This window comes from Rhipicephalus microplus, chromosome X (genome assembly GCF_043290135.1).
Source record: "Rhipicephalus microplus isolate Deutch F79 chromosome X, USDA_Rmic, whole genome shotgun sequence".
Taxonomy (NCBI): Eukaryota; Metazoa; Arthropoda; class Arachnida; order Ixodida; family Ixodidae; genus Rhipicephalus; species Rhipicephalus microplus.
In genome coordinates, this window is record NC_134710.1 from 176,611,858 (window position 1) to 176,683,946 (window position 72,089).

The 72,089-nt window shown below is 45.1% G+C and overlaps 1 protein-coding gene and 1 pseudogene across 1 annotated transcript; both read left to right on the forward strand.

The window, feature by feature from the left end:
- Positions 1–473: 473 nt before the first annotated feature.
- LOC119177215 (nose resistant to fluoxetine protein 6) lies at positions 474–45,984 on the forward strand. Its single transcript, XM_037428633.2, has 15 exons — positions 474–1,070; positions 12,698–12,909; positions 17,589–17,700; positions 17,990–18,074; positions 25,071–25,159; positions 25,770–25,952; positions 26,763–26,856; positions 27,725–27,811; positions 28,287–28,452; positions 34,849–34,931; positions 37,992–38,114; positions 38,678–38,798; positions 40,806–40,992; positions 42,861–43,003; positions 44,084–45,984. The coding sequence occupies exons 1-15, from the start codon at positions 743–745 to the stop codon at positions 44,342–44,344; spliced, it is 2,274 nt and encodes a 757-aa protein (XP_037284530.2). The 5' UTR covers positions 474–742; the 3' UTR covers positions 44,345–45,984.
- A 13,637-nt stretch (positions 45,985–59,621) lies between these two features.
- LOC119176955 (kinesin-like protein KIF2A) lies at positions 59,622–66,442 on the forward strand (annotated as a pseudogene).
- The last annotated feature ends 5,647 nt before the right edge of the window (positions 66,443–72,089 follow it).

Here is a 72,089-nt window from a genome sequence, read left to right on the forward strand (position 1 = left end):
TTATCTTTCTCCACTATGGGAAACGGTTTATTCTGCGTCAGCCTGGAAACAGATGAAGCCCGACGTCATCGTTGGCGATCTCTGTTCGGTCACACGTGCGTAACAATCGCACCGAGGTCAGATGTCAGGTTTCACGCTTTGCGTATTTTTGTTTCGCGCGAACTCTTTTAGTACCGCCCGCTGGACGGGAACTCCGGCGGCCGGAGTCGAAGGCTGTCGACCAGGAGGCGGCAATTACACGTGAGTCGCGTAGAGCCGAACGAGAGGGCGTCGGCGGTGGGTACACCTCCCCTTTCCTCTCTATCCTCCGGCCTCCTCGCGCCAATCTCGTGCACGGACTTGGTGCGCAGAGAGACTAGCCGTGAGGCCGTTGACGTAAAGACACGCGGACGCCCTCTCCACCGAGACACGTAGGGTGAGGGGAGGGGGGGGGGGGGTATGCGAGTATACCTCCTTGACGGCCACAAAGACCCACCGCGACCAAGGCTGATTTCCATACGCCGACCGGAGGCAAACACGCACATCATAGTGGGCCACCGGAAACTTAACCGGGCGCGAGCTTTTAGGGACCCCGGTGCCATCCCGATCAGCAAAGAGAGAGGCCGCGCTCCAAAGGAGACTGTTGCCTCCGACGCTCTCCTTTCGATCGGCTGCTTTCCCATCTTAAGAGCTACCGCCGTACTTGACGCGACAGCCTCGCGTAGACAAGACTGTCGTGCTGCGGGCTTCGCTCTGTGATACCATGGCGCGGGCGCCGGGCCGAAACGTGTTGGTTCTCCTGCTGGGAGCGACAGCGCTGCTCTCCAGCATCCCCCAGACTGCTGTAGCGCTCAACGCCACCGAAAAAACGCTCACGACACTCGCTAGTGTCATCAATATGGTCACGACAACACAGGCACCGGAACCGAACATGCTGGAGCGCCTGCGCAAGACTGTTCGCGAGCGCCTGGACGCTTCTTATGACAGCATGGCTGAACAATTTCTATCCGCCAAAATGTCACCGCAGTGTGCCTTCAAGCTACTGAAGTTCGTCCACGGCTTGCGCAACTTCGAATCATGGACGCTACGAAGTGAGTACTGTACTATCCCTCTTACTCTCATTTTGATTTTTTTTTGTCACCTTATTGTTGAATGAAATGTATACGTTTCTAAGTTTAGCTTTGAGTGTTCCTTACCTTCATCATCATGTTAGAATTACTGCCGTAATACCGGCGTTATGGTTTAGCATGCTCCCTAGAATAAAAATGAAGCTTCAAATCTTGCTTTGTAGCGTGTGTGCGTAAAGGGTGAGCTGAAGTTCGTCCTTTGGTGCACGCGCTAGCTGTAAAGGTACTCACACTGATCTGCAGCTAAGAAGGTTATAGCAGTTTTTACATTTCCAATGTGCTTAACTTGCTTAGGTACGGAACACTGAGGCACAAAAAACATATAGTGAAAAAGGGGGAGCAGAAGAGAAGAAAGAGTCGGTGCTGCTCTTCCATCTCTTCTGCTCCTCCCTTGTTCACTCTGTGTTTTTTTTTTGCGCTTCAGTCTTCTGTACCTAAGCAAGCTAAGCACCAACTCTCCCCAAAAGAAGTCCTTTTTGCAATGTGTTTGTTTACGTGCATTGTCTGGTACTCCATAGACACGGAGTGCATAATAGATGCGCGGAACGAGTCTAACAGGTTGACAACTTCTATATGGCGCACGACAGCGACAAGTTTACGACTTCACTCTGCTATATATAGTACGCCTCTGTTACTAACATCTACATGGTGAATGATTCGATCTGTTGTTTTCCCTTCGTTTGCGTCCGCCGGAGAGTGAAAGACATCAGATGAGATATAGACTATACACGCGCACCTTCGTTGTGGTAGCGCTCGCTTGAAAGGTTGCGACACGGCGTCGTACACAAATCGCCAGCTGCGTGCAATCCCAGACGCTTCGTCGCTTAATCAGGCGCGAGACGAACGAGCGCGCCGAGCGGAGACACTCCAGGGAAGCCTGCCGCACTCGTTCGGGCCGGAAAACACTGGCAGCTGGCCGTGGAGAATCCCGCGCGGCGCGTTCATTGATCACTGACAAGCGTTACGCAATATTCGCGCGGCGTACTTAGAGTGACGTGCACCCTCAGCATGCAGTGCCCTGGCCTGTTTCGGCGCTCGGCGCAAGTAGCTGCGACAGCGGAGGTTAGCCGCTGTTCTCAGACAACGGGTGCAAGGGCGCCCGGAGAGAAGCCTTCCGGAACCGCCCGCAACACGCGCCCCTGCGACCTTCGCGACCGACTGAACAAACACCCGCGACACGTTGGACGAAAGCAAGAATATAATGTAACGTGGGAGTCGTCGATCAAGAAAAAAGACATGGGTGGGACACAGACAGGTTTCTTTCGATACTCATGAAGACCGTAGCACACTGAACGGAGGATACGTCATCAAGCTGCAGTGTTCGATGCAGGTGTGGCGAGTTTGTTTCTTCGTGATGGCGAGTAGTTCCTTTCACCCGCTTTCGTTCTCCTTTATTGCATAATTACCGCATTGAACTTACAAACTTCAACAACCATCCTATGCTTTCCTACCCTTCATTACATGTTGGTGTCATGTATCTCCGTCGCCTTTTTTGCTTTCTATTTTTTGGCAAAATGTAATAGAAACGTGAATTTGAGACTGGGATCATGTTTTATGGATAGCGTGAACTCTTCTTTTCGCGTATCTTTTACCAAAAAATGGGCAGAGCCATGTGCACCGCTTCCCTCTTTTTGCTGTTTTCTTCCTCAAGCACACATCACAGAACTCGTGTCCAGCGAAATATTGTCTAATTCGACTATGCACGACTGCGCAGTACCCACCATATACGGCACCATTCTTGATAAAGCTGAACAATCGACATTTTTATAGACACAATTTCTTCGCGACCTGTTCTCGTTTTGATCACAGTATATCAAAACAAAACAAAAGTATGACGACAAAACATTCCACGACTCTGGGCAACAGCTCTTCAACGTCCACGTTCTTCATGTAGAAAGAACTGCTACATATCATGCAAGACATCATACAAGAAATCAATGCGTTTTACGCATGCTTTTTGCAAAGAATTTTGCAAAGTGACTCTTTGATGTACCCGTCTACGTGACCCCAATTCAATGCCACCAGTGAAAGACGAAAGCGAAATAATGTCGAAATACGAATTCTTACCTTTCATGATTCCGGTATACCGCGGTTTACGAGTGAGCCTCTCTCTGTTGACAAACAGCGACTTCGGCATGCTCGCTATATGCGTGAAAAAGGAGGGTACACTTGCCATGTATTATAAAATAGAGCACATGTAACCCTGACGCCTACATAAGACAGATACGCGTGTGCGAACGTTATGATCTGCGCTTTTATAGGGTACAGCTCTTTTGATGTTGCTTACTCATAGCTAGCTGCTACGAGGGCGAGGTACATTACCTGATAGTGGAGTATTACCGAGAGCGTATCAGGTCAATTGCGCTGGAGTTGTAGTCGTCATAAGCTCCGCAATGTCCAATTACGGAACGCGCAGAAAGGGCTACCAAGTGAGTGGGAATATGTGTGCATGCACATGAAAAAAAAATGAATTCAATTTGGTCATTCCATTTTGATCAAGCTCGAAAAAAAAATTTTCAGAGTTCCGGTATTACATACTTAAACACGGCAACATATCACAACCGTATGCAAGGAAACGGTCCGCCAGCTCAAAGGAATTTTTTTTCCCGAGAGTAACTCAGCCAGACGTGATCACCGTCATGATCATTTACATTGCTTACGGTGTTACGCAAATGCAATTACTATACCCAGCGCGCTGGAAGGCGCATTTGTTCAACAATCAATTTTTCATGGTTTGCAAGGGAACGTCTTTACACTTACAAAACTAACCATATTGAACACAATTGACTCTTCCACCTTCGGTAGGGCCTCAGCAAGTGCCCCACTTTGAGATTTACTTCCAGAATATGAGAACTCGTGTTGCGAGCCTGCCCGGGAGTTGTACCAACAACCTGGTTAACTAATGTAGAAGCAGATTTTTCGAAATTCAGGATATCCTTGAACAGTATATTACGTTGCATCAAAAAATAAATTCTATACGTATATATTTTTCCGGACCCAAAAGAAGGAGGTCCTTTATTTCTCGAGGCTAAATTTAATCGGAATTGCTAATTTCATTTAATACAGAAGGCAGGAATAAAAAACAGCCCGTTTCGTAACCGTGTCTTACTTATGCTGCAGCGATGTGTACGTGCGCGTTGTGACCGACTTTAGTGACTTAATACCGTCATTTTGCAAGTAAATACGGAATCGACAAAGCCGTATATCAAAATACTTGGTCCTTCAAGGTTTGCCCTTCAATGCGCACACATAGTTAGGTCCGAGTTGAAGGTCCGTCTTCGGAAGTACCAAGTGCAGAAAAAAAGTGAGCAGTCATAACTCAACGTTAATGCGCGTTGCCCGGACACTTAACAAGGTAAGCAGCGAATAAGAAATTCGCAAAATTAGTGGCCAAGATGAGATCTTAACGTACATGCAAAAGCATATAATTAGCAACAATGTCGTTGTACGCTATATAGTAGGCCACAAAATAGCATTTCTCATATAAGCCACCCAAGATAGCATTGGGGTTAAAACGTTTCAAAACGACAATGTGAATGAGGCATGCCGCAGTGGAGGGCTGCGGAAATTTTGACCACCTGGGGTTTTCGGACGTGCCCTTAAATATAACTACACGGGCCTCGAGGATTTCCACCTCTATCGATAATGCGGCCGCCGCCACGGCCGAAGTTCAATCCCGCGTCAACAGTCGAGTAAGCCACATAAGAAGAGCAATGTGTAGATAGAACCAGAGCAACAAAGTTGGTCACACTGTGGCCAGGAAGGAAAGAACGAAAAGAAGCGCATATGTGGAGAAACGAGCAGCAATAATTGTATTGTGCAGCACAGCTTCATTTAGATAGCTAAAGACAGCGCCAAATAAAATGGTACTAGAAAGACTATCTCTGCTCCTTGCTTCATCGTTTTTGTCTTGCTTTATTCCGCACTGTTTTTAGCTATGAATGGATACCAACTAGCTCAACTCTCTTAAACAACATCCTTAGGAAGCAAACAACCTGTTAAAGCTTGTACTTGCGGGCATGTTGGTAGGAAGCCACTAAGTCATTATCTCTTCCTTTGACAGGAGTGGGCTTTTGCGCGCCTAGTGCGGTCAAGAACGCTTTTGCAAACTGCAATGTGCTTAGTCACAAAAGAAAGTGCATGACTATCCCATCATCTAGCCAGAAATAAACGTGACTGGTCGACAAGGAGGGGTCTCTATTAGGGTTATACTGCGAAGGCAGAAACTGCAGTCAACAGCCGCCCGTGTTTGTTCACAGACTTCATGCCGCTGCCCACAAAGCTACCTCCCTAATCACAGTCCACATTTCAAGGCAATGGGCCGAGAGCAACCGTTCACTGCAAGTCGGTCAAAACGATCGTGTTGTTTCGCATCGTTCACGCTTCGCGAACAGGTCGCTCAAGGACAACAGTAAAGACTGCTTTCGTTACATCGATGTCTTACATTTGTTGGAGTAAGGCCGCGAGGGGCTTGAAGTGGCGGGTTGCCTTAATATGTAAGGCCAGAAAGACTGCCGCAGCCGTCAATAAAATGTTTGCTGTTGAACAGTAGCAGCATTGGGAAGTTCATTATCTGAGTATGCTGTTGCGCTTAGTCGCCGGGTGCTCTCTTTGCTCAAGGACAGTGACTCCACAGGCTTCGGATACACCATGCTGCTATAAAGCGGCGGGCATAACAGCGCTTTCGTGAGCACCAGTTTTTCTGACTTCTTCATAAATACCCTAGAGTGCATCTTCCCCACCGCGCACATGAAACCGCGTCGGTGTCACTTTCGGATAGAACTACAAGCTCAGTGCGGTGCGGCAAAAGCCCAATAAATTGTAGGCTCATGATGTTGTTAACGCATTGCTCTCAGGACGGACAAAGGAAGGGGAAGAAATACACGGCAACCAGCGCTGAATGTAAACTGAACTTTTATTTAAAAAAGAAACATGAACGAAACCAGGCCGTCATTTAAACATGCGAGGAACTTAACTTCATATTTCAACTCTCTGGTTACAAAACAAAAAATGTTTGGCGCATCATGAGAACTAATATAATTTAACGCGCATGCTGATCCAAAAATGATACTTTGCCCCATGGACGATCAAGACTCCAAGAGTAGACTGCCGTGGGCACGGCCTCTCGTGGAATGCTTGGACAAGAAGGGTCACCCGACGGGGGCGTGTAACCTGTTCTCTTAGTTCTTATTTATTAGCGTCTAACCTGTTATCGGAGAACGAGCTCGTCTAGAAGCAGCCTTGCTGGCACCCCCAGTCACCGACGAAAGGTTCCATAACCGGCGGCTGCCCGCCTCAGCGCAGTGTGGTACTGCTGCTGCAAGCTGGCCTTGAACGCCGGTCGCGTGCCACCGAAGAAACGCAGCTGATGCATCGCACCCGATGATCGCCGCAGAGGCGAAAGCCCATTTCTCGAACGAGGGCAGCGGTGAAGGTCGTCGCGCGACGAAAACACGGAAGCCTGGCCTCGGGAGAGCGGAAGCTGCCGAGCCGTTCGGGGCGCCCTAGAAACAATGGCCAGCGATGCTGCCACGAGGGTTCGGAAGTCACGGACGGAAGAATGCAAATGCGTCGCCGACCAGGCGGCCACGCCAGCTGCCCTTTTTAGCGGGGACAGGGCGTATTGTGAAGGAGACAGCTCGAACAGCGGCTGACACGGATCGCGAGAATGGGTTCGCTCCTTCCAAAAGCTCCGACGAAGGTCGCTTTAATTAACGACCTTGAAGTCTCCCCCACTCTGTCAGCGCTTGCTACACGATGCGGATCGTGTATTCACGTGGCTCAATGCGGATCCGGCGGGAATGCTACTGGAGATACGCAGGGCATCCAGCATCAGCTGGGCTAGCCGGGCTAATTTAGAAACGGGTCGGTTTTTCATAAACATTATAGCCGGCTGGGTGCACGTGGGATGTGTATTGGAGCTCGCCTTTGGTTGGCCTCGAGCGGAAGAAACCCACTGGAGAATTAACGATGGTATCTGGGCTACTTTCACAGAAAATTTTACTTTCAAGTGGACATATATAGAAACAAAGCTGGTGAAATAAAAAGAAAGGGCAACTGCAAAGAAACAACACCGTTAAATCATTGCGCAGGCACGGAGGGGAGAACTAATCACCCTAAGCGCTTCAGTTATACGAGCGCTTTGATTTTAAGCAAGCTGAGGCAGCAAGAATGGTTCAGGAGCTGGAGAACATGGTTTGACGGGATGTGAAAAAGCTTAAGGCCTTCCTAATTATAGCAGAAACATAAACGAATATTTACTTTCACCTAAATACCAGTGAGTTACTTGTGTATGGAGCGTGTCAACGTTCAAAAGAATTCCCCCAGTAAGAACTGTTAGGTCTAAGAGCATCGCGAGTAGCCAGCGAAGGGAAGGCTGGCTTTTACACTAAAGCGGTGCAAACGCCTTCTTAGCTCAACTGTCATTGTAACTGTACTAACATGAACTCCCTCCTATTCCAGTTTTCGGTTGGTGACTGCCATTCACCCGCATACACACTGAAACAGGGAAAAATGGGCCTGAATACTTAAGCTGCGAAAAAGTTTTAAAATGCGCCTATTTGTTGCCTTACTAAATGAAAATAGAGTGTTAGCAAAGAGCGATAAAACGTACTTGCGCGAAGTACAGGAGTTTTGTTGTGTCTGGGCTCTTTAGGAAGAAGTAGAGAGCTTGATTCACTGTGGCCTCACTACCATAAGGCCACGCGTTGAGGATCCGAAAACATAAGAAGCGTAGGGGGATGAAGCCCTTCCTCTGCACGAGGCGCCTCTGATGAGTCATACAGTGTCGTATCACATGAGGTTTTTCCACCCAGAACAAGGACTAACTGACGTCATAAAACCATATCGGTCATCTTTAACTTAGTGAAGCTATTATGGTCACTCCCCTCTCTACACCACAGCTCAATCGTAATGCGCAGCCAGCCAGCCGCGCGCGATTACTGCTGGCCCTGGTCCCATAACGCTGTGGCGCGAAACGCCCTTCTGGCGCTGCACGAGCCTGGACACCGTAAACGGTGAAAATAGTGCTGACGTTTCCGGTAAACACCCCGACGCGCTTTGCGCACAAGGGCGAGTATGTGTGTGCAGTTGAAAATAAGCAGCGGTTTCTCATTACCGAAGAAGTAATAATAATATCGTGACTGGATATTCGATTGAGTAACACAGGCGAGACCCGAGATAAAAACCCTCCTACAGAGATCAGCCTGTTGTGCACAATCTGGAACCCAATCGTATGATGCCAACACGCCTAATTTTCGAGGCTAGACAATATTATCGTTTATTTGGCACGTAACTCTCTCTAACTTCTCAAAATCTAGTTTTTAATGAAGCGGCGAACGCGGTAAAAATAGAAGAGATGTCTACGAACAGTTCTTGCCCACTCATGCGATAAAAGCTCAAGAAAAAACAACAACAAAACATTGTATTTCAATCTGTCACTTAACTTTGCTCTGTTTCCTTTACAAGTTCAAATTGTTATCTCTGCCTTGTAAGCATACAGACAGTGGGGGCGCAGAAAAAGCTGTCAGAGACAGCTTGGTGAAGCCACGACACCCTTTTCATCATCAGCAGCTTACAGCAAGGTTCATTAAACAGCAGTATTAACATAGTGTTACAAACAATAATCAACAAATACTAGAGGTCATTGTAAATTACAACGCAAATAATATTCTCATTAAATACACACAGAGATGATTAAAAAGAATAAAAAAGCAAAACAAAATTAAGAGAGAATATACATGTTAGAATACATAGCACGCGAAGCACTTTTTGACTAACTGAAGAGATCCAAACCACTTTGTAGACATGAATTTAGAAGAGAAGGGAAAGTAAATTGCAGGCGGTGTCGACCCGGGTTCATTCTGCGTGTCGGAACTTCACTAAATACCATCGACATCACTTCACTAATTTACTTCACAAAATACCAACGAGTGCGTACGGTATAAATCTGTAGGTATTGCAATCATTTTTAATAAATGTTCACGTCAAATTACCTGAAGCAAGGGGACCTCGCTACCCGTATGCTCTGTATACTTACAGAATAAAGTTCATTGCTCTTTCGGTTCTCACATCAGGTGCCAAAATGAACTTCTTAGATAAAAGGCGGCCGCAAAAGGCATATTTTTTTTCTAAACACTTTCACAGAATGCCTAATTAAAATATTATCTCTCGCTATCTCTCGTTTACGGCGTATATAGCACGTCAGTTACGTGAGCTTTTATGTATAGCACGTCAGTTACATTGCTTTAGCCCCAATTGCATCCGACTGCTTGTGGTCCTCGTAGACGTTCTCAGTATTGACCGAAATGTGTTTAGCGCAACTTTGTAGTAGTACTACTCCCTTATTGGTTACAAGGTAAACTCGAAAAGATACTCTTGAAGAAAAACATTTGACCAGGGGCGCGCGCGATGAATTATTTATGGGTCCTTTGTTACCTCAGAACAATGAGCGGCGCCGTTCATTAAACTTGCCTTTCCGCGAAATACTTACGAACAGAGGAGCCCTCGAGCTGGTCTCACCGATGCGATGAGCAAAACAAAGCTTTGCGCAATATTCACTCCTCACTCTCGTTCGAAGAGAACGCCAAACAGCAACGTCGCTTTTCTTTGCGCTTGTTTTGCCATTTCTCACCCTGGAAAGCTAACTATATTGGCCGACAACCTTTGAGACGCAGTGACAGACGACGCTGCCACGATGAGCACCAATCAGCGCGAACAAAAACAGCTGCCTTATGTAATGAAAAAAGAAGACTAAAGGAGTAGCTGCAGCGACGGTGGTTTCGAAATCTGAGCGAGACGCGTTGTGCCATTGTCCTATCCTTCTGAGCACTTGTGTCGATAAGTTTTCGTGCGAGACAGCAAGAAATAGAGCTGTACATGGAGTAACAAAATGAGGAACGAAAAGATATGGCAATCACAACAGGTCTTACGGCATCGTTTTTTTATCATGTTGTGTCACAGAGATAGATGGGGAAAGCATCGAACAAAAAACAAGCTTGATGACGTTACCGGCGCAGACGTACCTGCTAACTATAAAGATGGTATTGTTCAGAACTAGCTGCGATGTCATTGCGTCCCACGTCGGAGATACAGCAGCGCAGAATGCTACTTCCACTGCTTTCTCCTTTTGCCTCGCCTTGTTACCTTCGCATTTGCAAAGAATCCAGCAGAGCTGCTTATCATGCAAACAAATCTGAAGGTCTTATGCACCACGTATCGAAGAAACGTATTGCTAACGGTCCTCGCACGACCTCGAGTGCGACCGCATTCCGCTGTAGTGAGGTCTAGACTGATGTCTTGCTATTAACGAACGTGTGACGGGTTACTATAACGCTGCTCATAAAGTTTTGATCGCAGAGAAAATAGCTTTGTTACCTGTCCGCACGTTCTCTCGTTGGTTACGAGTGAGACAAGAGTGACTACAATTTGCGTTATGTTACACTCAAGAGGCAAGGCACGAAATGGGTACACACGCCGCATGAATCACCAGCCAACTTGCATGGTAGCGCTTACGTGACCGCAAATACCAAAGCGTTTCCCTAAGCCATAGGCTTATAAGCGTTATAAATTCACAAGCGCCATAACTGCGGCTGAATGTACGTCATGCAGTCAAGTGAAACTAGATCCTTGAATCGCAGTATCCAAAAGGATGCGCTGAAGTCAACTAAAAGAACGCAGTTGCCTATATATAGCCACTTTCTCTTTTCTGAAAACCACCGGAAGATCTGACGTTTCACTACCTCTCAAGGAAACCGGCTGCTTCAACGTAATAAACGCGATACAAACGACCTACCCTCGTCTGCTGAACTTCCGATAACCATGTGGTTCAGTTGGTCGCGTCACAAAGAATGCACCACCCTGTCGCAAACCTGGACGGGAAGCTAAGCAGAGATACGAAACCAAAAGGAAAAGCAATAAAGAAAAGTGGTTCGGGCACACCTGCACAAACGAATGACCGTTCCAAGGCAAAACAAAAAGAAACAAACAAACAAACAAAGATAGATATGCGTTTCCCCTCCCGTGCAGAGTGCTCGATATTGCCGACCTTGTTTGGCAAGGTTTGGCGGAACCAGTTCATGAGCTGCCGGTCGAATTAACAGAGTTGCCAACAGACCACATTCTAGGATAAAATGTTTTCGCTTTTGTCAGCCGATACAATGCGTGGAGAAATTAAAGGACTGCATTGAAATAAATAAGCAAAATGGCTGAAAAGGCGCATACACTTGGACGTAGTGTCAGGAGCACCTGGACAATAAACAAGCGCTCTGAAGGCCTTGGAGACTTGTACTTATATGAATAGAATAAAATAACCTCTTGGTATACTGTTCAAAATGAATATGTAGTTTTTTGTGTGTTTCTGCAAGTACAAAAAATTTCAAGTCTTATTTAGCATAGCTCCTTTCACGAGAAACATACTTCCGGAATATATAATCAGAGGGTGAACAGGCAAGGACAGCAGATAATTATATATCACTGTTTACCGATCTAAAAATAAATACTGAATGGGAGGGAACGCTATTTTCCAACTACATGTGAAAATGAGGATGGTAGACTGATTCTATATCAAAAACTTTTCTCATTGAATATTGGTCCATCGCATGCATTACACTAATCTACTGGTGTGCCCGTTTCTTCAAATCAATGTAGTTTCTATCAGTTTTCTCACAGTGCTGGACATGGTGTAGCGATGATTGACTGTGCAGGCGCAAAAAAAAAAAAAAAAAATGCGATAACGAAAGACCTTCTCCTTTGCAGAAGAAGGTCTTTCATTATTCTGGCAGCTCACTGTATACGCTTTCTTCATTTATATCGTTGCCATGAGCGATGACTTCCCTCCTTCTTTCATTTACGCTGCCTCATACGCCGGCACCCGCCAGTATGGGTGCCAGTGTGTCAGAGCTAATATAAGAGTTGCTTGACCCTGTCGCATTTTCTTCGATATACTACAGCATATCATACTAATGAAGCAAAATGATCCGTTTCTCTGTTTAGCTCACTTTTAATCAAATAGCTCCTTCTTTGCATTTTCGCACACAAAAAAAACAAACAAAAACGTAACTTCTTTGTAGTGAAGACAACATAACTACAGCCGCAAACATGTCTAATGTAGTGTTTGCTTTTGAGATGTTTGCGCAAATCTGTGATGCCAGTACTGAGCAGTGAAATCTTCTGTTTTTTTCCATATATTTATTTACTTATATGATTTGCACACGCGGATACACAGGGACACAAAGGAAAGAGGGAGAGAGCAAGCTGGCAACTGCCACCTGGAGGGGCACAGTGCCTGTTCCCTATTTCTGTTGCTATGAAGTCATTCTGGCTGGAGATGGCTCGCTTCTGGGACATTTATCCGAATGAAACTTTGCTACAAATTGTTTCGGCATCATTTGATTCCACTGGTGCGAATGTGATAGCATGCGCGTTGCGAAAGCCCCAAAAGTAAACGCCACTGGCTCATCGAACTCTATGTATACCAATGCAAAGGCAGTCTCGCGACGCTCGTGCATATGTATTCGGTCTATTTCACCTAGAGATTGTGTTGACGGGTCAGTAAGTAACCATCCTAACCCATAACTCCTGTTCTCTCGCAGTGATCGATGCCTCGGGCAAGTATCCAACCGGCCTCTTCCAGGGATCGCTGTCCGATCTGGGCGCGTATGACCAGTGCATCGAGACGGTAATTCATGACGAATACGGTGGAGAGAAGGTGCGCGCCCAGTACTGCAGCGTATACATTAAACTAGGAAAGGACACGTCCTTCCTGGATCACTTGGACGATGCCCTACGCCTCTCGCACAGGAGGGTACGTGCCTTGCTTCTAGCGCATGTCCCGGTGCCGGATGTTTTCTTTTTTAATTAGATGTGGTGAAGACTTGAACAGCTGCTTTCTTGTGCACCATATAGCCCCGTCTTTGTTGACTTCTTAGTTATGACGAAAGTGTGATAAAAGGAAGGTTGTCTGCACTATTATGCGAGAGAGACGAAGTATCAGGCAGGTCGTTGACGCTATTCACGTATACCGAGTACGTCTCGCAAACAGTGGCAAACATAGTGTCGACACGAGTCACATAAGTGGTGTAGTTCATTGGAGGTAATTCAGGGGGAAAAAGAAAGAGCTTGTTAAGTTGAGTGGGCCACTTCACATACAACGGCTTCAGAACACAAAGAAAGTGCACCAGTCATGTGCTTTACCGAAAGATGGAGAACGGAGGTTGTAGGCAGATAATTGCGTGGTAATTAGATAATTGCTAAGCAATGCACGTAAAAAACAATGACATTTGCAAAAAAAAAAGCGAATGCGTTGTGTCGTTACTTAATTTTTTCCACTGCTTTCCCATGTAATGACGAAAGCACTTTGATTGCAATTCCACAATGGCACAGTGTTCAAGCGATTTGATTTCAGTTACATTTACTGGTTGATTTCTCTTCCACTTTACGTTGAAATTGGGGACAGGATGATGATAAGGCTGCGTCCGTACGCTAAAAAAGAACATAAACATATCACAGGCAAAGATAGTACGTTCCCTTGTCTTTTCGCAAAAAACTTTTCATGCAGAAAAAAAAACAGCAGATTATTAGGATGGTTTATAATGCACTCTTCTAAAATACTACGCGGTGGATCACACAAAAAAGCACGTCGTCCGCTGTTCCTCATGCAATTTAAGAAAGCCGATTCTGACGCGCTAGGATGTTGTGCGGAGCACGAGACCCGATTCGCAGAACACACAGAACAGTCAGCCTGGCTTGGAAAGGAACGCTGGCCTCTTCCTATTCCGGCACGAACGGGCTGTTCCTTAGGTCACATCATCCCCGTGGCGAAAAAGTGATGACACAGCGCAATGCTCACTTATAGATGTCATGAGACCCCGCGAATGGGAAAAGCAGCTTTGCTATTTAAGCAAATATAGTGCACGTCTATGTAGCTAGAAGAGCGCATACGGCATCGCGGTGGGGGCTGCTATATGTTTTCAAATAGTGAAGGCGCTTTGACTAAAACAACAACAACAACAACAACAACAACAACAACAACAACAACAACAACAACAACAACAACAACAACAACAACAACAACAAAGCAGTGTTAGCGTCGTATTTGCCCCACGATACTCGACGAAACAACAAAACATAAGGGATGAGACCTAGTGACTACACAGATAATTATACTTGTGTCGAAAAAGATGTTCGCTTACTTGAAACACGGTATTGGCATGATGGTCCGCACAACCGCTTAACAGGAATAAATGGCTATACTAATAAAAGGTATCGTCCTGTAACTGAAATACGGAAACAAGTGGCTGCTTTATGGGGAGCAATAAGAATGGAAGGCTTCCTTGATGTTATGTTTGGAGTGTCTAGAAGTAAATTCGACGGTTGATCGTCCAGGATCTTCCCGGCAGGCTTTGTTGCGGAGGGCCGTATACACGGTGTTAGAATTAACATCGTGGCTGCATCGTAAAGAGTGTTTTTTTTCATCAGGGCATAAAAGCTCCAGCTTTTATTGAAACACATGCGTCAGGAACAGGTGTCGAACCTCTGACCTTCTGGTCAACAGAAAAACGCCATCTCTTATGCTACCGCAGAGCAAAAGCCTTCGCAAAAGCGATAAGAAATTCAGCGTAATTTTGATTTCTTAAATGTCTGGGTACCATATATTTATACGCAAGGCATACGTTGCCATGTTAGCTGTCGAAGCACGTAGTTCCATTGTTTCACGCGATGTTGTGAATTTGTTTCCTGGCTGTGGCGAGAATGTGCCAAAATGTTGGCATACTTCCATTTACTTGCATCAAGCTGTATACACTCGCAATACTCTAGAACATTCGCAGAATGTAAATACGCTTGCATAGTAGCACATACATATACGCACGTCAGAGGAGCTGGATTGGTCGTCATGAAACTCAGTGTACCTACTAAGACATATTTCGTAGCCCATGTGCTGTTCTGGGGTGCGAGTTCATGAAATACGGAATGCCCCACGTAGAAAAAGCAGGCCGATACGCTGTGTGGGCTTTAGACGACACCCCCTAAAATATAAGCAGAGCGGGAAGGGGTGGTAGCTTTTAAACTCACACACACCTTGCCGAAATCTGTAAAATCTCCTTGCCGAAATCTGTAAAATGTCTCTACCTGAAGACGAACACACACTGAACGACTGTTTCCCACTCTCTTATAATGTACCGTATTCCCTGTAGTAGTTTCAGCGCATTCGCTAAAACTAGTTGCAGCCATTCTCTCGCTACCACATATTGCAGGCTTTTATTCAACCGATTAGCCATTTGAAGCCAAGAATGCGTGCTCTCACGCACGGCATTGATATGGAGGCATAGAGCTTATCAGGGATGTAGCTTTTCTTTTTTTTTTTTGGCAAAGGGAGAAGGAGCTTGGTCGTAACGCTGTCCTGGATTCCATCTTTTCGCTCTAAAGATGGCATTTGTCTTTACTTTCAAAGTATATTTTGAACACATCATTCTGAATTCATGTGTCACAATTTACACATTCTAACAATATGCATATTACTAAACTTCAAGTGCCTTCATTCAAGACCTGCAGTATGTTTCTATCCAAGGAAGGGTTTTCTCCGTCACTAACGCATCTAAAACTTAGCATTAACTTTAAGAATAAAAAGAAAAAAAAATCACATTCTTGTGGGAGTGTAAATGGTCTGTTAATGCAGTTTTCTCAAATAGCAGTACCACTGCGGTTTCAGAGTGTTCATCTATAAGTAATACTTTGATGCCATAGTCGTAACATTTCTATTCAGCCTCGAGTGCCAAAGAAGGTTTGGCTGAACTTGTGCTCTGGTACACATGCATGCAATGTAAGAAGGACGCGAGATGACGGATTGTATTAATTTAACAGGAATAACAGTTCAACTTTGAACATTGTGATACTGCTTGCACAGGCTCTACTTGCGAGCAGTTTACAGGGTCAGATTTAATCAGCTTGTCGTGACACTCGCTACAAAGCAGTCCACGTGCGCCACCGATTCCATGACTGTGAGCCCAGTCGTGACAAAACAGCACAGAGCTTCCATCCACGTTAAAAGCGTTCATCACCTTCTCCCTACGTACTTTATCTGAGCTCAAATGAAAATACATTACTGTCCTTCCTACCGCATACACTTCAAAAGCTGCGCGGCGTTCCGCGCTATTTACCACCTCCCCCCCCCCCTTTTTTTTTCTTCTATTTATCCCGCTCTCGTTTTTTGGAAACAAACTGTCTGTAGCGGGCCGCAACCAACCGACCTCCGTGGCTGACGCGGACGAGTTCCTCTGCTCGGCTGAGGACACCGGTATCGGTTTGTAACCTTGGCACCATATCAAAAAGAAAAGAAGAGAAGAAAAAAAAAGGGGGACACCACTTGAAGTAACGGAGAGAAATGTCCCGTAAAATGTAGATTCGACTAGCGTGTTACCCTGGATGAGCCAGGCGACACGTGGCGGCGGCGTTTCTCGGTAGTCGTGCGCTTATTCAGAGCTGTGTTCCAGAATTTCCAATGAAGCCAGAAACGAACGCTCCGAGTGTAAACGCGCTTCTTGTGCCGCGTTTGTTCACGGGCACATCGCGCCGATACGGAGGCGGACTATACGATCGATTCCTTGACGCCTTTTCGACGAGACCTTGCGCCGCCGGATGATGTAAATAGGCGGGTCTCTAATAGTTGTAGCAACATCCGGAGTGATTTTCCAAAGTGCGTGCAACCACCAGACAAACAAGTGCGTAATGTTCTTACGTTGCTGCAACTTTACAGCACCGCGCATGCGATTTGTACAAAATGCAAGTGGCGCAGAAACCTGGTCGTTGATTTTTTTCATGTTCATTGCGGGCTAGTGTGTTGTTTACTGACATTCTTCTATATACTTCAAGATAATACAAGTGTAGAATGCTTCAAGCAATGTTGACAGCGAAGGTACACCAGCTTAACCTATTCTATATCAGGCGCCGCACTCAATCAGGCCTATCTAATCCGATTAAAGGACGCCATGGGATCCTTTATGGTCAAAGCTAAAACTGCGACGGTGACGAGGGCCGAAAGTATATAGCTGTTGGGATGAAGATATGCGTATATTTGGGGAGATATATTAATTTCTCATCATATAATTGATTGCTGTCTTACACGCGTCTGGCGTAAAAAAAAAAAACGTTGTAACGGCACGTATTCTGGGAATTATGAAGACGCCTTTTCAAAAGAGTTTACAGAAGAAAAAGTGATCATTATGCAGACTACCTCGACTGTTAACTAAAGCAAGGCAGACGCTCAGGCAACGATGAAGGTTGAAACACATAAGTGCCCTTGTGTACCTGGCCTGAGAAACACACTGCGCTCAACAACTTTTCATTTGTTCAAACGTGAATAAACGAACTCGCAGATCGTACATTTGTCAGCCTTTCTTTCATTACTTTTTTTTACATGAAACACATACGAAAGAAAAGCGATAGCTTATCCCACAATTTGTTTCTGTCGCTCTCTTTTTATTCCAGACACCAACGTTTTCCAGGTACCAGAACGAGGATATTGTACATGGCGTGAAAATCGGGCTCTGTATTGTCCACGAATGCAAGCCAAAGGACATCGAGGCCATTGCGGGTGTCTGTAAGCAGCTTTTTGTTGCGCTACAGCAGTATTGTGATGTCAGTTTTACGTCATGCTTGAGGAGTATGGTGAGACCTTTCGATACCTCTCGATGAAATCTCAATCCATGCTGCCTTCGTAACTATACGAGTCAAACACTGCAGTTCGAATGGTGCGGTATTTATTACGTAGCTGGCAATACTGGCTTTTCACATGCCGTAGACTTCGTCCTGAATGAGGGCCACATTGATGCCAACTATAGTTGGACAAAGATTGCTTCACTTTATAGTGTGAAATTGGTATTTTCCAGTGATCACCGGAGATACCAAGGTCACGGTGACGGACTGTGTCACGAACGAACCAACCGAAATCGACACCACGCAAGCGGCTATCATGTAAGTCTGGCCAGGTCTCACAAGGATTAACGCCAACACGTGCGGACTTTCCGGTACGACTTGGAAAAACACAGAACTCTTTTTACAAGTGTTCCATCGAGGGGGTCGTGTGAACTAGCCACGGGTAACGAGCAAGGAAGTTCAAGTTAGGTGTTCATTGTAACGTAGAAAAATCACTCACGAAACCGGTTGCTCATTGCATCACAAAAATGAGGAAATTCGAACCTTCGCGATGCATCCTCGCACGCCCCTCCCTGTTCTTTTTTTCTTGTCTCTAATGGTGGCAAAAGAGCACAATGCAAGTGTCTACCTATTCTCTTCGTGTACAGGGCCCATATTCAGAACACTGTCTTACGCTAAAAATTTTTGCAAGGTCACATTTCAGCAAATCCCAATTGGCGCATATCCTTCACGAAGCCGGCTGACCAATGGGCAAACGCACTTATGAAATTGCAGTTTTGTAAATTTGATCCCAGCTATTTATCTGCAATGCACTCTCTCCAGCATAAGTGCACGGGAACTTCTACCATCCTATATATATGGGGATCTTTGCTTTCTCGTCACATAGTTCGAAAGGCTAACAGTGTTAGAAATTCTTCGAAGGGTTTCGCCAATTCCTGTCAAATTTGTTTACCCAAGCAACCCATGGTAATCTGTACTTTCCACTGTTGCAGTTTTTTTTTTTTTGCGTTACAATGCCTGCAGTAAAACGCAGGTTGACGCACACATAGAGAATCGTCTATATCTGTGTCCGCACACTAACCGCACTACAAATGAGGATTTGCCTTTAACATATATTTAAGTATTGTCGTAAGCTGCCTAGTTGAGGGGCATTATTTATACCTAAAGACGATGACCCGAAAACATTCATTTCATGAATTAACACCTGGCACACTCCAATGTACCTCATTCCCGCTACCCCACAATGGAAAAGAAGGCCGCGAACATTCCCGGTGAAAATGCTTGGGGAGACTTCACATGCGGGATAGAGGTAACAAAGCTGTGGTGTCAGGCGAATAGCCTGCCAGGCGTTTCAGGTAAAAAAAAAAGCGTTCGGCCACACCTACCTATATTTCATCGAAATTCAGTCTTTATGTTTCCACTACACTGCCGCGCGACATTGAAAAAGTGTCACACAAAAACAAAAGGAAAAATAGCCCACCAGTAATCATACACCTCAGGCAACCCTAGCTATATATAGTACATAAGCCCGTGAAAGACACACCCAGGCGTAAACCGGGAAGGCCTATAGTGGACAACAACATGCGCCGGACGTTTTGACGGTGTCATTCTTGGGCTTTCTGATCGGGCTACCTGCTGTCCGAGTGGCAGATACTTTGACGTAACACGACGTTGTTGTTGATTTTTGAGCAGCGTGCCCTTGACCGGCTGACACGATACGCACGCCTTTCATACGCGCTGGCGCTTCGTGCGGGCACTTTTTTGCCTGGTACGTGCTCTCCGCCGCTTGTCTGTCGTTTGTCCTTTACGGGTACTAGCCGGTTGGGCAAGGTGGGATGACATACTTCAAATAGAAAAGGCGGAGGCGTGGCTTCGACAGGCAATGCTCATTCCGGGGTAAAGATCACCAATTCTCACCTTGACTCGTGAATGAGCACGTGGTTGGACTCCAGTGACGCCCTTCGCCGATGCCAAAAGGTCGCCGTTACTGTCATACGCCTAGCAGAATAAACAAGAACCTGTTCAGAGCTGTTCGCGTCGTTTCACAAGTCTGTATTCACATGCATAAGATTAAGCTCGAGAAAAAAAAAAAAAAACAGGATACTGTAGGCTAAAGCTGTGGGCGGAAACTCCCTATACCTCCCGTGTATTCCTTCTCGGCCGCGAGAGCACCACTTTTACCACTGATGGTTGCCGGGCCTCATAATAACAATACATCACAAACATAAAGTTTCTTTCATGAGGTCACTGGCGAGGTCCCTAAATAGAAGGAAAGGACAAAAAATTGAGAGGAGGAGTGTTGCCACGGAAGCCCTCCTTTCCTACTTCCAGTGCAAGCGGAATGCGCTCGTGCCTTCTTTCAGGTCCGCTAGCCGCTTGGGCAGTGTGGTCATAAAATTTTGTTCAGTTTTTTTTAAATTTTGTTCGTATTTTCTGAAGAGGTGAAAGTTATGCTTACTGATTTCTCAGTGAGATGAACGTCGATCGACACAAATAAAATGCACTTTTTATTGCATGTTTTCAATAAAAAAGAGATACACACACGTAGTGTGAAAGTGTCAATCTATAAACGCATGCAGCTTTAATTTACAACTGATATATGTACATAATGAGCAAACGTTGAACCCAGAATATTTGAACTAATGTGAAAATTATCAGCAATCGCGAGTAGGACACGTCGTATTTGACTCAATCACGTTTGTTATGACTGCGCGCATAGTGTTCTACAGAACTTCAGTACCAAACGAGACTGAAGTTCAGAGGTACGAAGAGGCTTGAAGCGATCAAAAGGTTTTCGAGGAAGAAAGTGGCGAGAAACAGTGTTTCGGCGAGTTGACTTGTCTTCGCCAGGCGAACAGCGTTGCAAAGAAAAGTTCACTGGTAAAAACTTTGGCTCCATCAACATTCTCTGTAATAATTTTTAGAAGCATTTAGTCCACCAAGTGTATTTGAGTGACACTATTAGAAGTAAAGGCTCACAAATTTTGAAACCGTGGCCACAGAAATTTTATGAGCAGGAAGTAGCCTATGATTACTTGAGATAATTTGAACTACACGCCAAAAGTAAAAGAAACTAAAACTATGTAGCCGAGCCAACTCAATTTCAAGTTTTTCAATAAACGCATTTACCCGACAGGTGCTTGGCTGCCGTTTTCACGAAATAATCGAGCGACATGGCACTTCTGTCAGTCCAGTCAGGTTGGCCGAGAACTGGGTTTGCTCATATGTACTCATGCAAAACCGATTCCTGCTCAAATAATGGGTCCAAAATCTTGTGCTCACCCATTGCCTTTAGAAAACGCTGAAAACCTTCGCAGAACTAGGAATGCTCAGGTTAACACGCCGCAGGGACGGGGAAATTATGTGTTGCTCAATTAAGCCATCTTTGACGAATGCATGGTTGACTTGTCCGGCGTAACTCACTGCGTCTTCCTTTCTCGGACCACCACAACTTGCTGTCTTTATCTCCACCGTATACCTGGCATGCCAACCGAGCAAGATAACTGAGCGTGATCCAACTTATAACATTGCTGAGCGAGGGGCGAGAAGAAGCGAAAGCAAGTGCTACGAACACAAGCCAATCACATCCCGCACTTCGCCTGATTTAAAATTTGCGAAATAAGCAATAAGAGAATAAATATAAACAAAAAAGAAGTTCTTTACAGAAGTATCTCTTTTATATTTGTAAAAACTCGTGAAAGCTAATAAATGCGAACATTTACATGAACCTCCCTCCATTTAACCGGATCCTAGGATGCCCAGCAACCGCTACAAGCGTGCATGTTCTTTGAAACCCAAACTTGCGCTGAGTTTCCGGGGCCTGGCTAAAGCACAGCGCAGCAGTTTTAGCAAACTGCCCCTAGCTATGTCTTTTTATTATAGATGCGAAGGAGCTTTTTGACTAGCCTGCGTAACGCTGCCCCTCCGTCCGCACCGTGCTTTCCTGGCCACAGGTGTTGGGGCGTGCCAAGTAGGCCACGCCTTTTCTAGCAGTGCGCGTACGTTGACGTCACTCTCTCCATAACCTGTCGGCGCTCACCACGTGTCATCTCGCTCGCTTCACCCTCTCCACCACTGGCAACGTTCGAGCGCACATCGAGTGAATAGTTTTTCTCCGAAAAAACTTCTAGGAAACCCAACTCGCCTCCCGTGTCTTTGCAACATCGAGTTTTGCTGCAAACCATTCTTCCAGCACCCGCGTCGACGCCTGTTTCAACCGGGTCAACGCCCTGCGCACCGCTGCTGCTTCGCATTCCATAAGGGTTACCTTCGGGCTGATGGCCCATAATTTCTACCCTAAGTGATTACAGTGCATTTTACTGCATGACTGTCACCGTCCATGCTCACTAGGTAATTGATTGTGCCCTGAGCGAATAGATAAAAATAGCAACGTGGCATGCGAAGAACTGTTTAGGAGCCATGATGCCATTTCGAGCTGTTTTCAGATATGTTGTTATTTTCGAGCTGTATACCTGACCGCACATGGCGAAAGCTGGGCGCATGTAATTTGTTCCCAGAACTGGCCCGCCGGGTGCGGCAGTGATAATATCTCAAGAACTTAATTCGGGTAGTGATGACGTCAGCTGCTTTCGATCTGGGCGTCCAGCCAGAGTGTGACGTCAGCGTGCGCGAGTGGTAACAATGGTGGCGGCCGCATCGTGCTGCCGCGGGCGGAGTCTCGTTACGTGAGAAAAAGGAGGGAAGCCCGCTTCCGACAACAGGCACCGCTGGGAATGGCCCCGGGCTCCCTATTCAGATTGCGCGGTCGAGTGTTGCCACCGCCACTGCCCCGTCACAGTCGGCGCTTGCATTGAGAATTTGGCAACGGGACCGATTCTCACGCCAGGTGTAATTCATGCGAACATAAAGGCGCTGAAGGAATAAAGAAGAACGTCATAGAGAAGCGCTTTTGTGAGAAAGATCAATGCCGTACAGACACGAGAAAACGCACAATGAGTCGTGCGTGTGTGTTTTTGGCAAGGCGATTTCTGTCTTCCTTTTTTCGCACTGTGTGTTACCTCTGATTATGCGGTCGCTCTTCGGCAAGGGCACGAGCACGCATGTTTGCCGTCAGTTTACCACCGAGAGGGAACGTTCTCTCGCATCCGGGTAGGCGGATCGCGTTTTAAGTTTTCGCGTTTGCGTTCATGCAGACGCTACGCTAGCTGCTCACCCGAGGATTAAAAAATAAAAAGCCATGACTGCTATTTATACGTATGAGGGCACACTTACCGTGAATTATCACGTATATGGGATCCTTTGCGTACTATGTTTTTATCATGTAAACAGATAATGCTTCTGTTTTGTGTTCTTCAAAGCTATGTTTCCTATTGAACTAAAAGTGCATAATGCGTATAATGTTTTATCATGTGAACAGATAATGCTTCTGTTTTGTGTTCTTCAAAGCTATGTTTCCTATTGAACTAAAAGTGCATAAAACAAAATGTTCAGTGTTATAGAAATACTTTTTGATTATGAAACATGACTGGAAGTCCTCGCCATTCACGACTCTTTCACCAGCGTCTTCTTAACGAGCTCTTGTCTCGCTTTATAATATATATGCCAATTGTAGGAATAACTCGTCACTGTATTCGGCTCATTGTCCTTCGATGCTTATGAGGATAAGGCTACGTACATACGCCGTTTGCCATTTGTCTAATTATTTGCTTGGGCGAGTCTGCGATCAAAGGGCACCTATGGTTTAAGTCTATGTTTTGTGTACTGCGTGACTTGATATATATCTGAACATGAGCGAACAATATATCACTACACCAAGAAGAATTGTGTTGTTCGCACGTTTCTTTACTTGTTTTCTGCAATTACGTAAGCTCCAGCTTTTACATATATTTTTCTAAAAACCTTCAATACTTTTATCAGTTATCGATCAAAAATTCCGCGCAAGCAGTCAGTCACTGCGGCATACACGGTGCCGTATTGGGTTAATCAGATAGATCAGACTGATTAGAAAGGCGCCATAACGTTAGCGTGTTAAACAAACCGCCATGGCATTTCGAGATGAGAGTCAAGATAAGCGTCTAAAGAGGGATCAGATTAAGAGCTACGAAAGATTGAAGGCCACGTGATTTCCGTTAATCAGCCTTTTCTCGCGAATATAGAAATAGAAACCCAGCTCGTTGCAGTATACAGCATGTGGTTGTCGCTTTTCGATTTCTGCACGTGCCAGGGTCGAGAAATAGCCATGACCAGGACATGCGTAAACAAGTTGTGCGATAGGTATAGGTTGAAAGCGAAAGTGATGCTGCATATAAGATAGTTTGGCTACACTATATTATCACATCACCGTCTTTCAGCATTTATAATGGATATATTGCATAAGTGCAAATGGTCGAGCTCACAACACTACGGATGACAGAAAGGTTGCCTTGAACGGTTTGGCACTAGAATATCAATACATCCTTGCGCATTTAAAAATGACTGTGACGACAGCAGGACATTGAAGTAAATTGAGAGGAGAAAGAATGTAATCATATTAAGTTCAGTGGCAGGGTGGGCCGCTCTATGAATATGTATTTTTAATCAAGATCGTATTTTTTTGTTCCTCTCTAGAAACAAAAGAAATGTAAAAGTGAAACACTAAAGTATAAGGAACAATTACTGCACTGACAAATGAATATATCTTGCTTTGACGAACTCAGAGAATCGCAGCAAGCATGCACATTCACACGACCAAGGTGGTTTATGCCCCGTGTTAGAAACTTTGTGTCAAACACACAGCAGCTATTGTCCATGGCAGTAGATATTTAGGCTTGCTGCCCTTATTTTATGACTGGACAACGTTTTGGTTGCAGATATAACCATCTTGATTATATTTAGTTTGGATGTTTGCTGCAGGGTGGTTGAAATTTACAACCTCATTTTGATGTATGTTTTACTCAAGCAATGAACAATGAATGAAGGTTACCATTAGTAAATCAGTGACATACCTCCCCAGTTACCTGAATTGGTGAAGCCTGTGTATGCTATATATCTTTTAGCGTGTCTGAGCTAACTTGGATCGAGCTAACTAAAAAAACAACTGCCAGCAGATACGAGATACGCAGCCGTCTCTCTCACTATAGCTTCACATCTTCCTCAGTCATTGCACGACAAAACTGACATATGAGCAGCTAACTAAAATTTATGTTGCGGGCCAAAAATGTTTTAGCATAACGTTTTTGAATGCGAATCAGAAGGTGCTGTCTAAAATTTTCCATTTGTGCAAGTAATTGATCAGTATATTGGGGCTTTTACTGGAGAAAAATGTATTATTGACTATTGTTTGCATTTTCTTTCTCTTCATTCGGGTCTCCACAGTGGCGTGCTGGGAGTGATTTTATTTTTCATGGCAGTAAGCACAGCCATCGACATGTACCTGAACAACACACGGGGAGATGAACCACGAGGTAAGGGCCGAAGCTGCGAAAAATTTTTGTTTCGCCACTGCTTGCAGTGGAAACTTGGATAATTGCCTCCCATCTGCAATTACTTGAAAGCGACGTGTTTCAAATAAACGAACATATCAGTCACACATTTCGGAAAATATAGATAGTCTTGACAATAACCTACACTGTGACTTGTAATTCTTGATGGCTTTATAACCACAAAAGGGGCTGAAATAGCGAGGAAACAATATCGACCGTTAAAAATTTTAACCACCACGAAATGGAGCACTGTAAGTTGCACCAAGACGATGAATGCCAATAGATTGAGAAACTTTACATCTTAATTCTTATATTATCTTAAAACGTCCCGGTGGCCTGCCTCACTCGAGCACATCGTTCCAGAAATGCGGTGACATGCTGGTACGGAGGTAATTAATGTCAGTACAGATGACGTAGATTCGCAATATTAGACCTATATTCGGAAAAAGTTTCAGCCTATCCTGATGCTGATTACTGAAGCGTGCTATCCAAGGGCAATGATCATTTATGAACTGAAAGTTTTATGAATTTCGCTTATTTTGCTTAGTATACGCAGGCTCGTGACATAGTCCTCGCTGTCTGTTTGTTTCAGGAACAGCGCTCACTGCACTTACCAGTTTCTCCGTGGTGGCCAACTCGAAGATGCTGGTGAAGGTGACCGAAGACAAGCAGTCGGACGCGTACAAGCTGCGGTTCCTGCACGGAATGCGCTTTTTCAGCATAGGCTGGGTAGTACTCGGCCACTCGTACAGCACATTCAACTTCACCAACATGGGTGAGCACCACCTTCCTCTGGCTATAGTGGATGAACATACCGCTGTGTACAGAACTCCAAAGAAATGAAAAAAAAAACAACAACAAATAACTAAGGTATTTTACAGTTGTTTTGACTTAGATGAGACCGAGTGAGAAAACGAAGCAAGAAGGCCGTGATAATAAGGAGAAAAGCGTCATAGCTAGGTACCCTTATGCCGGAGGAAGAGACTATAGAAGAGAGAGAGAGCAAATATGCGCGTACTGCAACACGCAGTCAAAGACACTCGCACAATACAGCTGTTTTGGAAGAGCGCCGAAGCGATTTCCAAAGATGAAGATTTGTGCTTGATGTAGCTGTTTCTATAAGGTCGAGGTTAAGGTAGCTTAACCTGCGAAGTCTGAAGTCGTTCAGAATGAGTGGCCCCTTCATTGAACAGTACTGAGAATTTCCAGTTACGTGTGATTTCAGCATATCGCATAAAGTATCGCATAAAAGTACTCAGCAGCGTAGCCCTTATTGGCAAAACGTCATTGTACACGTACTATTTGCAACTATGCCATTATAGATAATCTTTGCGCGTTGACGCGTACAGCGTCCTATAGAGCTCCTTGGATCAGCCTCGATTATTTATGTTTAGTGGAAACAATATGTTACCAATAGACAAAAGAAAACTGTTGCCTATTGAGCACTTAATTTCTATGTAGGTTAATTTTGAGGCGAGAAATTTGTTTTCATTAGAAAATACCTCTCTTGCGGCATATTTAAGCATGTTAATTACAAGCCGCCTAAAGTACTAATAATGCCCCAATAACGCCTTCTTTAACGCAGCGCGCCTTGTGAACGCTCTTCATTATGGAGATAACATCATGTTCTGTTTCATCATGGCCGGCTACCTCAGCGTGGACACCTTCTTGTTCTTGGCGTGAGTATATGACCCCACTTGACATAAAAATTAAACAGGTGTCCGTACTCTTAACATTTCTTGCTATGATGCCACCAACTTTCGACAGTTTCTTTCTAACTAAGTTATCGGAAACATTCCCCTAGTTTTCCTCGTAGTTTCATCACACCGCATTGTAAGATGTCACTCACACTGAGGCGTGTTTACAGTAGGTATCTGAAAAAAAAAATTAAGATATGAGGACAATAGAAACGGAGGCATTGCAGTCGTCAGTAACAGGACATCGTAGAAATTAAGGTGATAATGTAGAGCGAAACGACAAACTGATTGATAAAAGTTTCTGGACTGCTGTGCATGTGAACAACACTCGATTAGTTCAATAATCGCAGAGCTCTATCGTTTTAAATAGGATGCCAATATTAACCTCACATTAGCCACGCAAAGAGAGGCCATAAAAAGTTAATATTATTCTCGCGTGTGCATGTCGAAAATTTATGTGAAGTAATAGCGAAGCGACTTGCTTTTCTGTCGGCACTTTGTCGCACGTCTTCTGTTTCCCGTTTTATACTTCTCCGAGCCTTCTTCAGGACCCTCAAGCGTCTTGGTATACTGACATGCAAAGTAAAAAAGCTACTCAAGTTGCTATTCTCAAGCCCACGAAGAACAGGGGAGCTTCCTTACCGTATTCTCTACCTTGTTGGGTTGCCAGTAAAAACCTGAACGTCAGAAACGAAAGTCACAAGAGTGTGCTATACGTATATGCCACTAGAGTTTCTACCGGTTATCTTTTGTGTTTATTATAAAGTGATTAAGATAAAACGAGAAAACTTACTTAAGTGTTTTACATTCCGTTGTCTGATTTTTTTTGTTTTATTTCCATGCTACACAGTGGTTACCTGCTGACATATAACTTGCTGAGGGAACGTTCCCACGCCCTGTTCGGTTCCATCATTGCGATTATTCGAAGATACATCAGGTATGTGTATCGCATCTTTCACCTGGTTACAAATGCACGCCCCAAAATTAAGTTACTAGCTCGATGTGTCTGCATTTACCTTCAAGAACTAGTTGTCACGTTGAAGATCAGATTATTCACGTTGCAATCTTTCTGATAACCCCCTCATGTTTGTCATTGAGTAAGACATCCTGGCCTAACCATCGGCGAGTTGTTCCATTGGGGGAGGGATAGTTTGCAGTGGCAATCTAGCATCTATAAACCAATATTGCTTATAGCGCCAACGCGACTGTCTGCTGCGTTTAAGTGCACAAAAACATATTCCATGTGCTTCGCTTTAAAAAGAACTTGGTACAAAATTTTTCATACGGGTCCATTATGAAACAATGTGAAAGTTCTACAAGGCATGCAGACACGCAAGAGTGGCGTTTTATAATTTGGTGTTACAAAATATTCTTTTTTTCTTACATTGTTCGTATTTTTTCATTTATTTCAGGGGAACCATACCTATTGCCTTTTGTATTATGTGCACGTTCCTTGCACCACTCGTTTTCAAAGGTCCCACCACACCGACATTGTATGAGTATTTCTATAACGAAATTCGCACTCAATATTGGGCACTGCTACTTCAGATTAGAAACTTCACCGGAAATCTCCACATCGTAAGTTTCTTCTTCCTGTGTGTGTGTGTGTCAGTTTGCTTCTTTAAAAGGTTGTCTTCTTCGTATGACTGCAAGAATACGGGTGGCGCATCCCCTTATTTCATCATTCGCCGTCACTCTCTCTTTCTCACACACACACACGCATATATATATATATATATATATATATATATATATATATATATATATATATATATATATATATATATATATATATATATATATATATATATATATATATATATATATATATATATATATATATATATATATATATATATATATATATATATATATATATATATATATAGCAGCCGTGGCAGCGCTGATAGTTGGTTGTATATATATATATATATATATATATATATATATATATATATATATATATATATATATATAGCAGCCGTGGCAGCGCTGATTGTGTTGCTCATCATTTTCACTTTCACCTGCGCATACAAAGCACCGTGATCATCATCATCGTAGCGGCTCGCTGCTTGTTCGGTTGCTGACTCGCGCGTCTGGGTTGACAATAAAACGGTCGCTCCTTCGTACCTGACGTCGTCTCACAAGTGGTGGAGCGTGCTGTGATTCCCAAGTCCTCGTGCACTACCGGTCACCCCTGGAGCTCCGATCAGGTCGACGGCTGTGCTTGCCAACAGTGATGGCGCAAAACGACCCACCCCCTACCGCCTTCTTCGCACCACCCGCTCAGCCTGCTGGGCCTCACCACACCGTGAGTACCTCGCAACGAGACCCTCCAGTGTTTTCTGGCCTTCGCGGTGAGGACGTAGAAGAATGGCTGGACAGTTACGACCGTACCAGTGCTTGCAATTACTGGGATGAGGCACATAAGCTGCGCTATGTACCCTTTTATCTGAAGGAGGTTGCTAAGACGTGGTATCATAACCACGAACGCGACTTTCCTGATTGGTCAGCATTCACGGTGCAGCTGCGTCAAATATTCGGCACTTCTACAGGACGCTCTGAGGTAGCTAAACAGAAGCTCGCTACCCGCATCCAGGGGCCTGACGAATCGTACACATCGTACATCGAAGACGTTCTGGCCCTCTGCCGCCGCGCCCAAAAGGACATGCCGGAGGCCGATCGTATTCGGCAAGTAATGAAAGGCATCAACTCCGTCGCCTTTAATGCTCTTGTCATGCAGAGCCCGACAACAGTTCAGGACATTATTACCACCTGCCAGCGCCTGGACGCACTTTACTCAATGCGCCTTCCACACGCCTCCTATGACACTCGTCTTACTGGCGAGCATGAGCTGCGAGCTCTAATTCGCACCATAGTGAGAGAGGAACTTCACAGCCTTGTTCCTGCCAGCGCACCGACTTCACCTGCCCGCTCACCCCCTCCTAACCTGCGGGAAATTATAAAGGACGAATTGGCGTCGATGACGAGCGTCGCACGTGCCCCGCCTCCTGTGCCCTTACATGTGCCTACGTATGCCGAAGTCGTGTCACGGCCTCCTCCACCTACTCCACCTGTAACTACGGACGTCGTATACGACCATTTGGCCGCGATGGCAGCCAAGGCACCACCACAACCACACTTCCCTGCCTGGCGCCCTACGCGCCCCGTCTGTTACTACTGTGGCATAAGAGGACATATCTCCCGCTTTTGCCGTCGGCGCCAGCAAGATGAACGACGAGGTTATTCTTCGTACGAGAGTGACCGGGCTGCGAGGTCTGACCCCTACGTTCCAGGAACCTACATTCCCTCGTCACGACGTTCGCCTTCGCCTCCTTTGTCCCACGGTGAACCTCGTTCTTCCCGCTCACCCCGCCGTCGTTCACCATCGCCCTTCCGCCGTACTACTTCGCCTTTACGTTCTGCCCTGATGCCCCTCGACAGCCACTCGGAAAACTAGCAGCTGCAGTTTTTGGAGGAGAAACTGCCTGTCGTCGAAGTGTCCCAATTCCTCCTGCGCGCCCTGCAAATTTACTAACTGTTTGTGTAGAAGGCATTTCGGTTGACGCACTCGTGGACACTGGAGCAGCCATTTCGGTCATTGATCGCGAACTATGTCATCGTCTACGAAAAGTGCAAACTCCATATGTTGGTCCGGTGTTATGTGGTGCTAATGAAAATAGAATTTACCCTATTGGACAATGCACTGTTCGTGTTCTGATCGACGGAATTCGTCACCATATACAATTGGCTGTGCTTTCTTCATGTGCTCATCCGATTATATTGGGCTGGGACTTCCTGTCAGCCGCTTCCGCTGTCATTTCGTGTGGTCCGCCCGTTATTCGCATTACGGACACTGAAAATTCTAGTGCTTACGATTTTTCGTCGCCTCACCTTGTTGCAGCTGCAGACTTTGTACTGCCCCCGGCCCAAGAACGTATCCTCACCATTAGATCCAGCGATACCATTGACGGTGACGCAGTGGTTGTCCCCGATCAGCGCTGCATTTTCCGAGGAATCGCCATCGCATGTTGTCTAGTGCGGTTTTCGCGTGGTCATGCCAGTCTCACCGCCTACAACACGACAACAGAGCCACAACTACTGCCAGAGGGGTCCACTGTTGCCAGCCTTATCGACATAGCACCGGTATGTGTCGTCACTGTATCGTCTCCGCCGTCAGTCGCTAAGTGTACGCCACCAGGAGGCTCATCTAATGCGCTTAAAGCCACTTTGAGTCCATATCTCACTCCAACGCAAACTAATGACTTAATGGCCCTTTTAACAAAACACAAGACTTGTTTTGACGTTTGTTCGGATGGCTTAGGTCAAACTACGGTGACCTCTCATCACATCGCCACAGACGGTTCTCGTATTATCCGCCGTCGCCCTTACCGCGTGTCGTCTTCAGAACGCAAGGTCATCGAGGAACAAGTCAATGACATGCTCGCACGTAACGTTATCAGACCTTCCACAAGCCCTTGGTCTTCTCCTGTTGTCCTAGTTAAGAAAAGGGACGGATCAGTGCGATTTTGCGTTGATTACAGGGCACTAAACAAAATTACGCGCAAGGATGTATATCCTATGCCTCGAATTGACGATGCACTTGACACCTTACAGGGTGCAGAATATTTCTCAAGTCTCGACCTACGATCTGGGTATTGGCAGATCCCGATGCATGAGTCTGATAAAGAGAAGACAGCGTTTGCTACTCCTGATGGTCTCTTCGAATTCAATGTGATGCCTTTTGGGCTCTGCAATGCCCCAGCCACATTTGAGCGGATGATCGATACGGTGCTGCGTGGCCTAAAATGGAAGACCTGTCTTTGTTACCTGGATGACATCGTCATCTTTTCATCCAGCTTCTCGCAACACCTAGAACGTCTAGACGAGGTGCTCACATGTCTAGCCAAAGCCGGTCTCCAGCTAAATACCAAGAAGTGTCGGTTTGCGAGCCGCAGCATCAAAGTGTTAGGCCACGTTGTCAGCAAGCTTGGCATCGAACCTGATCCCGACAAAGTGGCCGCTGTGCTGCACTTTCCTAAGCCCACCACGCTCAAAGACCTTCGCAGCTTCCTCGGCTTAGCCTCTTACTTCCGCCGTTTTGTCCGTGATTTTGCCACTATCGCGGCTCCTCTTCACAAACTCCTGACCACAAGTGCATCATTTCTTTGGACAGATGACTGTGAAGCTGCTTTCCAGACCCTGAAGCGATGCCTCACGTCAGGGCCAGTTCTTCGCCATTTTGATCCCACAGCCCCTACTATATTACACACTGACGCAAGTGGGCACGGAATCGGCGCTGTTCTGCTGCAGCGTGACCAGGCTTCACAAGAGCAAGTCGTGGCTTACGCGAGCCGTACTCTCTCCCCAGCGGAACGCAATTACAGCATCACTGAACAGGAATGTCTCGCTATCGTATGGTCCGTGCAAAAATTTCGCCCCTATTTGTATGGCCGCCGCTTCACGATCGTCACGGATCATCATGCGCTCTGTTGGTTGTCATCATTAAAAAACTTGTCAGGACGCCTCGGTCGTTGGGTGCTCCGACTGCAGGAGTATGACTACAGTGTCACATACCGGTCGGGCCGCAAACACCAAGATGCCGACGCTTTGTCACGCTGTCCGCTGTTGCAAAATCATGACGCATCTACCTGCTGCGCAGCACCTCCCAGCCAAGAGACCACGCAGATGACCAGTCTTAGTCCCATCGAGCCCACTGCACCGGATGACTTCCTTCAATCCGCAGACCTCACCTCGCTCCAACGTGCAGACACATACTGCCGTACAATCATCGATCGGCTCACCGGCTCATCTCGTGCTCCCAACAGCCGCTTGCGACGACAACTCACGCGTTTCAAACTTCATGACGGAACGCTACTTCGACAAACTTACCATCCTCTCGGTAGCCGATGGGTCCCGGTCATACCTCGCTCACTTCGACTCCAAGTCTTAGAAGCCTTTCATGACGACCCGACGGCTGGCCACTTGGGTTTTCATAAAACCTACGATCGCATTAAGACTCGCTGCTTCTGGCCTGGCCTCTCCACTAGTGTTTCCAGGTACGTCACTTCCTGTTCATCATGTCAACACCGAAAACGTTCGACATCTCTTCCCGCCGGCCCTCTACAGCCTCTCCCGTGCCCATCCGCTCCCTTCGAGTTCGTCGGCATAGACTTATACGGACCCCTTCCGCTTACCGCCGCCGGTCACCGCTGGATTGTTACTGCCGTAGACCATCTTACTCGCTACGCTGAGACGGCAGCTCTTCCTACTGGAGCTGCCAGCGAAGTAGCCGACTTTGTTCTGCGTGCCATTATCCTGCGCCACGGCGCCCCTCGTGTTCTCCTGAGTGACCGTGGCAAGACATTTCTTTCTCGTGTGCTCGCTGAAGTTTTACAGGCCTCTGACACAATCCATAAGACCACCTCGGCATATCATCCGCAAACCAATGGTCTTACTGAGCGTTTTCATAGAACTTTGTCAGACATGATCTCTATGTATGTCCAACCCGATCACAAGAACTGGGACACAATACTACCTTTCGTCACGTTTGCCTATAACACTGCCATACAACGCACTGCAAGTTACAGCCCGTTTTTTCTTGTGTATGGCCGTGCACCATCTTTTGTTCTAGACACCAGCTTTTTGTCCACGCCTTCTGTCCCATCTGCGTCCCTTCCGGAAGAATTCGCTGCCCGTGTCAACCACTGCCGCACAATCGCCCGCGCCAACACCTCTACCATTCAGGCCCAGCGAAAAGTTCGTTGTGATGCGACACGTCGAGTTGTGTCATTCTACCCAGGCGACGAAGTGCTCCTCTGGACACCTGTTCGCACACCCGGCCTCTGTGAAAAATTCATTCACAGATACCTGGGTCCTTACACCGTGCTTGAACGAACATCGGCCGTAAATTATCGCGTCGCGCCGGTTACTTCGGCTTCTGATCGCCGTCGTCGCGGGACCGAGATCGTCCATGTGTCTCGCCTGAAACCTTATATCCAGCGCTCATACACTTACTAAATGAACGTCTTGCAGACCGCTTTCGTGTAGGGGGGAAATAGTGTGAGCGCTGATTGTGTTGCTCATCATTTTCACTTTCACCTGCGCATACAAAGCACCGTGATCATCATCATCGTAGCGGCTCGCTGCTTGTTCGGTTGCTGACTCGCGCGTCTGGGTTGACAATAAAACGGTCGCTCCTTCGTACCTGACGTCGTCTCACAATATATATATATATATAGCAGCCGTGGCAGCGCTGATAGTTGGGTGCACGAAGATGCAGACACGCATGGAATCACGAAAAACGAAATCAGGGACAGGCATGCTAATGCAATGCCTCAATGCTTTTATACCTGATGTGAGAAATTCGAAAGATCAGAAGCTATCAGTAAACTTATTCACCGGGCGTAGTGTTTCTATGCTAGAATAAACGTATGTCGAGATGAACGTAGGTGAGAGACCATCAGATATAAGGTATTCTTTTGCACTATGAAACACTGTATGCAAATAATTGCATTATTTTAATTTGCAAAGAATGTTGCCGTACACGTTTATATTTTGTCTAGATGAGACGAACGGCTGAATTTGGTCTTGCTGAAAGGCCACTGCAACGTGAAAAAAGTTCAAGAATACCTTAGTCGACTTACGGCACGACGACTGTTTTTTACACCTGCCTTTGTTTTCGATTTTCTATTCATCTAGTGCAATACAGAAAACCCGAAGTTTCTTTCTTAGTGATTACATATTCCTTACCCCTCTCATTGCCTCTTGAGTGTTTGGCAGATGGAACGAAAACTCTTCTACTTACACTCTCGAATTAGCTGTTATTTAAACGTTAGTTTTTAAAGGAAAAAAATCTCATATAACAGGTTTAAGGGGTTGCACCACCACTCTGAAACATTCTCAAAGTCTATCATGGAAACCACGCTGTCCGTGTGTAGATGAAAGTAACTTTGATTTATATTCTCTCAACAGGGGATGTATGGTCACCTCTGGTACATGTCGACGGACTTCCAGCTGTTCGTGATATCGGTTATAGTCATCCAATTCTTCAAGAAGTGAGTGTTTCAGCGAGGCTGTACTTTTGAAATTGAGGAACGTCCGTTTGACTGATTTTATGAAATAGAAACAACGTCCGCAAGAAAGGCAGGAATATTGAAAAAAAAAATAAATAGAAGAAAACGACGTAAGATAAGCTACGAAGCTGCTGTTTTTTTTAGAGTAGGTTTGGGGAAGGATAAATGATTGATTGATATGTGGGGTTTAACATCACAAAACCACCATATGATTATGAGAGACGCCGTAGTGGAGGGCTCCGGAAATTTTGACTACGTGGGGTTTCTTTAACATGCACCCAAATCCGAGCACACGGGCCTACAACATTTCTGCCTCCATTGGAAATGCAGCCGCCGCAGCCGGGATTTGAACGCGCGACCTGCGGGTCAGCAGTCGAGTACCTTAGCCATTGGACCACCGCCATTTTTAAGTTTTGGAGAGCAGTACATGTTGAGTATGTGTAATTGTGCGTCTTGTTTCTTAAACGGAAGGAGGTAGACCATGGCATACAAATATTCAGTCTTAGGTTCCAAATCTAAGAGCACCACAGGCACTTGACCACTGTACCTAAAAGAGTAAAGAGCGCTTGAGCCTGGATTATGACGCATTGTTGCGGGTTTTATCCTTGGGATTACACTAATGTGCATGCCTCTGCTTTTTTGTTTTTGTTTTTACACCAGTAGGTATTTTCCATGCCATGTACAGGTAGTTACCTAAACCTCGGGGAATCACGAATTGGCAATAAATTGTATATTGAATGACTTATCGCCTCTGAATTAACAGGTGACAATATACAAGACTCGGGCTTCACTGAAATTCAGTATCTTTTTTTTTTTCACAGATGTTGTGTATTAAACGCCTATGTCGCTGACTACTGATCAAAGAAAGCTTATGTACGATTAGCTCGAGCTTGTCATCATCATCATCATCATCCTCCTCCTCCTCATCATCATCATCATCATCAGCCTGACTACGTCCACTGCAGGACAAAGGCCTCTCCCATATTCCGCCAGTTAACCCGGTCCTATGCTTGCTGCTGCCAATTTAAACCCGCAAACTTGTTAATCTCATCTGCTCACCTAACTTTCTGTCTCCCTCTAACCCGCTTCCCTTTCTTGGGAATCCAGTTAGTTACCCTTAATGACCAGCGGTTATCCTGTCTACGCGCTACATGCCCGGCCCATGTCCATTTCCTCTTCGTTATTTCAACTATGATATCCTTAACCTTCGTTTGTCCCCTAATCCACTCTGCTCTCTTCTTGTCTCTTAAGGTTACACCTACCATTTTTCTTTTTATTGCTCGCTGCGTCGTCCTCAATTTAAGCTGAACCCTCTCTGTAAGTTTCCAGGTTTCTGCTCCGTAGCTAAGTACCGGCAAGATACAGCTGTTATATATCTTCCTCTTGAGGGATAGTGGCAATCTACCTGTCATAATTTGAGAGTGCTTGCTGAATGTGCTCCACCCCATTCTTATTCTTCTAGTTACTTCAATCTCGTGGTTTGGCTCTGCGGTTATTACCTGCCCTAAGTAGACATAGTCTTCTACAACTTCAAGTGCACTATTACCTATCTCGAAGCGCTGCTCTTTTCCGAGGTTGTTGTACATTACTTTCGTTTCCTGCAGATTAATTTTAAGACCCACCTTTCTGCTCTCCTTGTCTAACTCCATAATCATGAGTTGCAATTCGTCCCATGAGTTACTCAGCAATGCAATGTCATCGGCGAAGCGCAGGTTACTGAGGTATTCTCCATTAACTCTTATCCCTAACTGTTCCCATTCTAGGCTTCTGAAAACCTCCTGTAAGCACGCGGTAAATAGCATTGGGGAGATTGTGTCCCCCTGCCTTACACCCTTCTTGATTGGTATTCTGTTGCTTTTTTTATGTAGCACTATAGTAGCAGTTGATCCCCTGTAGATTTATTCAAGAATGTTTATATATACTTCATCTACGCCTTGATTCCGCAGTGTCCGCATGACGGCTGATATTTCTACTGAATCAAACGCTTTCTCGTAATCTATAAAGGCTATATATAGTGGTTGGTTATACTCTGAGCATTTCGCTATTACCTGATTGATAGTATGAATGTGGTCAATTGTTCAGTAGCCTGTTCGAAATCCTGCTTGTTCCTTTGGTTGATTGAATTCTAATGTTTTCTTTACTCTGTTAGCAATCACCTATGTAAATAGCTTGTATACTACAGAGAGCAAGCTGATCGGCCTGTAATTCTTCAAGTCCTTGTCATCTCCTTTCTTATGTATTAAGATGATGTTAGCGTTTTTCCAAGACTCTGGTACTCTTCCCGTCAGGAGACACCTCGTAAACAGGGTGGCTAGTTTTTCTAACACAATCTGTCCTCCCTCTTTCAGCAGATCTGATGTTACCTTATCCTCACCAGCAGCTTTGCCTCTTTGCATGCTCTCCAAAGCTTTTCTGACTTCTTCTATCATTACTGGTGGGGTGTCATCTGGGTTACTGCTAGTTCTTATAGTATTAAGGTCGTGGTTGTCTCGGCTACTGTACAGATCTCTGTAAATTGAACTAATTTGTAAGAATAGCTATTGTACACAGATTCATGTATGGCGCTATGTTCGTTCTATTCAAGATTGTTGATTGTTGGCTGTCTATACAATAAAATTAAGCCCTAGAGCTTAACAAACAAGAAAAAAATAAAACAAAAACATTGTAAGACACTTTCACCAGATAATAATACGAAATAAAAATTATGAAGATCGAGCAATTGAAGACGTATATATGAGTGAACCACCAGTAAGTATAATATAAAAAGCAAGTTTATTCATATTCAAGTTTATTCATTAAAACAAGAAGGGGGGGCAGTGGTTTTTGAGAATTTTGTTTCATTCACAGTGCAGTGGACGCAGTTCTTAATCAATGCTCTTTCTTTCCGGTAGAAAGTAGTTTAGCGCAAGATAATTATTAACCTTGAAAATAAAATCAGTTAAACGTATTCACTTCTACGAAACTTCTTCGGAGCATCTGATTCTTCTGTATACTGAGGGTTGTTTCTTACGCGTGCCTAACATGAGCCATTTTATGTTGCAGAAAAATATGGACCACTATCATTGTGTTTGGGACCCTTTCCCTCATTGCTTGCTCGATTTCTGCCTGGCAAGTTTCAAATACTATCTACACGCCTTTTGTTCTTCCGATGGCGGACAACTTTACGTAAGACATCTTTCGTTTGCTTGGAACTAATGTTACAAACTAAGGTTGATTGAATATGCCCTTAACTGAAATATAAAACATAGTGTGACTTCGTTTAGAGAACAGCCTCGTATGATTATCCGGAATTAATTTGATTTTTTTTAGTTTAGCTGGGAAACTTACATGTGCTGTTGTCAAAGTTATGGCCCCAAAGGAAATGGTGAAATAGAATGCGGCTGTCGGAATATGTAGCACAACTGTAGTTTTGACTTCTGTACATCATTTTAAACGCATTTTTCATGCTTGTTTTGAAATCACGTAGGCTTCTTTTATTTTTTGAGAGCTAATACTGTACGATGCTTATATTTTTTGTGATATCGTGTCCCTTGAGCAACTGAACAGGTAGTGATGTTGGAAGCCTAACGTCCCAAAGCAGACTCCTGATCAATGGAAGAGGCCGTAACCACAATTACAGAGTTATTCTGACAATGCCAGCCTTTGAACGTATATTGACGCGAAAATTTCAATGCGTGGAAATTACTGTCAGAGCCCTCAAAACACTGCTCTTTTTCTTGCGTTTGCAGGATTATGACCGGGACGTTGAACAAGTTTTATACTCATCCGTCATACCATGGCGTCGCCTTTTTCTTCGGTGCGATCACGCAGCTGTTCCTGTACAGGTATCCCTCAATTAAAATTAGCAAGGTGAGAATCGGATTCCTCGTTTTTTGTTACAAATCCTGTGGCTTAGTACGCCCTATTATCATTAAATGACGGAGCCATATACTATTTTAGATGTTGTGTTGGTGTGATGTGACGCACAGAATGCAGAAGGTTGAGAGAGAAGAACGAAATAAATGGAGTTCTATACTATGTTCCGTATCAATCGAAGAGTAACTTAATTCAATAGATTGCTACTTAGGCTAGCAGGTGTACCTTTGGCAAGCAGATAATGCATTGCGTCACGGAGGAGGACATAAGTTAGAATGAGTGCGTCGTGAGTTGCTTCTTGGTGTGATTTTTCGTAATACACGCTGCACACCCATTCGTTCGAAACATTGAATCAAATCAAAGTGCCACCCTAGAAACCACAGACATCAGGCGCAACGCCCGCGCAGGTCACCAATCTGTGTCTCTGCTTTTACCCTACGACGAAGGAATAATCGCCCACGCTGTTCAACATGTGGGATCGGAGGAAGAATTCAGTACACAGTGTATACGAAGACTGCTATTGGACAGCCACGTTGTCGTTAGTTACGCAATGAGCAAAGAAGCGCCGCTGTGCTCAGCGTCCCTGCCCGTTACCCGAGGGTGCGAAGAGCATGCGGCGCAGTATTGACAAATGTAATGGAGGTGAGAGCAGCGCGAACGTGAAAGACGGGACGAATAAGAAATATACACCATCACGAGCGCTGACTGCAACATCTTTATTTGTTGCGTTTACGACGTGCAAACACCGAAACAACCCATAAACAAGAAGCAGAAGGTGATATCCATTCAATTACTGAGCCTTGTGCTTATTGCTGACAATATGATAGTACAAGAGACGTCACGCTCAGTGATGTTCCGTGCAGAGAATTTTCACTTTTTCGGAAAAGTTGCGGCTGTCATTTTGAGCCAAAGGAAAAAAGGGAGTCTGCGGAATTTCGCAGGAAATTTCCAGATTGGTCATTTTTTTTGACTACCGATAATTAGCGGTCACAGTGTGCCTTCATCTGCTGTAATCAGTTCTGCGGCATGCACCGCACAAACATAGGTAGCCCTTGAAATTTGTTTCTGATATTTACGCGAAGCGATGTCTAGTTCACTATTTGTGTTAGACGGGAAGCCCACAATGTACGGGGGCGGAAATCAGTACTGTTGTGCAGGAAACTATGCTGGGAATTTTGTCAAAGTTTGCAGGGAGATTCCTCCAATTTGGAAATTTTCATGTCTCTGAATAGGAATTCTGCGGCGTAATAGGGAACATCACTGGTAACGCTCAAACACCTATTTTCCGTACGTGTAATTTCCAAATCCTCTACACTCTCCCTGACATTATCAGCATTCATGTCGTCGTGTATGTTTTTTCTTTGTCTCGTGTTTTACGTTTGCGCTGTTCTTATCATCATGTATCAGTAACTCGCCCAGCATGCTTCGCTATTACACAAATGTAGCGCGGCACTGAATGTTGGGGAGTCGCATACACTTTCGCTTTCTATCAACGTGTACAACACATACAGAAGCGCACCACCGCTAAAGGATACCATGACGAATGCTGCGTCACATGACCGTTCTTGCACGCGGGCGGTTTGCATTGAGCTAACGACATGTAGCACACTAAAACGTGGTTCTCTATCCCTTGAACCATTTCCTTGGCTCGAAACAAACACTACGAGGTTTCTAGAATGCTTTTCAAGCAATCAACACCGACTTATTATTTGGCCTTAGTATTCCTTTAAGCATGCTTTATGCTTGATTGTTAAGGCATACTATTCTGAGTGCTATAAGAACTCAGTCAAGTGACTGAGCCCGTAACAGAAAATTTTCTTTATAAGAAAATGAGCGTTTGGTACTAAATGCTGGTAACAGTAAAAAATAATAAATAATTGAAAATAGTAAAACAACATTATGGCGCGAAATTATTGATTAAAAAACGCTGAAAACGTTGGGTAGCGTGTGAGGGTTTAAACAATTGACTATGGGTCCTTACTCTGGACGATGTGTTTTCAGATGCTGCAGGCTGGTATGTGGTTGATGAGCGCTGCGTGCGGTCTCACCGCCATCCTGATTATGTACGACTGGAACCGTGGCGAGCACCCGCCTGAGTGGGCCAAGCTGTCATTCGCCTTCTCCGAGAGGCTACTCTGGTCCGTCTGGCTCGCCTGGCTCACCTTTGCATGTTCCACAGGACGGGGTGGTGAGTACAGAAATACGTCTATCGTAACGTGCGCCAAGGAGGCAGGGGAGGCGGGTACCTGACGTTGGTGTTTTTGGTTATCTTTTTACATTGATCTCTACGGTTGGTCTTAACACTACGAAAACTTTGCCCTGGCGTTTTCTGCGAAGAGCTCAATTCCGCTGACTGCTAAAGCAAACATTTGACAGACCCACGTACCACGGGAATAGATATCATGCGAAGCATGTAGAGGGAAGGTGACTGTGTTGTAATTTTTTTAGCTAAACATTACGAAATAGCGCTAAACATATGTGCAAATGTTATACGCACAGACAATCATACTGAACGGTCACACGTGTTTTATATAACCAGTTGTTTACAGTTGCGTAATGGTGCACAGAGCAACATGGGTATTACCAACACCAGTAGCGGTAAGCTGAAATACAGCACTTGTGTGGCAGCTTGGGCTAGTTGGTATAGCCTGGCGATAGTTATAGCGCGAGAACTAAACGACAACACAGAGCCAAGAAGGACACGAAGGACACGAGCACATCGTGTCCTTCTTGTCTCTGTGTCGTCGTTTTGTTCTTGTGCTATAACTATCGACATCACTTGTGTTTTGTGCAATTGTATAATGCTACGCAGGCCAACTTGATTGGATGGCGCTCAAGTAGAATTGACGCTAACCTGACGGGACGTCTCAATCGTTGCAGTACATATGTGATGTTTAAAAAATTAGATAGGCAGCACTGCAACTACAATTGGCGTTTCACCCGCATTAATCCTGCATAGGGTATCTTTCGCAAGCAGTTCCAAGACCTGGCGTGGCTATGTGGTAGAATACTTGACAGCCACGCGGAATGCTTGGGTTCTATTCCTGCTGGGAGCATAACATTTATCCTTTACATTCGTCAAGTCAACGCTGCCTGCGTCGGTTTTCCTTAACGCTCTCGTATTTAAATCACAAATGTCTGTTCTCGCCGTTCCTCGGTAGATAAGAACTGTCAGGCTGTCAGGCACCTGCTTTGCATATACACACATATGTCGGCCCATGGATGGTATACGGGTGTGGGTCACACGGGTTGGGAGAAATGGGTTCGAAGTGGTACGGGAGAGAATTTTAACGTTATTCATCTCATAAAGAGGCATACATATTCGAATAACCCTCTTACTTTTCTATGCTGATTTTGGTCTACCTCAAGTTAAGGAGGTGGCCACGAGACCAACCAGATGTAGCTGGGATGTAGCAGGGTAGATAGATAGATACCTCAATAAAAAGGCGGAATATGTCTGCACTACGCAAAGAAATGCTTCGCATTTAATAAAGGGATCGCTATTCTTGGTGAAGGCGCAGTGGTACGCAGGTGCGTTACTTGGTACGTGGTCCCAAGTTCGATTCCTGGCCGCAGGTAGCGCATTTAGATGGGGATTCTTCACTACAGTGAGTGCTCTCTATCACTTGCGTATGATTTTGGGACAATATTATTTGATTTCTTTTCCTTTCACACTACTTTATGATAACTTAGTCTATGAAGAAAGAAGCTAAATTTCTTGTTAAATATCCTTATCAAATAGGGAATCATCTTCGCGTGAATCATCTTTTCGATAAAATTTATCGTAAGTGTACGTTCAGACTAGGCGTGATGCTTGAATCTGTTATGACAAGATATGATGTCCGGTCATATTGTGTGAATTCGACCTGCTTATAACAAACAACACATTGCACTGTTTGTCACTGGCAGGTCGCTTCGTGCTTTAGACTGAAGATCTTGTTTATTTTAACCCTGTATCACTTTTTTAACACTGCTTAACAAGCTAAGCCGATGACAGCTTGCACCATTTGCGATTTATGCTTTATGATGGCGTACTTATTTTCTTCAACCACGCAGGCTTCATCGCTAAGTGGCTATCATGGAGCGCGTTCGTGCCCTTCAGCCGGCTCTCATTCGGTGTATACCTGCTGCACGTGCCGTACTACTTCATCCGGTTGAACGTCACCAGGGAGAGGATATTCTTCTCTCACTACACCATGGTGAGTGGTCACAATTGGATCCGCACGTGCGTGAAAATGTGACTCAGAACACCTCTTTAGAAAAGAAAAGATAACTGCCGCAAAGGCAGTGCGAGTCCTTGTGAAATGAAGCTTTAAGGAAGCCCTCGCTTAACCAAAAAGACTACTTTGCACGAATTACGTAGTTCATATATTGAAGACCAGTCTTGGCCTATATGCATTCCAGGGGGTTGATTGAGCTAATCAAGGTTAATACCAGTATCCCTTATAGTCATATTTTTCTACCTGGAGATGCAACGTATTTTTGAATATTTAAAGCACTGATGACAAAACAATGTTAAACATAGCACTGAACGTGGAGTCATGATAATATCAGTATGACGCGACGTCATCATGATACCCCGTTACACACTTCTGCGATCTGTAACGTCAGAATGACGTCACGTAAGGACGTCACGACCAGATGTTTTCTCTGCACCACCACTCGCTAGGAGAAAGTTATGTGGGTTTTACCAGAACAAGACTACTTTTTAGCCTGCCATTTCTCGCTCAAGGTTACCACTCAACGAGAAACTTAAGGCCTTCGCATTAAGATTTACTTATTTTTTATAAACAGCACACCACCTAGCAGTGATCAATCTATTTTATTACAAAAAATGGCTGTAGTAGTCTAAACACTACGTACAACATGCCACAACAGTATTCCAGTAGCACTTCCTGATACCTAAAAGAAAATGGATAATTCTGGAGGCCTTACTAACACTTCACAACAATTTAAAACTGACAGAGTTGTAATTTATTGCTTTGCTTTGAAACTCCTTACTGAAGTAAGCAACGGATGTATTTTAGTCATGGGTCAGGAAAGGATTCGTCATGAGAATATGTGCTTGTTTTTTGACCTTCTTAACTGCTTTATGCAATCAAGAAGCAGTTTGCTTGATCACGGTGACTTGAGAAGTAATGAAGTATCCAGTACAATACGAAAAAATACATGTGTACTTTATCATGTACACGTATAGAAACGAGGCAAAGAGAAAATAAAACAAAAAAAAAAGTGAGACAATGACCCCGACTTACTTGTGCTTCCTGTTGACCCTGCAGGTGACGCAGTACTTCGGCGCGCTGGTGGCAAGCTACCTGCTCAGCTACATCCTATTTGTGGCCTGCGAGGCGCCCACAGGCCGCATCGAAAAGCTCCTGCTCATGCCTAAGCGGCGGCCGCAGCTGCACGACGACAAGAGCACCGTGCCTTACGTGGAGGACAAAAGTGGCATGCTCAATCCACAAATGTTGTACAAGCCCAAGGCGGAAACGGCCACCAATGGCACTGCAGCATCCCCCGGCCAGTCAAGTTACCTCTGAGCGTAGACTGTGCAGTCGATGCCGTTTCACTGTATTTATCATCCCCTTGCCGGCCCCCTTCGACTTGCTAAGCCCGTCTGGTGTTCGTGCACCAGGTGTGTTGGACGTCCGAGCGCTTGGTTGCGTATGAGCATAAAAGTCACTGCTGTGATTAAGGGAGATTTAAAAAAAATGATGATGGTAGGTGTTTGTGTTTTGGGCAGAAATGGCTTTGCAAAGGAACTTGAGTATTTGTTCAACAGCTATGGAAAGCACGGTACGTTATTAAAAAAAAAGAAGTATTTACTGACTGCACATCTGGTTGACGTGCTCCTCTTCCTACTATGTCCTACGTTACGTCAAATGTGTCAATATTTACTCATTTCGTCACCGTTGTAACTCCTAATTTATGCCAAGTTTTAGCCCGCCGAACATCTTGGGCGATCTGTTAGGTATACTTTCCTAGTGAACCACGAGAGGGCGATCATTAGCTAAGACTGTGTTGTTAGTACAAATGGCAGCTTTGAGGCACAATACCGCAATATAAGGCTGACGTGAAGGAATATATCTTTTTTATCTCCACTTTTCTTCTCTCTTTTGAAACAGAAAACCCGTGTTACAAGTTTTTTCTGTGAGATATTGCATGATTCATAAAATTCGATGTCATCGTATACAGTCTTTTTTTTTGGGGGGGGGGGGGCATACTTTCAAACCGAATGGTCACCCCAACCTGAATGTTGTAGTAAAAACCAGAAGAATAAATTTTCATACTTAGTTATGTTTCAGCAGTGATGACACCTTAAAAGTCGAAAGCAACAGAACCTGCAACTTTGCTGGGCTGAAGCCGTGACAAAGCGCGAGATGTGTAAATCTTGACTTACGATAAGTAATTACACTATTTCATTTCCTCTTCAAGCGTATAAATGACCACGAGGGTCACATATTTTTTTTCAAATATCGCATGCTCTTGAAGAGCAAGTCAAACGAAGGCAAGTTTTCTTAAACAACAACAACAACAAGAAAAAAAACTAACGGAACAACAAGGATATTGACAAGCCCGGTGAGGTGTTTGCTAAAAGTTTACAAATTGGACTGTTTTCGGCGCACGTTCATAGGATAGAGCGGAGAGCTGGAAGACCGGTGCCAAACTTCACTGTCGGTCCTCGAGTTCTGCCGAATAATCATGGGATATGAAGAGCTAAAACTAACCGCATACTTGGTGTATCATTGTAGAACAACAACCCTGTTGCCACCTCTATCGTTCTTTTACTGTCAATTGGATATACAACTGTGAGCATGTGGATGTTTTGCATGCTTTTTATGAGAAACATGGATGATTAGGTTTCTTTCCGACTTATCGGCACACTCTGTTCAACATATCTTTGTACTATTGAAGGATTGAAGTGCGAAAAAGGGCGGGCTCACCACTTAATGCTCAAGAAGGATGTCGTCAAGCATTTTAGCGATAATGCGTTTGAGTTGTACATATTCGTGATTGCAGCTGCCGTATTTATCCTGTGGACATCTCGCGTTCACCAATGCTAGTTCATGTTTTCAGCTGTGTTATGCATAGTGTACCATTGTTCATTTCCAGTTTCGCGTGGTACATGTTTATGTAATAATGTACACGATGTTCTTGTCAAATAAAGTGTTGCTTGTGATATTTGTATCTGTTCACAAACGAGCTTTTTCTTTGTTCTGAAAATGTCTCGCGGTTCTCGGGATTTTGGTGCACAGAACATAGATTTCTCGAACGTTATCAATTCTAGCTATTTTGATGGTAAACTTTTACAAATAGTGCAATATAATAATAAATAGTGCGCCACTATTTCAGATAATGATATACTTAAGGACGTATACGTATGGTACTGGCGGTCAACAAAAATCGAGCTCTGATTCGAGCCCTGCCATCGAGCATTGCCATTCACTCCGATGAGGATTGTGGTAGCCATGTGCATAAGCCTTGCAAACGCATGCTGTCATTTTTTTCGCTCCACAATCTCCTTCAAAAACGCAAGAATAAACATGTAACAGACTAAGAGCAAATCTAACGTACCAACACAGATGAAAACACTTGTTCGGAGCAAAGGATAGGTGCTAGTGCTCTCTATAACTCCTTCGTATTCAGAATATGTAAATCTACTACTCGAAGGGTGCCTTAACTGGTATAGCGCATTAAGGTAAAAAATAAATGACCGAGCAGACCGAAACAAGATAACAGAGCGCTAACTTCTAACAGGAAGTCTGCGTTTGTCTTCTTGTGTCAGTCTGCTCGGCCATGTTTTCTTTATACCGTAATGCGCTATACTTTTTCAAGTGTGATGGGTAAAGTCACCCAATATTCAACACTTGGTACATCAAGGGTTTGGTGACATTTGCGAACATTTCCTAAAGGTCTCCACTCATTGAATAGATCAGCATCTTTAAGAAGTTTCAGAACGAGGTGACACGCTTTGATCATAAACATGCATAAACACTGCATGCATTGTCCATGCGAGACGAGTACATGTTCCACAGAAACCCCTGCAAGTCCTCTGATAGATGATGTTGAACTCTTACACGAATTCTCGCCTTTCAAATGGTAATGTTTCACACGTTTATAAGTGTGACAGCCCCAGAAAACATGCCAACCTTCGCGTCAGTATCAACACCCAAACGCGGTCACTGTGCTGGTACTGACCGCGTTGGAGCGTGGAATAGTAAGGGTGATACCGATAGTTCAGTCACGTAGCGCTACACCATATAAAAGGTTTACACGATTCTCCCAAAATTGTCATTAACAGTCACTGACAACCTTCACGTACGCTCGCCGTCGGCCCTTTGTACATTCATTGTACGTGGCAAAGAAGACATGGCAAGGGAGACTTCAGCAGGTTCTTTTGCGTATCCGGTGTATGATAAAGATCATCAAAATAATGGGTGACAGGGCACGGCAAATCACAAGCAGAGAAGTCCGTAAGGTGAAGGCAACTTCACGAAAGTAAAAACTAATTGCCATTATTTTATAAGCTCTTTCTTTCAGTTCTTCGTGACAAATTAGGGACAAAAGGTTTTTGATCAAGAAGCAAGAAAAGCGCGATAATTGATTCCTTGCGTGCATCAGCGCGTAGCTTTTCTTCTGCCATAGCGATGAATTGGCGGAAACTGCACTAGCAAGCAGATGCAGTAGAGCCTATAAGTACTCGTAAGAAACCATAAAAGACCGAAATTTTACACAGCTCGCGAAGGCAACACAATCAAGCCAGAGCACTCCAGTTCACTGAAGTTTGAACTAGTCGGAGAGGTGGCAGTTTAACATGTTAGCGGAACGCACAGGTACGAGGAAAATGCGTTTAATGTGTTATTTTCTCCGCTGTTTCTCTGGGTTGCGCTCACGAACTGAGATAACGAAAGTAAGAAAGGCTCGCTGCTCATACTGTCAGGCCTTTACTAGTCGTGCTACAAACAGGTGCATATATAGAGTTGTGTGAAGTAGGTGTGTTTCCCACCATTTGCATTGAACGAACACACTATATGTCAGTGTCAATATAAAGAAAAGCTGACAGGAGCTAGTTTTCGCAGACTAGCTGCCTATTTAGGCAATTGAACTTTCCACGGCACTGGAAAAGGATACCTACTGGCTTCTTTCACTAAAGTGGGGGTAATGAGTGACTAACATTGTGTAAGAGCTGATCCGAAAAATGCGCCATCACTTCGTATAGAAATCAGACTGCAAGAACTGATGACAGAAGCCAAATGGAAGTACAGCCCCAAAATTTCTAGCTACAGCTGGCGGCGCGAAGTTGTACGTAAGAGGCAAGCGCCTGCCAACAAAGCGCGCGCTCAGTTTGGGTTACCGTTTGCTGGGATATTCTCCTCTAAGGACGCCACAGCCACCCTTCACGCTAACAGGCATCATAGTTTAGAGCAGCTCAAAAGATGGAAGCACAAGACAAAAGCCCACCGGACAAAGCGCTGGTCTAAATAAATGACGTCAGTTGTCATATCGGCTTCTTGTCCTGTGGTCTTCTTTGTTTCATGATTTGGTCTTTTGCACTACTCTAATCTATGAACTTCAACCAGCCGCGACAGCCTATACATCTTTCTGCACAACAGGTGGCATGGCTTTCGCTCGCATTTCATGTAACGAACAATGCAGAAGAAGGCTGTAGAGGTGCTTTCGTGCGTTGTTTGTCAACTGGTCTCGCCAGACGACTATCATCGGAACGTCTAGCTTGTGTTTGCATGTGCATGCTTTATTTATTTATTTTATATATCCCTAGCTCTCTCTATCCTCTTTTCGGTCCCTAGTTTCCCACCCCTGTACGTGGTGGCAAACCGGTTCTTTATCCAGGTAGACCTTCACGTGTTTTCATTTTATCTATTTCTCTTTTTTATGATCCGAATATGACTGTTGCAGCAAGAAATCGAGGAAATAAAATTTGAAGATACGAGACACGCCCCCATTCATGAGATGTTCCAAAGACTATAGGTTTCTGAAGTGGGCTAAAATTGGTTAGCTACTGTAAGATGGGACGGCCTAGCAGAAGGAGGGGCCCAGATGAGCACTTTGTGAACATGTGTTAACCCTCGCCTTATTCGCAACTTCGCTCCATCATATGACACTGACGCACACTAGGACTAGCTCAGATATACTAAACTAGGACTTAGCTCAGATATACTAAATTGGATAGCCGCGTATTTGAAGAACCGTGAACAAAAAGTACGTGTAGATGATTGCACATCTAGTTCATTGAAAGCACTGTCTGGTGTCCCACAGGGGTCTGTGCTGGGTCCTTTGTTGTTTTTAATTTTTATAAATGATATTTCCGTAGTTGTCGAAAGCCCGGTTAAAATCAAACTTTTTGCAGACGATTGTTTAATTTACGCGCCTGTAACTAACGCAAACGACCAAATCAAAATTAATCGCTGTCTGCAAGCCTTGCATAATTGGTGCACCCAGTGGGGGATGGAAATTAACTTTTCAAAAACTACGTTCACCCATATAACTAAGAAAAAATCCGTACTCGCATATGATTATAAAATCGGAAATAGCCTTCTGACCAGAACACACAGCTTTAAATACCTGGGGGTGACTATTACCAGCGATTTGGGGTGGCACACTCATGTTGAGGAGGTGTGTTCAAAGGCCTACAGGAAGTTGTTTTACTTGAGGAAAAAACTCGAAGATGCCCCTAGAGATGTCAAATTACTTTCATATAAGACATTTGTTCGCCCTATTTTGGAGTATGCGTCTTCTGTATGGAGTCCTCATCAGCAGTCACTGAGAGATAAAATAGAAAAAATTCAAAGGCTAGCACTGCGCTTCATTTGCTCGCGGTACCGGAGGACAGAATCCGTCACAAATTTGTTAAAATCATGTGCGCTAGAACCCCTGCAAGTGCGCCGCGAAAAGCAAAGGTTAAAACTCCTGTTTCAAATTATAAGAGGCGAAATCAAAATAAATAAAGACACATACATACAACCTGCACCCAAACGAGGAGCTCGGTTGAACCATAGTCACCCAATAAGGCCTTTTTGGACGCGTCTGGATGGCTTTAAAAATTTTTTTTTTCCGTATAGTATAGAAGTGTTGAATAGACTTCCAGAGTACGCTGTTACTAGCGCAAATGTCAAAAAGTTTGAGTGTTCGCTAGAATTGTACTACCGGCAACATGAAACGTAATGTCTGTTTTGTCATTGTGTATTGTTTTTGTTTTGTGTTTATATTCCTCCCTGTAATGACCCTCAAGTGAGGGTTACAGTATTAATAAATAAAAAGTCACCACTCCAGCGCGCTAGTTAAATATTTGGACGGCGGTACGCACATTAGTGAAATGGTGAAGCGCACTACACTTCCTCACCGAGAGTATGGCTTCGTCAACTGCCTGTGCGTTTTCAGCTACTATTTGCACTGTCGCGAGCCACAGCGCTTCTGTTCTATAAACTGTCTTGACTTTAATACCTGCCACTCAGCAAATAGCAGTAATATCGGTATATTGTGACACGTAAATTGAAAAACATTCTCACAATCTACGGCTTAGCCAAGGATATTAAACATAAGAGGACTTTTGTACGGTATATACATAAAATGCAGCGCATATACAGGCAAGAGCAAATAATCGAAGTTCTTTTTTCTATCCTAAGTTTCATATGTTATGTCCAAACTAGCGAAACGTACGATTTCTCTGGCGTGGTTTGACATCTCAGTCGCCGCCTATTATTCCTGCAAAGCCGCAATATCCAGCTGGAATCTAAAAAAATTGGCCTGTATCTGCATGTTAATCTGCAAATGTCGCCGAAAGACGATCGTCTTGCGTGTAGAGAGAGTGAACAAAACATTTATTCAATGTTCTGCGCAAGAACATTGGTGAATCGTAATCTGGAGGCGCTGGGTTAGAGTGCCTCGAGTGTGCAGCGGAGGCATACGAGCGCATCAAGTCAGGTCATGGATTGATATGGCTATACCCTTTAGATCAGGCGGTGGCTAGCGCCACCAAGCCGTAATACTTAATGAACCAAAAGTTACATTTGTTTTCTTTACATAGTGAGGTTGAGGATTCGTACTTTGTAGTGAAGGGTTTAATTTTCACTCGTGCCTTGACTTTAGCCACCAATCAGATAACCTCCTTCTAGTTAATTCTACCCGCTTAAAGTCTATTTCGCCCTCCCTGCCCCTAAACCCCAGTGCTGTGAAAAACTCTGTGCCATCATCCTGACCTATAGCGTGAAACCCTTCACAAAACATTATCAAGTGTTCGACAGTTTCTTCTTCCTCTCCTCTCCACACGCACTGCATACCGTGTGTACCCCTTCGTATTTGGCCCGATATGACTTGGTTCGCAATACTCCCGTCCTGGCCTCAAACAGTAGAGAACTACCCCGAGTATTATCATAGATCCTTTCTTTGGCAATTTCCTGCTTGAAAGTTTGATAGATCTTTAGTGCGGACTTCTTAATCATGCCAATTCTTCACATATCGGTCCCAGCTTCCTTCACTTTCTTCTTAACCGATAATTCTTTTTGGTTTGGCCCTCTGCTGTTTTCTAAGTATTTACTAGTCAATTATCTGGTTCGCTTCCTCCACTTTGTATCGACATTCTTTATGTACAATTAGCTGAATACCTTCCTAGCCCAACGCTCCTCCCCCATGACTCTCAATCGCTTCTCAAATTTGATCTTGCTGCTATAGCTTCCCTGCCCTCAAATGATGTCCATTCCATATCACCTTGTACTCCCTGATTTGGTGTATTCCCGTGAGCTAAAGGAAGCCTACCTATTCCACGTTGCTTAATTTTTAATCTTGCTTGAACTTCTGATCTCGTGCACAAGACCACATTGCCGAACGTAAGACCAGGAACCACGACCTCTTTCCATATTCCTCTCACAACATCATACCTATTGTAATTGCACAGTGCCCTGTTTTTAATTACCGCTGCATTGTTGTTACCTTTAGTCGTCACGTATATTTCATGTTCCCTTAGGTACTCGGCCCCATTGCTTATCCATACGCCCAGATATTTGTATTTATCTGTTATGTCTACCGTGACCCGGCTCCGGTATTCTAAGCTCACTACTTTCATTGTCATTAAATATCATGACTGCTGATTTTCCTTACTGAATCTGAAATCTAACCTATCTCCCTCATTACCGCAGATGTTCACCAATCTCTGCAAATCTTCCTTGTTGTCGGCCATTAGCACTATATCATCTGCGTACATCAAGGCTGGTAGTGCCTGTTCAATAAGTTTTCCTTGTTTGACGAAAGAGAGGTTGATACCCAGTCCACTTCCCTCTAATTTGGTCTCTAATCCTTGAAGGTACATCATGAACCCCTGCCTAAGCCCCGGTTTTACCTCTGCAGGCTTGGATACCTCTTTTCCCACTTTATAACTACCTTGTTACCTTTGTAGATATCTTTTAAAAAAATAGTGACTACATCTTCCACGCCTAGTGTGTTCAGTATTCCCCACAATTCATCTTGAAGCATGCTATCGTACGCTCCTTTGATATCCAAAAATGCTAGCCACAGGGGCCTGTGTTCATTTTCTGCTATTTCGATGCTCTGCGTCAGTGAGAACAGATTGTCTTCCAACCTCCTGTGTTTCTGAAACCCATTCTGCAGTTCCCCCAGCACTCCCTCATCCTCTATTTATGCCTGCAGTCTTTCCTTTATAATCTGTATCGCCAACCTATACACCACTGATGTCACCGTTATAGGACGGTAGTTGCTTATGCCAGCTTTGTTTCCCTTTCTTTTATAGATCATGCTCATCCTGCTAAGTTTCCATCCATCGGGAACTTCACCATCGATTATTATTTGCTAACTGCCTCTCTCAAAGCCTGCTTAGACTTCGGACCTAATGTCTTCATCAGCATAATTGGAATGCTATCTGGGCCTGTTGATGTACTACTAGGAACCCTTTTCTCAGCCCTTTCCCTATCTCGTTGTGAAAACGGAGCCATTGCGCCACTTGATTCATCCTTGTCTATTGTGGTGCATAAAGCATTTCTTTGTTGAAATTTTTCTGTCGCCCCTACTCTTATATATTCAATAGCTTCGTCCCCTTCTAGCCTAGCACCTTGAGCTGTAGTTATAAACCTCTGCTCCAGGCTCGTCTCATTTCTTAGGGAGTTTAGATGGTTCTTAACACGTAAGACATGAGCGCCATCTGGCAGTTTTCTTGGAAAACGAAGTGCGTGGCTCTGAGATTGGTGTGCGCTCCTGTCTCAGAAGTGATCAGGTGTAGAACGCAGGGCGACGGGTAGGTGCCACCACTGTCTCGTCTTAGAAAAGCGTTGGAAACACTCGCCTTTTTCGGCAAGCGTGGCATGGTCAGCGCAGCGTGATAAGCGCTACGGTCCTTAAAATTACTTATTTATGCCTTTATAGTAAAAGACGCACATGCGGAATATATACGTATTGTTATGATGCCCCAGACATGCTCAATAATTGCTTTTTATTGACAATTGAACAAGTATGAACACTGAATCTTGAACAACATTGGTGGGCGCTGCGAATAGGGTCAGCCGTTTTAAGTACCCGGTGCCGTTAAGAGTGGCCTATGAGACAAATGTACAGACAGACAGACAGACAGACAGACAGACAGACAGACAGACAGACAGACAGACAGACAGACAGACAGACAGACAGACAGACAGACCGGCCAGGCAGGCCAGGCAGGCAGGCAGGCAGGCAGGCAGGCAGGCAGGCAGGCAGGCAGGCAGGCAGGCAGGCAGGCAGGCAGGCAGGCAGGTTAGAACTCACACAAAAGGAGCGAGTAATAACAAATTTTTTTTTTGGACAGCAGGCCGCCATTCGCTGTGCTATCTTTCGTCATTCTTCTGAGAAGCGTGGTATCCGCTCAACACTTGAAAGGAATTTTGTGCCAATTGTTCATCCAGTGTTGACGACGATGAAAAAATTATGGGTGAAGTGGGTATGCACCACAGCTAATAGGTGAACAAGAACAGGCTCCTGTAATGGGTTGGGGCTTCGGACGACGCAATAGTCACGCTATTTGCATTGTGCGACGACTGGTTGTTCTTTCACTGTTTTAAAACGCTTTATGAGTCGTACTAACGCGATTGCTTTCCCGACATCAAGCCTGCCTAAGGGAGGTTTGCTAACAAGTCTTAAGCACCAGCGTGGCTCAGTGGTAGAATGCTGGCTGGCACACATCGGACCTATGCTCGAGCCTCACTGCGTCACTGGTGCTACATTTTTTTTTCTAATTTCGTGCGATGTGGTTGCGCAAACTGGCGGCGGCGGACGACTGCGCGTGACCCGAGTTGTGATCTCATAACAGCTTCCGCTGTACAAGTAGACGACACAATAAAACAAAAATCACCAACTTGTGCTCACTTGTTCCTTTGTAATTGTTTTCGTTATGCTAATTTACGGTTCCCACTTCTGTTTGTTTACTATGATAAATTTATGGCGCAAAGCTCGACTGAACGTCCACTTATTCAACTACCGAGGAGTGCTTTATTACAGCATGCTCAACTAATCCGATATGAATGAAATCAGCATGTCAAGCCGTAGCTCTTTGAGCTAAATTAACACTTGAACGAAAAATAAAGGCCATGACGCTTCTTCGTGTCGGTTACTGGTCAGCGCTGCATCTTTGCAAAGAATGGCTCAGACATGGCAGTCCACCGCGGTAGAGCAGTGGTCAAGGTGCTCGGCTGGCTATTGACCCGACGATCGCGGGCTTGATCCCGGTCGTGGTGGTCGTATTTCAATTGAGGTGAAATGGTAGAGGCCCGTGTACTTTGCAAAGTCATCATCATCATCATAATCATTATCATCATCCTGACTACGCCCCCTGCAGGGCAAAGGCCTCTCCCATGATCCACCAATCTACCCGGTCTTGTTCTTTCTGCTGCAAGGCTATACCTGCAAAATTTTAAATCTCATCGGCCCACCTGAGTTTCTGCTTCCCCTTCGTGCGTTTGCCTTTTCTTGGAACCAATGTCAGTTCCCCTAATGACCAGTGGTCATCCTGCCTACGTGCTACGTGCCCGGCTCATGTCGATTTCTTGATTTCAACTATGATATCTTTGACCTCCATTTGTTCCCTGACCGACTCTGCTCTTTTCTTGTCCCTTATGGTTACACCTATCATTTTCCTTCCGAGCACTTACTGATTCGTCCTGAATTTAAGCTGAACCCTCTTTGTGAGTCTCCAGGTTTCTGCTCCGTAGGTAAGTGCTGGCAAGATGCTGCTGCTATATACCTTCTTCTTGAGGGTTAGTGGCAGATTACCATTGATGAATTGAGAATGCTCATCGAGTGTGATCCAACCCATCCTTATTTCGTTATTTTACTCTCATGATTGGGCTCCGCGGTTACTACCTGTCATAAGTATATGTATTCCTATACAAATTCCAGCGTCTCTCCATTTATAGCAAAGGGACGCTTTCTGCCGAGACTGTTGCACATTACTTTAGTTTTGTGCATACTAATTTCAGACCTACTTTTTTGCTTTCGGTGTTCAGTTCAGTAATCATGAGTTGTAATTCATCCTTTGAGTTACTCATCAAGGTATTTTATTTATTTATTTGCAAATGTCATCATCGAATCGCAGGTTACTACGATGGTCGCTATTAACTTCTATCCCTAACTCTTCCGTATCTATGGATTTTAAAAGCTTCTGTAAACACGCGTTGAATAGCATTGGAGAGATCGTGTCTCTCTGCCTTACCATCTTCTATATTGGGATTCTGTCAGTGCACGTTGAAGAACACCAGGTGGTTGAAATTTCGGAAGCCCTCTACTACGGCATCTCTGATAATCATATCGTGGTGTTCAGACGTAAAACCCCAATAATAATAATAATAATAATAATAATAATAATAATAATAATAATAATAATAATAATAATAATAATAATAATAATAATAATAATAATAATAATAATAATAATAATAATAATAATAATAACTCAGGCATGGCTGCCAGGTGGCCACGCGAGCATCACCACGTCCAAATTTAACGTTAGAAGTGAGAGACCGAAACAGCTTTGAATCTGGCAAGCACACACTTAGCCAGTTAAAGTAACGCACCAAATAATGAACACCAGACTGCACAGAATAGACCACTCACTGGAACAAAGCCAGCCGGCCGCCTGTACTGGTTTAACGCAAAGAACAATTTCCGAGTCTGTTGTAGGAGGGGGTAGATTGAATGAATGCTTATGTTGTGGAGGAAACATCAAATGCACATTGGCACCTGTCCTCGAGTCGACAAACAAAAACAAGTAATCTGAGATTCATTCAGACAAATAGGCCCACGAAGCGCATCGATGCATCAGTATTTTGAAAAGCTAGCACTATTTTTTTAGCCATAGCTGCAACAGACACAACGCCTTTCTTAAGCAAGAGGCTGAGGTCTTGCCTCAGCCTCTTGCATGTGGTAGACGCAGAAAATCGATGATCGTTCTCTGCTTTTTACAGAAGAGTCAGGGTGCTGTATCCGAAAGCCTTCCAGCTACAATACTTTGAAACTTTCACTTTCCATTGGTATACATTTAATATCACCACATACAACATGCCCTTGTAGCTCAGCAGGCAAGGTGCCATGCTGCTAACCTTGAGGACGGTGGTTTCGAATCACGGCTGCTGTGGCCGCAATTCAACGTGGCCGAAATGCAAGAAAACTCGTGTACTTAGATTGAGGTGTACGATAAACAACCCCAGGTGGTCGAAATTGATCTGGAGCTCCACCACGCGACGCACCTCGTTATCATATTGCGGTAGCCTTGTAAGAGCTATCGCGCTTTTTATGATGCACCACTCTTTCTGAACGGTCGTAGTTAGAACACCCTTCCTTTCTTGTTTTAAGCATGAAACGCTTTTAACTCCCGCTGGCGGTGGCGTTCGAGTGACCTTGAGCCAAACGCTATTGCTGTTATCCGGACACTCAATCGGAAACATCTCATATAAAGTGAAACGATTGAAAAAGCGGCCTCTTGGAATAAACCATTAATACAATGCCGCATTGTACTTACACTATATTTACTACCCAAACAAGTTACGAAAACTGTCGATTCCAAGTTCTCAGGGGGTGTTGACAATATCACAGAAGCATTAACTTCGAGTATGCGCCTAAAGTATTATTTAATTTTTCAAAGAGCAACATCTAAAGTTACATGCAGGGCAACATAAACTTGCTTGTCAACTTCGACCCTGTGATTAGGTTGCTTGCACTTTTTTCGAGGCTAACGATTAGGGAATTCAGTGGTGAGAATTTCACTTTCGGGAGATGGTGCCACGCTGAGTGACCATATCGTATCGAGACGGGACTTTCAAAGAAGTTTTCTTCAAAACAGCTTCATTCCGGCTCAGTAAGCTTTTAGACCGGCGTTACACAGCTTGTGTCGCGTTGCTACACAAGAGGCAAAGCCCGAGATTCATCCCCCACAGTTACAGCAAACAATGGCGTCTATGGGGACAATATCGTGAGCGGTATGGTGTGGTGCGGGGGCAGGCTATGCGGACATGCACTAAAGCCGTTTCAATATTGTGGTTATAGCATCATCTCCAACCAACCTGTTTGTCTGGAAACTATTTTGTGATTACAGCAACTCTCGATTGCGGTAAATCCAGTAATTTTTTTAAATAATTTTTTTCCCTGTGCGTTACTTTGTTTCCTGTCTCATTCTCTCTCTGTACTTTTTGTCCAATCACTTTTCCTCCAACCAGTGCTGGCCATTTTCAAACTTGATCAGCGATGATCAAACCAGGTCGCTAACGAAAGGTTCCACCACATGACACTGGAAACATAATAAGAGCTTTACCTTTATATGGAGTACTGCAGCAGCCCTTTTGAGCGTGACTGCTGCCCTGTTGCACGTGTTTTGAGCTTACATTACGAAAATGTGTAGTGTAATTCTGTGCACCATTATATTGTAGTATAACAATGGCTGGGGTTTAACGTCTCAAAAGCACAATATAATTATGAGAGATGCCGTAGTGAAGAGCTCCGTAATTTTCACCCACCAGGGGTTCTCTAACGTGTACTTTATAAGCACATGGACGTCAAGCATTTTCGCCCCCTTCGAAATGCAGCCGCCACGGCCGGGATTTGACCCCGCGACCAGCGGGCGAGCAGCCGAGTGCCTTAACCACTAGACCACCGCGGTGGGTTGATTATATCATAGTAGTTGCTAAACATCATTCTAAACGTCTTTAAAAAAACAGTTCTGATTAGTTCGCTTCAGAAACAAGTGCCCCTCGCCCCCACTACCCGGCCCATTTATTGGGCAATACCGGAAGTCCTACATCGGCAGTGTCCTGCAGGGTGAGTGCCATGTAGGTGCAAGTTGTTCTATTTGCAAATAGTTACACCGTCTAAACAGGCGAATTCTTGTTCGACAAATTTCATGCGAATTATTGTTCGATGAACTCACATGTTGTTACACCTTGTGCTAGACTGAGAGCGAACACTATGATTAGCAAATTTACTAGGCCAGGGTTATCAAGAATAAATCACCAAGAAATAATGACACTAATGTTTGTGATGAGCCTTGAGAGAACTACGTCAGAAGTGTGAACCACGCTTGTACATCTGATCTGTTAAAACAAGAAATTTTGAACTCATTAATAGCAGGGGTGCAAATATTGATGTAGTCGGGTGTCTTCCCTTACGACCGGAGGCAGCCAACGTCTCGAGGACATGTCAAGGAGAGGAGCCCGGAGCAGCTAACAGTAACGTTTCTTTACAATATTTATACTTAACGTGTTACTACATGATGAGGTTATCATCATGGAAGCTCTCGAAGGGAGCTTGATGGTGGCTTCTGGGAGCTTGTCTGGAGCCTCTCGGCACTCGCGTTTTATGCCCTGGTCTTCCCAAGATTCCCTGCAGGGAAAAACAATGGAGGCCAAGACAGTCCAAAGAAAATGCCAATTTCACTTGCGACCCCGAAACGAGAAGGTAGAACACTACCTTCTTCCCAACCCATGACAGAGGGAAAAAAGGCACGCCCAGGTCGTCCCATGGCGAGGAATAGAACACTGCACAATACACCAAGCGCACCACACACCGTAGCGCAAAGACGTTGGGTCCTACGTGCAAGTAAACTCTGTAGTCTGCTGCGTTGATGAGTGTGCGGTGCCAGAAGGTCCACGGTTTGTGGAAACGGTGGCATGAAGGCACCACGGAGAACGTGGGAAATGCACCCGAACACCTATTTCAGACGATTGGCTTATTCTCTGATGCAATTCAGAGATGAAAATCCTTTCTAAAACGTTTTGAATTCAAACAGCCCTTCTTAGGCCTTCAGCCTGTCGGGTATTTTCAACGGGTTCTATGAGAGGCGCCGACCACACTGGAGAATTCTAAGAACGACTTTTGTGTTGTAGCCACTCCTGCCACATCTCAGAGAGTGCTGGCCTGGAAGAAATCAGGGTAGGCTCAGCCGCAAAGTCTCAGGCATCCAAGCGGCGCCAAGCCAGGGAGGCTGAACATAACAATATGCCTATACAGGTGCACACTCCAGCTATTTTTAAACTGAATTTAAACACTACCAAACGCACTCAGTGAAGCCACTGACAAATGAATGTTGTGGACTATTGCCTGGAGTACACCAGATTTTTGTGTAATGCCGTTAATTGCTTAATTAGGTCACTTTAATACATAAAATTTTCAAACAATGAAGTTGGGTAAAAAGAATCAAGTAACAAGGCTGGAGATCGGTTCGTAAAACATTCGAATTAAAGTTGCTAACGGTCTATCTGTTTACTTCAGTTGTCTGCGTGAGATGCCCGTTACAGGTGCCCTCATGACGTACAGTACTATAGGAATTCACGTGACATGCCCGTTACAGGTGGCCTCGTGACGTGCAAGTACTACAAGTACCCATGTGACAAGGCCGCTACAGTTGCCCTCGTGATGTGCAGGTACTGTACCCGCGTGACATGCCCGCTACAGGTGTGCTCGTGACGTGCTGGTACTACAGGTGCCCGTATGACATGCCCGCTACAGGTGCCCTCGTGACGTGCAGGTACTACAGTTACCCGCGTGTCATGGCTGCTACAGGTGACCTCGTGACGCGCAGGTGCTACAGGTACTAACGTGACATGCGTGCTACAGCTGCCCTCGTGATGGGCAGGTACTACAGGTGCCCTCGTGATATACAGGTACTACAGGTGCCCGTGTGACATGCTTAATACAGTTGCCCTCGTGACGTGCAGGTACTACAGGTACAAACGTGACATGCCTGCAACAGGTGCCCTCGTGACGGGCAGGTAGTCACTTGACGATGCCCGCTACAGATGCACTCGTGACGTGTAGGTACTACAGGTACTAACGTGAAATGCCCGCTACAGGTGCCCTCGTGACGTGCAGGTACTACGAGTGCCCGCGTGACATGCCCGCTACAGGTGCCCGCGTGACGTGCAGGTACTACAGCTACCCGCGTGACATGGCCGCTACAGGTGCCCTCGTGACGTGCAAGTACTACAGGTACTAACGTGACATGCGCGCTACAGCTGCCCTCGTGATGGGCAGGTACTACAGGTGCCCTCGTGATGTGCAGGTACTACAGGTACTAACGTGGCATGCGCGCTACTGGTGTCCTCGTGACCTGCAGGTACTACAGGTGCCCGTGTGGCATGCTCAATACAGTTGCCCTCGTGACGTGCAGGTACTACAGGTACTAACGTGACATGCCCGCTACAGGTGCCCTCGTGACGGGCAGGTAGTCGCTTGACACTGCCCGCTGCATATGCACTCGTGACGTGTAGGTACTACAGGTGCCCGCGTGACATGCTCTCTACAGGTGCCCTCATGACGTGCAGGTACTATAGGTTCCTGCGTAACAAGCTCGCTTACGCGCCAGTGCGTGCGATGATTCTAGTGCACACTTGCGTTCCGCATATAAACGATCAGAGCTTTATCACGGTTGGGCTTATTCGACTGAGAAGCGACAATGATGGTCGATGTGTGACCATAAAGTTTCCTAAAATTAACCGGAGAGAAGTCTGGCGCTACATTCGTTCCGCGACCAAGGAAATTATAGGTAGTACATGGAATTGCCTAGTCTTCATGCTTGCGGGCTTCGAACGCATTTGTTACTTTGTTTATTGCTGTGTTTCGTTTCGTTTAGAATAAACACCTAAGTTTTGCCAAAAGGTCAAAGCAATGAATTCAATGACGAAATATTCGAATGTTTTACGAAGGAAGGCTAGCATTTTTGGAGCAATATTAATTGTAGTAAGCTGCACTTGCTAAGTAACCAAGTTTTCTGTGATGTGACCATAGTAGATGACTACAACAAGGCTCGTGCGTAGTGACGGCGTTGATGACAAGTGCATCCCGGGGGCAGTGCATGCTGGTACTGAAAGCTATACGTCATGTGTCACCACTTGTAGCAGTTTGTTATGTGTAGAGCGCATCTATATGTGGGCGGCGGCTCTAGGTACACTTTTTGCACCGTGCTTTCGTGTTGAAAGCGCAGCTCGTAGAAGTTCCCGCCTGCAGTGGTGGCAAGAGCCACACGCAGGTCGTTGCCGCAATTGGCCGCGAGATCGAGCAGAGTCGCTGCCTGGTGGATACTGGCCGAAGAGGCGAAGTGTGGATTGCTTCATGCGTCGTCTGATAGCCACGTCGTGTTTCCATGTGCGCGTTCGTCATGCACGTTCTCAAATTGTGGTTTGTTCAGTCATGTCAGCACGAGTGTAACTGTTTCTGTGCATGCCTGAAACGACGTACGAAAGCAATTGGTGTTGCTCAGCTGCTAATGCATTGTAATAAGATAGGCGAATGTTACTTTCTCGAGTGCTGTTTATTGTTGTGATACCCTCCAATCACCAGAATAAATTCAGAGTGGGTGCCGCTTTCTTATTCAAGCACATAGCAAACTGTTCTTGGTATCTTCCCAGACATGAAGACCAATAGATGATGTGTGAATGCAGTGTTTTTTGATGACTCGGTTAAAAAAGTGGTTCTATGTCATGCACTTGCACGCTGTTGGAAAGTGTACACAGCACTGTAATTTATTGATCATGCGAGGAGCCTTAGTTGTGTTTATCTCGCCGTTGCACCAATACACAGAAATATTACTGTCACATAAACTGGGACATATCGGTACTTAAACGGTGCTTAAAACAGAGTTACCTTGCACGACCATGTTCTTAGATTTCATCATCATCATCATCATCATCATCAGCCTGACTACGTCCACTGCAGGACAAAGGCCTCTCCCATGTTCCGCCAGTTAACCCGGTCCTGTGCTTGCTGCTGCCAATTTATACCCGCAAACTTCTTAATCTCATCTGCCCACCTGACCTTCTGTCTCCCCCTAACCCGCTTCCCTTCTCTGGGAATCCAGTTAGTTACCCTCAATGACCAACGGTTATCCTGTCTACGCACTACATGCCCGGCCCATGTCCATTCTTAGATTTAAGAACGCTTTAAACAGCCCAGACATTGAAAATCAATTTAGACGGCATGCCTTATGTATATTTTTGTATAATTGATCTGCAAAATTCATCTTTTTACATTGTCTTCAGCGTTTGTTCGGCATTGTTAGTGACCGACGGATGGCAATTGTCATGTTTTGCCCGAAAAAAAGCATGCTTGTCCTATTTACCAAGATTTTGCTGTAGCACCTTCATGCACGTAATCTATCGACAAAAGCTTTCTGCTGAATTCTTAGATAAGACTTTTATATTTTACTGGTGCAAGAACATGTGCATACAAGTGGTGAACGCAGTATAGCACAAGTGCCATCAGCCACTAAGCTTCCCGCTTTTCTGACTAGACTAATCGACTGTCCCACATTTTATGGTGAACAGAATGAGAGAAAAAAATCATATGCATATAAGGTGCGAACGGTGGTACTGAACTAATCGCACAGATATGCGGGCTTTCTACGATCTTTGTTTCTCTAGTTTTTGTAGTGTGCAAATGACAAAGATGTAAGTAAACAGTTCAGTCATGCTACAGCAGCGTGGAGAAGGCAGAACACAAGCTAACCACGTACTACTTTTCATTAAATAAAGATGTGATGTTCTGTGGGGATAAGGGAATGCGATACTAATATGCCTAATACTGGGATGACATGAAACCTCGTCGTCCTAACTGCTTAGCATGTAGCGCATACGTATCATTATACGCGCTTTGGGTGGTTGCTGCTTAGTGAAATGAAGACAAATGTCGTCTTCAAACGCACATGAAAACGCACCGAGTACCTCTCGCTGCGTACATTTACCACGCAAGTTCTCCACGTCTAATAACTTTTCGACCAGCGGACTTTCATAGAAAGATAACTATGCTAAGGCTGACATTCGGGCAAGTTAGTGCGGACTCATGACTATGAAGTTGTCGTGAGGGAACAGATGAAGTTGTCGTGACGGAACTATGAAGTTGTGAAGAAAAACACTGCAACTTCGCTTCTTTTCAGCCTTTCCATCACACCGTTTTCATAAAAGCGGAAATCTTATAAAAAATATTGGGCCAAATTTGAAGCTCGTCTAATGCACTCAGAATGCCCATTATCCACTAAGAAGAACTGTCAATCAAGCAATGCTGATTGCAAATATGTGAGTTTAGAAATTCACCACCTACCTACCCGAAGGCGGGAAGCACAAAAGAAGGTGCTAATGACTTCCACTTGATAAGTACTGCTGACTGGGTGAGTTGATGCATGAGAAAATGATATTGCTTTAGCACAGTTCAGCTCGAGCCTGAGGATGCTATAGGGTCAACAAGGGGAAAGAACAGATGATAGTGTGAGTGCTAACTTCCAACGTTTGTTTACTGCGTGACCTTACATAACATAGCTAACCCCACGTGATGCCAGACACATGAGAAAACCATAAACGTGTGGTGCAGCACACTTCACCAAAAAAAAAAAAAAACCTAGTTGTCATCTGATCTCAAATTCCCAATCTTATATCAACACTTCACAGAACACGCTCCAGAAAATTGAGTTCTTTTTCAGATAAGGCCACAAAATGACGTACTCACACACAGCTTCGCACATTTTGTGATAGCATTCGCTTTAATAATTTCTCGCGTCAACTAGTTAGGACTGCGGCAGGAGACGACACACTGGTCAGAGAATGGAGTGCATGCACACGTCTTACAATGCATAGCAAGGAAACCATCAGATAAAAATCTTGTTTTTTTACATTGTAACATTTCTTGCGCAAGCGCTCATTAATACACCTACCAGTCTGTTCAATTTAAACCACGTCACACCACAGAGGCAACATAGAGTGACGCCCTTTACACGTGGGAACCACTTGTGCACGGCCACAACGCACCGACTTCTACTTCTCCGCCCGCAGCATTTTTTCCAGTGTCACCCACCAGAAAACCACTGGTTACCGATGGTCCCTTCACATTGACAACCTGGACTTCAAAGAGGGACACTTTACAGATTGTGTTTCATGACTTTTTCACGTACCTTAAAATTGCGCAAAACGCTAGAGGGAGGAGCCCTGTAGTGCTATCATCATCATTTCTTGACCACCGCTCCGCGCCTCTCGTGCAGCTGATGCTAGCTTAGCAGCGTTTGTGCACGCTAATATTTTAGCGTTATTTTTCGACCCGGCTGGTTGCGTCCATCAAAACAATGGCTGCGCAACTTGGCTGACTTAGAATCGGTGCCTGCGTCGACATTCTACGTACGGACGGGCGCATGCATTCAGTCACAGTGCTGAGCATGGAGCAGGACAAACAGGTCACCGTAGCGGGGTAGAGCGAAAAGAAGGAGACCAAGGGCAAACAGCTCGACTTCAGCACAGTGTTCGCGCTCAACTCGGGACTCCAGGACATTAACCATAATTCAATCAAAAAAGCTTCCAAGGCATACGCAAGTGCTTCTGGCGTCAGCGAAGTCCATTACAATTTAACATCGGTGGCGTCTTGCTAGGCCGGCACTGCACCAACAAAACGGTCACGACAGCGTCATGGGGCCCCTACGCGCACCACTTCCCACTACCAAGACTAGGCGTATAATTTCTTTGCTGGCCTAGAAAAACGTGCCAATGAACTCGGTCTCGACGTGGCAGTCCCACTAGCAGCAGGTCCCCGGGCTCTGGTTGCACCTAGCGGCAGCGCGTCGCACTAGATTGCGGCCAGCAAGCGCTGCACTGATGTTGTCAAGGAAGTGGACCGAATCAAGAAACAGCAGGAGGGATGGAGGGCAAGACAGCTGAGTCACATCGAGGAGAAGTGCGAGCGTACGAACGTCGACCCAGGAAATCTCAACTGGGAGTTTTTTTTCCTTGATAAGAAAGTACAGGTCGACACGAGACTTCAGGCCTCTATCGATGAGCGACCCATCTGAGGTGCACCAGGTTTGCGTGGCTGTACGCAAGAGGCCAGTTAACAAAAAAGAGGTATATCGAAAGGAGGTGGACGTCATCGCTGTGCCTAACAGGGATCTGATAGTAGTCCACAAACCAAAGCTAAAGGTCGATCTGACAAAGTAACCAGGAAATTTGACGTTTCAATTCGATTACGCCTTTGACGAGACGGTGAACAATGAGCTAATTTACAAGTTCACCGCAAGGCCCCTCGTCCAGACCATATTTGACGAAGGAATGGCAACATGTTTTGCCTATGCACAGACGGGCAGTGGTAAAACACACACAATGAGCGGAGATTTCTCCGAAAAAACTCAAGACTGTCCTAAAAGCATCTATGCGCTAGCAACCAAGGACGTGTTTAAGCTGCTGAAGTCTCTAATATACAACAACGAAGATTTAGTTGTCGCCTCGAGCTTTTTTGAAATATCCAGCGGGAAGGTGTTCAACCTGCCCAATGTCAAGGTAATACTTCTTCTACTGAAGATGCCAGGCATCAGGTACGGGTTATCGGCCATGTGGAGAGAGAGGTGGACTCCGTTGACGACGTACTGAAGCTCATTCAGCATGGAAACATTGTGAGAACATCCGGACAGACATCGCACAACCAGAATTCCTCGCGATCCCATGCAGTGTTTCCAGATCATGTTCAGGACACGGAAGTCCGGCCAGCTGCACAGCAAGTTCTCTCTCATTGACCTTGCCGAAAACGAACGAGGTGTGGACACATGGAGCGCCAACCGAGAGACAAGGATGTAGAAGCCGAGATCAGCAAGAGACTGCTTGGCCTGAAGGAATGCATCAGGATGTTGGGTCATCGGGGTGCCCACCTTCTGTTTCGGCCAGCAAGCTCACACAAGTCTTCAGGAATTCCTTTATCGGGGACAACTCTCGCACCTGCATGATCGCCATGATCTCTCCCGGTTTGAGCTCTTGCCAGAATTCTCTCAACACACTGCGCTATGCAGGCAGTGTGAAAAAGCTTGCCGTTGAGGACAGCCCAGAGCTCAAGCCTCCCTAAAACGAGGATGAGAAGATGGCCATGGAGAGTGAAGAAGACGACAACCTAGCTCTTCTGAGGGCCTCCAATGACGAGGAGATGTCCGGTGATATGCACACAGTCAACAAAGGATCTCCCAGATCAGAGATAAGGAAGAAGAGATCCTAGACTTGCACAAAACAGTTCTTGAGGCAAGCCAGCAATGGGTGCATCAAGACAGGGACCTTCTTACTATGACCAATGAAGTTGACAACAATCTTGACTTGTACGTGAAAAAGTTCAAGGATCTGATTGGTGAGAAAGTGGAGGCCTTTTAGAAGTTCAATGAAATGATAACAGGCTTCTAACAGAACTTGGTTGAAGAAAAAAGAATGAGCAGGAACATCAAGCGGCCCAAAAAATGAACCTCACAGCTGTCTCAACTTTCCTGCTTCGCTCCGTTTTTTTTGTTGATGAGCAACCATGTTGTAATAAAATATTTCACATTTCAATAGACTGCCTAATATTTTATATTTTTTGCACGTTAAACTCTACATATCAATCAATATTATTTTATCTTTATTCAAGCTTTACTTTTAAAAGCATGCGAAACCCCCACCTTCCCTTAAAACAAAATAAATAGAAAGACTCTAAAGCTGGAGCCCCATAAAAAGACGCTGAGCCTGAAGTCCCATGCTTCAGCCTCGAACATGTCAGACACGGCCCACCCAGGTGGCCCTCTCAAGGGGTGGTGAAGAAACAAAACGTCAGGCCTGCGCAGAAGGCACCGCACAGTCACAACGAAAGCTAGAAAACTGGCCTTTCAGAGCCTTTTCAAAATACTCATTGTGTAACTACTGGAAGCAAGCTTGCTTTATACCCATTTGGGCAATAATGATAAACATTTAGGTATTAGGCGGGCATTCGATATGCTATTCTTCATAATTCTTCTGAGAAACATGGTATTCGCTAAACACTTGCAAGGAATTCTGTGCCAACTGTTCGTGCAGTGGCTGAAGACGATGAAGAATTATGGTTTAAGTTGGTATGCGCGACAGTTTATAGGGGAACAAGAACAAGCTTTTGTAATGGGTTGGAGCATTGGATGGCCTACGCGTTAAGCTTGTCGCATTGTGCGACGACAAGTTGTTCTTTCGCTGTTTTAAAACTCTTTATAAGTTTGAAAGCAAGCCACAAGCACCGGCGTAGCTCAGTGGTAAAATACTGGGCTAGCACCCAGTGGACCCGGGTTCGAACCCCATTGCGTCATTGGGGCTAGGTTATCCAACATGTCACAAACACCAGCGTAGCTCAGTGGTAGAATACTGGGCTTGCACCAAGCAGAACCGGGCTTCAAGCCCCACTGTGTCTTTGGTGCTTGGTTTTACAGCGAAAGCTGTTATGAGATCACAACTGGGGTCACGCGCTGTCGTCCGCTGCCACCACCGGTGTCCGTGACCACATCGCGCAAAATTAAATAAAAAAGCCTTGCGCCAATGACACAGCTTGGCTCGAACCCGGGTATGCTGGGTGCCAGCCCAGGATTCTGTCGCTGAACTACACCAACGCTGGTTACTTGTTGTCAAACTTGCCTTAGACAGGCTTAATTTAGGGAAAGCACTTGCATTGATACGATGCTATAAAGCGTTTCAAACAAGAGAAAGAACAACCAGTCGTCGCACAATGCGAATATCGTAACAACTGGCTAACGCGGTTGCTTGAGCGAGTTGGTACGACACGATTCACATAAAAAACCGCGCCAATAATGAGGGACAAGAAAAGAAAGAGACAGACAGCGGCACCGACATACAGCAAGATTTATTTGCCAAAGCCACACAATATCTACTTGAGCAGTTTCTGACAAAAAAAGAGAACAATACAAAACAAAGAAAACAGAGTTCGCCTAACAACCGAGTAATCGTCGTGATAACGCACTATGAACAACACGTGAAGGGTTTTGTGAAGGCCTGCTGACACATGCACTGCCCAGCCTTTCTATTTCTGCAGCCTCATAAATTTAGCGTATCATCTGGTCCCGATGACACCTAATGACGGCACAATGCTGAAAATCGGGGACACAACCACAGTCTCGGTAACAAGTGGGCCATCCAATGCTCCAACCCATCGCGAAAACTCGTTCTTGTTCCCCTATTAACTGTGGCGCATACCCACTTCAGCCATAACTCTTCTTCATCGTCAGCCACTGCATGAACAATTGGCACAAATTTCCTTGCAAGTGTTTAGCGGATACCACGCTTCTCAGAAGAATGATGAAAAATAGCTTAGCAAATGCTGGCATACTACTCAAATAATCTTATTAATAATGGCCTAGTGGGTATCAATCAAAGTTACTTGCAGTAGTTACCCAATGAGCGCTTCGAAAAGGCTCTGCAAGGCCGCTCTTCTAGCTTTCGCTGTGACTGTGCTGCGCCTCCCGTGCAGGCCTGCTGTTTTTCATGTATCTTTAAATCACGCAAAGCGCAAGAGGGTGCAACCCTGTAGTGCTATCATCATCATTTTTTGACGACCGCGCTGTGCCTCTCGCACAGCTTATGTTTGCTGTAGTAGCGTGTGTACGCGAATATTTAGCGTTCTATTTCGACCCGGTTGCTTGCGTTCATCAAAACAATGATTTCGCAACAGGGTGGATTTAGAATCGGGGCCAGCGGTGACATTAAACAAACGGGCGGGAACATCTGTTGCATGCGTCTGCCTGCAGCACGCAAGCGGTAACTTATGCCAGTAATGCACAACGGCACACGTGAGCAGCTAACAACCCAGAAGTCACGTTTATTAGCACACGCCCCAAACTCTGGTAAAGCCGCTAGAATTTCGTAAAGTAGCGACACTCTCCTCCCCCGCTCGCGTTTCTCCTTGGTCTCCTCTCCTTCGCAATCGCATTTCGAATGTGGCGCCACCTGCATTGCTCCAGCGTAGCAGACGCCCTTTCGCGAAAGGAGTGCTTGCTTGACAGGCAGCGTGCTGAGAGCAATACTTTTTTGCAGACTAGTTGGTTCATACTTGAAAAATTGAATTGCTGCACAAACTTGAAGAAAAAAGAAGAGAGACAGGAAAGAGCGCAGTCCTCTGCGCTCTTTCCTGTCTCGTTCTTTTTTTTTCTTCAAGTTTGTGCAGCAATTCAATTTTTCAAGTGCTGAGAGCATTCGCGTCAGTCGCCTAACTCATCTTAAAATTATTTTAACAAGTGTTGCATTAGCCCATATTTGCTCCGTTTAGTGCCAAACGCAATGTGTAGTTGTGATCAGGCCTTGATCTAGTCACTCGCCATCGAAGTGACCCCGCATGTTAACCTTGTGCGCATCACCCTTGATTATGTTCTTAAACGTAAAAAAATGATCATTAGTGAGAACACTCGTTTTTTCTTGACCCATAGTTAAGCGCGTCTTCGAATAAGCTCTGCACTGTAAATAACATATTACTCAAACGTTCATGTGAGGTTGATATGGCTAACATGTCTGTTAGCTGGTGCAATAGCACCCGAAAGGACAATGCGACTGTATTTCCTTACTCAGCGCATTGGCGGTGCAAGCTTCGCCATGTATGGGATACACAATATGTACAGAGAGCTTTCACAGTGACTGCCATCCGATGAAACAACAACTCGCGCTGGCGCTGTCGACGCCGGACGGAGATGTAGCCGATGGCCAACTTTAGCATTCGGTGAGGCTTCGAAAGCCCTAATATGTGCCAGAAAGCGCACAGTTGATACATTCAAGCAGCTGTGGCTGGTTCGTGAAGTGGTTAGACACAGTAATCATATTTCTGGAGTGCGCCTTGTGAACGTTTCTCACATATGAACTATATCATTTAAAGAATGAGCTAGCATATCAATGAACTAACGTGACACCGTACGCCATTACTTCGCAGAGCTACACTCGCGGATATAAACCGTTACACGAAATAGCAAATAAACTATGGCGTGAAGTGACACGTATGTGTGAGGTTCCTAAACAATGTACGCACTCGATGACTCCAAGGCATGCACACGTTGTATAGCTGCATGCCCTTGCATCGCTAGTCCCCCAGCTGATCGGTCAACGTAAAACAGCCACACAGAGCAATTTGCTATGAAATATACAGGCACACGAGAAAATCCAACGGAGAGTACCAATGTTAATTTGAGTTGCTGCACTCCAGTTTTGCTTATTCAGCAGAGCAACGCGAAATCTCTGATGTTCCATAATCACAATTTCGAGCGTCTTTCCGCGTACATTTCAAGCCCACATACGAGTACCACGAACGCAAACTAGTCGGCGCATAACGATAAGCAGAACAAGTAAGCACGCGCGCACACACACACACACACACACACACACACACACACACGCACGCACACACACACACACACACACACACACACACACACACACACGCACACACACACGCACACGCACACGCACACACACACACACACACACACACACACACACACACACACACACACGAAGGTGGCAGTCAGCAAAGATGGCAGTCACAAGCGATTGTAAACAAACAAACACTGCGAGCAATCTCACGTGACGGCATCTGGCCAATACCGACGCGGCGCCGGCCTCGGAGAGGTCAGAGGAGGGGAAAAGAGAGGAGGCGCGTGAACACGGAGGAAGGAAAGGTAGGAGAGGGCGTGCCCAGCTGGCTACGTGAAAAGTGTGGAGGAAATGACATCATGGCAGCCATATTAATCATCATAATCATCATCATCATCATAATCATCATCATCATCATAATCATCATCATCATCATTAGCCTGACTACGTTCATTGCAGGACACAGGCCTCTCCCATGATTCGCCAGTTAACCCGGTCCTGTGCTTCCTGCTGCCAATTTATACCCGCAAACTTCTTAATCTCATCTGCCCACCTAACCTTCTGTCTCCGCCATAACCCACTTGCCTTCTCTGCGAATGCACTTAGTTACCCTAGTGACCAGCGGTTATCCTGTCTACGTGCTACATGCCCGGCCCATGTCCATTTCTTCTTGATTTCAACAATAATATCCCTAACCCCTGTTTGTTCCCTAATCCACTCTGCTCTCTTCTTGTCTCTTAAAGTTAAGTCTACCATTGTTCTTTCCATTGCTCGCTGCATCAACCTCAATTTAAGCTAAACCCTCTTTGTAAGTCTCCAGGTTTCTGCTCCGTAGCTAAGCACCGGCAAGATACAGCTGTTATATACCTTCCTCTTGATGGATAGTGGCAGATAACCATTCATAGTTTTAGAATGCTTGCCGGCTGTAATCCATCCCATTCTTATTCCTCTATAGTTGTTTCAATATCATGGTCAGGCTCCGCTGTTAATACCTGTCATAAGCATACATATTCTTTTACAATTTGAAGTGCACTATTAACTATCTCGAAGCGCTGCTCTCTTCCAAGGTTGTTGTACATTACTTTCGTTTTCTGCAGAATAATTTTAAGACCCACCTTTTTGCTCTCCTTGTCTAACTCCGTAATCATGAGTTGCAATTTGTCCCCTAAGTTGCTGAGCAACGCAATGTCATCGGCGAAGCGCAGGTTACTAAGGTACTCTCCATTAACTCTTAACCCTAACTGTTCCCATTCTAGGCTTCTGAAAACCTCCTGTAAGCACGCGGTAAATAGCATTGGGGAGATTGTGTCTCCCTGCCTTACACCCTTCTTGATTGGTATTCTGTTGCTTTCTTTATGAAGCACTATGGTAGCAGTTGATCCCCTGTAGATTTCTTCCAGGATGTTTATATATACTTCATTGACGCCCTGATTACGTAGTGTCTGCATGACGGCTGATATTTCTACTGAATAAAACGCCTTCTCATGATCTATGAAGGCTATTTATAGTAGTTGGTTATATTCTGAGCATTTCCTGATTACCTGATTGATAGTATGACTGTGGTCGATTGTTGAGTAGCCTGTTCGAAATCCTGCTTGTTCCTTTGGTTGATTGAATTTTAATGTTTTCTTTACTCTGTTAGCAATTACCTTTGTAAATA

What these genes read in the sequence shown, in the direction of transcription:
- LOC119177215 (XM_037428633.2), top strand. Translation starts at nt 743, where the DNA reads ATGGCGCGGGCGCCGGGCCGAAACGTGTTGGTTCTCCTGCTGGGAGCG. An exon ending in CCGATGGCGGACAACTTTAC is followed by an intron (nt 38,115 to 38,677) that starts GTAAGACATCTT and finishes TTGCGTTTGCAG; the next exon opens with GATTATGACCGGGACGTTGA. An exon ending in ATGTTCCACAGGACGGGGTG is followed by an intron (nt 40,993 to 42,860) that starts GTGAGTACAGAA and finishes TCAACCACGCAG; the next exon opens with GCTTCATCGCTAAGTGGCTA.